The sequence below is a fragment of the Corvus cornix genome, chromosome 9, assembly GCF_000738735.6.
Source record: "Corvus cornix cornix isolate S_Up_H32 chromosome 9, ASM73873v5, whole genome shotgun sequence".
In the NCBI taxonomy this organism is placed as follows: Eukaryota; Metazoa; Chordata; class Aves; order Passeriformes; family Corvidae; genus Corvus; species Corvus cornix.
The window spans coordinates 23484694-23552860 of record NC_046339.1 but is presented as its reverse complement, the minus strand read 5'-3'; the positions used below and the strand labels follow the sequence as shown (position 1 = coordinate 23552860).

Here is a 68167-nt window from a genome sequence, read left to right as displayed (position 1 = left end):
TCATTCTTTCACGACTTTCACAGATGCCAAGCAAGGAAGGCACCAGTGATAAACCATGGGAGAGGTGGAAAGTTCTCGGTCTGTCCTGTTATGGCTGGAAAATAAAGAGACAGGGATGAAGGGTTGGATGTGGGCAGCTGGGAAGAGTTGGACTCGCCTGATTAACCCCCCAAATAGCCACTAAGGACCCTTTTTAAGGAGCTGCCTCCCCACATAGCAGTTTGGTGACAGATTTTTTGTGTGCTGGATCTACCCAACCCCACGGGAGAACACCCCCAGCCCAGTGCCACGTGTGGCACACTGGTGACACCTCCAACACTCCACTTGGGTGCCACTTTGCAGAGCAGACACTGCTGGCAAAAGCACATTGTGTTATCAGCTCGAAGCCACTCTCAGACCCCCCAGCCAGGAGTTTGGCCCTTGTGCTCCAGCCCTTTCCATTCCCCACCACCCTCTACCTGTGGCAGGCATCCAAAACTGGCAGCAGCATTCCAGAGGGGGAGCATCCGCCTGGCTTTTCTGAGGGGTTTAATCTGTTCAGATGCTTTCCAAGAAGTCTTTAGCAGCCCAGACAAGCTTGACTCTCTGGTTTTTCTAGATGTGCCCCAGCTACAATTCCCACTTCCAGCCATTTTTCCCTCTCTGGGGATACTGAAGGAGCCTTCTTCGTAACTCGATTCTCATACGATTACGTTGATGCTCATAATTTGTGTTGAAACCAATCGATTCTTTGTCCTACTTGTTATAATCCCTCCTGACACATCCTTCCACCTCTTTCCCTGTCTTCTTCCTGAGTTGCCCTTGAGCTGAGAGGTTTGGGATGCAGAAGCCTGCCCAGCTCTGAGCATGGACCCACGTACAGCCCCACAGAAGTCCCTTGCACCCTGAATTATTTTATGACTGGTATTAAATAAATCTCAATCTCCGTGTAGCACCATCCAGTGAGAAAAAATAAAGTCATTTTCCCTGCAAGGCCAGAGACTCTGTGTTTTCCCTTCCTCTCCTGGATGATCAATCCCACTTTTTTAATGCTGGGAGCATTTCAAGGCACAGGAGAAGCCACCAGCTATAACAAGAACATGCCTGGTGAAGCCTCCCCACCTCCCAGCCAGCTGGGAGCCCATGCAGCAGCTAAGCCCTATCCAGGGGTTTATGTGGAGCCTTTGTGCTCCATTTAGCTCACAGTGAACCTCCCAAAGGACATTTTCAGGGAGTAAATGCACCGAGAGGTTCGTGTTTGCAATTCCATGAAGCCCAGGCTCAGGGATCTCACAGCACTACCTGCTACTCCCCATCCAGAGCTTTATTTTCACGCCCTCTAAAATGTCAAAAAATTAGCATGAGCTTCCACTGCCCATGAAAGAGTTAATCCAAATCACCTGGATGTGAGCAAAAAAATCCCCCAAACTCCAAAAAGATCCCAGACGTTACTGCAGCTTTTCCCTTTTCTGTTTCTTCCATCTTCCTCCACCTCCAAAACATTCATTTTGCTCTTCTCTTTGATGGAAGAACAAGCTCAAGCTGAGAAAGGGATAAAATAAACCCAAATAAAAAAAAAATAAAGAAAATAAAAATAAATCCATAACAAACCCCTCTCAAATACTCACCCTTCAAAAGGATAAAATGGTTTCAATTTTGGGCTGTCTCATTCACTTCCCTCCCCCCTCCCTCCCTAGGTGTGTATCCATATCTGCAGATTTAGAGAGGGGTTTTTTTTAGTATTATTATTTAGTTAATATGAATTACAGGCCTCAAGCTGCCTCCCCTCTAAACCAAAAATGAAGCAGCTCTCTTTTTTCTCTCTTTTTTTTTTTCCCCCTCTTCTTTCCCCCTCACCAACACGATTTACATTCTCAATGTAATGTATTAAAAAGTTGACAGGGCCGAAAGGATTCACATGATGTCGGCTAAGAAACCCAATTTCCATGATGAATTGCCCGGAGCCCCTGAATCACAAACCATTTTTTCCGCTGCTCAGAAGTTGATTTTTTTTTTTTTTAAATCTTCTTAAAGCTTCTCTCCTAATCTTCGGCTAGAAGAGATGGGTGAAAGGATTTTTTTTTCTAAACTAAGGAAAGTATTAGCATCTTGGTTGTTGTGCATCAAATTTGAAAATGCAAGGTTAGTAATATTTCAAATCGGCTACGGTCCAAGCCACTTGATAAGTGTGCTTGCTGTCTCTGCCTGGCTCTCCCCCCTTCCCAAGTTTCTCTTGGCAGGAGCACGGCGCTACGGCAGCGGCTGCATGTGCGAGTGTGCGCTGGGCGTGGGGTGGGGTGCTGGGAAAGGACGGTCACCCCCCACTCCACCTCTCCCTCCTCTTGTTTTCCACGATTTCCAGCACAGGAGACCCATCCCCCATGATTTGAGACATGGCAAATCAAGCGGCACCCAAAAAACAGCCAAATGCGCCTAATGAGGTTTTCCTTTCGGAAACGAGCGCTGAGCTCTTCCCTGAGTGCTGGGATTGAATCCCGTGCTGGAGCAGCGTGTCCTGCAGGCACGCTGCTGTGAATATTTGTTTTTAAATGAACTCCTTCCCTCCATGGAATTCCTGGGAAAAAAAACCTGCAGAGAGGAAACGAGTCATTTTGCCCACTCTAATGAGCTATCCAGCCATTCCCAACAGCAAGGTCTTTAATGAGATTTCCCTCCCTGCTCCCTGCCTTCCCCAGCATATGAAAAACAGGAGGTGATCAAGGATTGACTCTGTGGATGAAGGGAAGGACAGTTTCTTCCCTCAGTGCTGCCACTTCCAAACTGCAGCGTTCCCGTCTCCGTCATTTCTAGAGCACTCCTGCTGCTCCCCCAGGCAGGAGGAAAACCTTGGCAGCCGGAAGATGGAAATGCTGCCCAAATGCTTGAGGCTCTCAGGAAATGGCTCACGCCCCTCGTGCCAGATCCAAACCCCGGGAAGATGAAGCAGCACAAACATTAAGGACTCCCAGCAGCAAGTTCTGCATACAAAGAGCAGGGTCAGGGACAGGGCTGGCACAGCAAGGCTTTCCCAGGGAATGCATTGCACTTTCCCCTTTATGGTCCAAGACAAAAGGGGTTTGAGGGACACTAAGAATACTGTTAGGATCTAGTAGAGGCCATCCCCTCACACCTGGCTTAGCAGAACAGTAGCTCACAAAGGTAGCCCAGGAATTTATCCAGAAGACCCAGCACAGACCTGGGCTGACCATCCAGGGCCATCAGAACCAGCAGCTCAAATACACACAAAGGAACACGTCCTGCTCTCCATTGTCAACCTGCTCCCTTCCTAGAGTCTCCTTGCATCAGAAGAGACCCCAAATTCCCCTACCTTTGGGATACAAAGGTGGTGCAAACCCACTCCTGCAGTGCTGTCTCACTTTGGCCACAGCTCTCCACACCTTCCTCCCACTGCATTCTCAACCTCTTTTAGCTCTTCCCCTACATGCCTAAAGGCAAGGAGTCAATTGTAATCCATCATTTTGCATATAAATTTCTCCCCCTGTGGAATAAACAACACCTCTGCTGTGCCAGAAAAGCAGCTGCCTCAAATGCCAGGTTTTTCTTACTGGGAGTGGTTCTGTTATGGTGTTATTGGCAGGGAGGTGCTGGAATGGGGTGAGTCTCGTGACCTTGGTAGAGCTGCCACACGAGCCTCCCCTACCTCTGGGTCACAATTAGTCTTTCTCAGAACTGATTGCACCAGCCTATTTAATTTTTACTCATAAAATCCCTTCCTGGTCACCTCCAAGTCGGGATCAGCTCTGGGAGCAAAGCCAGAATCTCAGGCGGTCGCCATCCATGCACAGAGACCTCAGGGCATCACAGATTTGCTGCAGGTATTGGAAACAAGTCTGAGGACATGAGAGAGGCCACGGTGGCCTCTGGGATCCATCTGCAGTTGAGCAGGAGGGATTGGAATCGATGACCTTGGACACCTCTGCTCATCACATGGGACCTGTGAGTTGAGGAGCTGGAGAAGGAATGTGCTGCCATTCCTGTGTGCTGAGAGCACGGCCTCAGACCCTGCAGCTCCTTATCAGCTGTTCTCCCACTTGCCCTGTGGACTCCAAGACGCTCCCCTCCCTTCAAATACCAGCCTTCCTCATGAGGAAAAACATCTCCTTTTCTCCCAAATCCAGCCTCCGTATTTCAGCACCCATTTCGCCCTTCAGCACCCGAATGCCCGAGTTTTGGAGGTTGATTCCTAGAGTATGTTGACAAGACTCTGGACTGAGGCACCCTGGAGCTTCAAGCAAGCCTGGTTTTCTTTGCCAGAGCCAATGGCTGGACTCGGCGATCTTAGAGGGGGTTTCCAGTCTCTGTCTGCTGGTCTCATGCAGAGCTGCAGGATCTGTGCCCAGCAATTGACTCAGCCTCTTTCCCTGGTGCCATCATTACAGGGAGGTGATCCTGAGGATTAGGTCCCAAACATAACCCTGATATTCCTTTCTTGCAGGGTCAGAAGCTGGTTTTAATGCACAGCTGCCCAGATATTGGGCAGGTCTTCAATTCAGGAGTGTCACGAAAAATTCCAGCCCTTACAGGTTTAGGAAAACACAGGAATTCAGCAACCAGGCTTAGGAACTGATCAAGCTGAGCTCCACTCCTGCAATCATGACACTTCCCTGGATTTAGCACCAGGAACATGTTTATGAAGCAGCAGCAGGAGAGCTATGACCCCCTAAGCATCTCCAGGAGCTAATCCAGTCTCCTCGGGCTGATGAAGGCTCCCTCCTGTGCCCTGAGCTCTCAATCCTGCATGGTTCTGCCTCACAGAGGGTTTGGGTGACACTCCATATCCCACTGCCCCCTCCTGCTCACAGCCACCCCCACACCCAGACAAGGGCATGAAAGAGCTGATGCACATCACGCCAAGACGATGCAGAGGCTGAGCTTGAGAGGACTGTCAGGACACCTAGAGAAGGTGAGAAAATTCACCTGTGATTGCTGGAGCACGGCAGACCCCACACATTGAAAGCATTTTATTGGGAGCCATGAGACCTGTGTAACTTAAGGAGTTTTCCTGTGTATTCCAAGGGCTTGAGCAAATTATAACAGGCAAAAAAAGCCCAGAGAACTGGTTCAAATGAAGTCACCAAAACTCCAGTTATAGTAGGGAGAAGTATGGAAGCGTTTTTCTTAAATGTAGTGTGTGCTGCCATCTTTCAGGGAAGCTGTGCCTCCCACTATCCCAAGAGCCAAGCAGGTAAATGCACATTCCCAGGACCCTGACAAGCTACAGAACCTTCTCAGGACATTTTTTCCTCTATGGCTGAAACATGTTCTGGGATTTTTATCATTTGCCTGCTCTGCACTCACCAAATCCATGGAAGCTCTTAAAAAACAGCACATCATTCCCTTCGTCCTTCTCCAGACAACGCCACAGAACTCAAATGGCCTCTGCTCCCTGTGGGATGTCACCAGAAGCATCACACTTTGCAGCCAAAAAGCAGCCACATCATGAAAGCACGAGTGAAGCCATGTCCATGGGAGAAGTCAGGTCTCTCCACGTTTTAAACTAAATAAGAGATATTTGGATTGGATATTAGGAAGGAATTCCTCCCTGTGAGGGTGGGCAGGCCCTGGCACAGGGTGCCCAGAGAAGCTGTGGCTGCCCCTGGATCCCTGGCAGTGTCCAAGGCCAGGTTGGATGGGGCTTGGAGCAGCCTGGGCTAGTGGAAGGTGTCCCTTCCCATGGCAGGGGGGGTGGAAGGGGATGGGATGATTTTTAAGGTCCCTTCCAACCCAAACCATCCTGGGATTTTATGGCTGGATGTCCAGCTCGGAATTTGCTTCACACCCAAGCTTTAAATTTAGTTGCTTTCAGAGCATGTTCCCTCTGGATTATGGTTTTCATCCATGAATTTCAGAGTAGCAGAAAGGCTGACGACCAGCAAGTCACACACAGCAGCGTCATTGCAGTGAGGTTGCCTCTGTACCACACAGCAGGAAGCTCCACTGCTGTCCAAGGTGGGATGAGCTGAGAGCCAAGGACAATATCAGCACAAGCAGTGCCCTCACCAACCATGGCACAACCCCTCAGCACCACAGAGCCCACCCAGTGCTGGCACGGGCTCCACCAGCAGCCCCTGACGCGAGGCCCATCCTAAGAGACCCCTCAAAAGACGGGGCAAAGACAAGCTAAACACAACAGATGTTCCAGGCCTACCCAGGAGAAAGGCAAGGCTGGAGACAAACAAGGCTGCAGTAGGGACTATGCCAGGAGCAAACACCCAGATCTGGGCTTCAATGGAGCTCCTGAGCCCATGGGCAGCTGGGTGTGTGTGGGGCGGGTTCCCAGGTGAACCTGCTCAGGGCAGTCCAGAGGCATCAGCACACTCAGGGCTCTGCCTTTATGCCAGGGCTGTCCACAATACCAGCGCTGACTCCCTTTTAAACAGTTTCTAAATCTATAAAAATGCACAGAGAGCATTGAAAAGTCTGTATTTCTTATAAGAAACACACCTGGGCACTGAGAAGTTGGAAGACCCTCCTGCTTCAAAGTGTGGCACAGAAATGCCTCTTCCTCCCCAGGAGACCAGGATCCCTCCCCAGCTTCTTGCCCTCCTTTCTGTGAAGGACAGAAAGACAAGGCAGGAGGATGTTTCCCAGCTCAGCCTCGGGCTGCTGGAGGAGAAGCAGGAGCCTCAGCCTCCTGTCCAGCCATGCTGGCCAGGCAGAGCTCCCTGGCTGCTCTGGGTCCGCAGGCAGCTGCCGGTGACTACAAAGACAGCAGCAGCCTCCAGTGGCCAGCTGGCAAACGACACCAGCGTGGCCAGTGTTCCACACAAACGCCAGCGTGGCCTGGTGGCCAATGTCCCATGGTCAACACCAGTGTGGTTTCATCCCCAGTGTCCCATGGCCACCACTGTGGCCTGGTGGCCAATGTCCCATGGTCAGCACCCGTGTGGTTTCATCCCCAGTGTCCCATGGCCACCACTGTGGCCTTGTGTCCAGTGTCCCACAGCCAGCACCAGTGTGGCCTTATGGCCAGCGTGGTTTCATCCTCAGCACCCCACAGCCAACACCAATGTGGTCTTGTGTCCAGTTGTCTCACAGCAAACACCAGTGTGGCCTCACACCCAACACTCGAGTCCAAGGTCCCATGGCCAACACCAACGTGGCCTTGTGTCCAATGTGCTATGGCCAGCGCCAGCGTGGTTTCATCCTCAATGTCCCACTGCCAGCACCACTGTGCCTTCATGTCCAATGTCCCGTGGCCAACACCAGCGTGGTCTCATGTCCAGCATCCCATGAAAATGCCAGCGTGGCCTCATGTCTGATCACCCACAGCCAGCATCACTGTGGCCTCACACATGGCATCACACAACACCAGCGTGGTTTCATGCCCAGGGTCCCACGGTGAATTGCAGTTTGGCCTCACATCCAATGCCCCAAGACCACTCTCAGTGGGGCCTCATGTCCAACATTCCCTGGTGAACACCAGCGTGGCCCCATTCCTGACATCCCACAGCAAACACAAGTCCCACGGCGAACACAAGTGTGGCTGTGCACCCCGTGTCCTCCATGCGGCACGTCCCCACCATCCCCTCCTCTAGATCCAAGCCCACAGGGGCTCACAGCTGGCCCAAAGCCAGGAAGATATCAATCATTGAATCATGGAATCACTAAAGTTGGAAAAGCCCTCTGAGATCATCGTGTCCAACTGTTCCTTCAGCGCTGCCAAAGCCACCGCTGACCCCTGTCCTCAAGTGCCACATCCACACGGCTTTTAAATCCCTCCAGGACTGGTGGGAACTCCACCACTGCCCTGGGCTAGTATGCCAGGGCTGGACAACACTTCTGGTGACGAGTTTTTCCCAACTAACCTATCCAAACTTCCCCTGGTGCAACCTGAGGCCTATTCCTCTTGTCCTGTCACTTTTCTCTGGGAGAAGAGACCAACACCCTGATGAAACCTTTTCTACCAAAAAGGCAGCTTTTTATGATGAAAGATGACTCCCAGTCCTCAGTGCCACCGTGTCACCAAGGCCCTCAGTGATCTCATGACACTGCTGTCCCTGCTCTGGGTCCCCAGGTCCTCATCCTGGTTTTCCTTCTCTGCTGCACAGGGAACATCTTGCAGAGGAGGAGCCCACCCAGGTGCCTGGACAAGCTGCAAAAGAGGAGTGGATGAGCTGTTTTCTTGTTGTCTGCTTTCCCTGAGTCCTTTGAAATAATCACAAACACAGCAATTATTGCAAAGATAAAATGCCAAGGATTACAGAATCCTCACAGGCAAAGCTCCCCATCAATTAACTAAACCAAGACTTGCTGTTAAATATAATCCTCTACAGGAAGCCAGAGCAAGAGACAATTAAAAATTTTTTTAAAAGGCACAACAAATAAATATTTGTGGAAGAAACAGATGGGGAGGAGAGAGGAGAGATTGTTTTCAGAGATCAGTATCATTTTGGGTGGTTGTATGTCACATGCAAGCACCAAAAATATCTCAGCGTGGGGCAAGTCGAGTCACAGCGTGAGGTTTCAGATGTAACTGAGGGACTTGGGGGTGCTGTGAGTTTTGGGGTAACACACACAAAAAAGATGGGTCAGGGTTTTTAAAAGTAGTGTATAGAATTGGGGTACTCAGTCCAGTTTAGGGACTCATCCGGGTGTTTTATCCTCTCCTCAGTCCCCATGTCAGCGCAAACTGCGCTCATCTCCGGGGAGGGCTGAGTCTGGGGCATGGTGGAGGGACTCTTCCCCAGCCCTCCTGCTCTGCCATCAGGAACTGATTACTGCAGACAGCTGAAGTCTCTCCCAGTTCAGCCCCATTTCTCCCAGTGTCATCATCCCCTTGGAACCAAATGAGCTGCCAACCTCTCCAGTGCACTCCGTCTGGGAGCAGGGGAAGCACCACCCAAACCTCCTGCAGCAACCACAGGTTGAGTGATTAATTCCTATTTTAATTAAAGTTTTGCCTTGTGACTCTAGTCAGGAATCAAACATCGATATCATGGAATCAGAGAATCACGGAATGGTTTGGGTTGGAAGGGACATCGAAGCCCACCTCACCCCCCCCTGCCATGGGCAGGGACACCTCCCACTATCCCAGGTTGCTCCAAGCCCCCTCCAACCTGGCCTTGGACACTTCCAGGGGGAGATGCCGACATGAAGCGAACACATGTCCTTCTGGGGAGCCCAAAACCAACACACCTGGCAGTGGTGGGCACTAGTGAGCACCACGAGGCTTTGGAGACACGTCCATCAAAAGCTGTGGGCTCCCGTGACATTTGGGATTGCACCTGTATGGAAGCCAGCTCAGGTGGATGTGCCACACAGCCTCAGCACCAGGTTGGCACCTGGAACAAGGATAACTGGCCCATGTGTGACCAGATTTGGGGTTATGGCTCAGATGAGCCTCTCGTTTCTCTTTCTCCTCCGTTCCTCTGTCCTCTGCCAGGTGTTGCACCACGCCTGCATTCTTCCTACACCCACGTACAGCGCCGAGCACAAAAACCCTCAGTGCTGGGAGAACCAGGAGAGCCCTGGGCTCTCCAGCCAGCTACAGCCACATCCCAAACCTCCTCCTCTGCTTTGCCTTCCTTTGGAAACCCCAAGCTCTGCTGCTGCAGCAGAGACAAACCATAAGGGACCATGAAAAAGGTGAACAAAAAGTTGGAAACGCTCTTAAATGACGGCTCAGGCTGGAAATGCAAGTCTTCTGTTTGTTTTTCTTTGTAGCCCACCCTGAATATCCCTGCTAATTTTCTGACTATTGCTGGAGTGTACAGAAAAATTGCTGAAGACACATTTTCCTAACACACACATTACACAAAAGGAGATTATATTTTAGCCTCTTTTAGAGACTATAAAATCAGATTCATCCTAACGAAAGAGCAAATAGAAAGGGGTTTCCCTTTTCTTCCTCAATCTCTTGGCATTTCTCCTCCTGTGGTTTTATTCCTCTCCTTCCCCCCCCCCCCTTCTTTCTCCCCGTTATCTGTGTTTCTTGCTCATTCCAACTTGATGACATGTTGCTGGGACAACTAAGTCTTGTAACCTTCTTAACTTTGCCATTGTTACTGCCTGGAGTGTATTTAGGAGGAGTGTTTTAATTTCTTTTCGAATACGCAGCGCCTGCCCCTTTGGAAGATATTAGAAATGGGAAAAGGGGGGGTCGGGGGGGTGGAAAAGCTTTTCTTCTCTAAATGTCTGCTATTCAAATCACCTCTTTTTTTATTTCCTTTAAACCCATCATTTGTATGCTGTAGGTCGCTGCTTTAAAACCCGGCTCGCTGTTGCTGAAAGGATCACCCGTATAATGATGTCATCCATATTCAGCTGGAATCTTGGCGCCGCTGGAGCCCAGCGCTTCCCTCCTCTCCCGCTGGAAGCTCAGCCGCGGGCTCCCCACCGCTCCTCGCTCTCCCAAAATTTCCCCGTGGGAATGAGTGGGCTTGGATGGGGATCGGGGAGGAAGGGGGTCCTGGTGGGAGGTGCACAGGGAAAGATGCCGTGATGGACAGATTATAGAGCAGCAAACAGCACAAACTCCTGGTTTGGAGACTGTTCTGGTGGAAGGTCCTTCCATGGGGTCCTGGAGGGTCCATCCCACGCTGTCACTGATACTGCAGGAGAGAGAGCTGGGGCGGTTCACCTGGAGAAGAGAAGGCTCCAGGGAGACCTCAGAGTCCCTTCCAGGGCCTAAAGGGGCTCCAGGAGAGCTGGAGAGGGACTTTGGAGAAGGGCCTGGAGTGACAGGACACAGGGAATGGCTTCCTACTGCCAGAGGGCAGGGATGGATGGGATCTTGGGAAGGAATTCCTGGCTGTTAGGGTGGAGAGGACCTGGAAATAGTTGCCCAGAGAAGCAGTGGCTGCCCCATCCCTGGAAGTGTTCCAGGCCAGGTTGGACAGGGCTTGGTGCAACCTGGGTTAGTGGAAGGTGTCCCTGCCCATGGCAGGGGGTGGAATGGGATGAGTTTTAAGGTCCCAACCCAAACCATTCTGAGATTCTACGATTCTGGGTCTGTCCTGGCTGTCCCAGCCCTGCCAGCCTGGGAAGAGCCAGGTCTCACACATGGAGCAATATCCCAAGCCCACCTGGATGCCCCCTGCCCACTCCAGCTTGTCTTTATTAAAATCCTAATTGTACACATGTCATGCACAAAATCCCCCAGCCCCTTCCATGTCAGCCCTGATGTTTCCCTGACACACTCATTGTACCTGGATCAATGCTCTGTTAGCAACTAATTGATCTTTTATTAACATATAATAACTTATTAAATAGAAATTAAAGACTTAATTGCGACACTTAATCTAGAGTGGCTCGGTACATCACCCTCATAAGCATAATGTATAATTTAATTAATTGGCAGAGCTGATAATAGCATGTCATCTATCACCAGCTCTCCTGACCTGGGAGCTCGTTGCAGCCCGAGGTGTTTGCCACGGATGCAAATACGGGACTCTCCCAGGAATGGTGCCATGGGATTTGGGATATTCTGGCACAGACACCTGCAGGTGATCCCCATCCTACCAAAATGCACTCAGAGAATGTGGCCACTGGCCAGGATCGATCACAAATCTGTTCTGAAGTTTATCTGTGGAGAAGGAGAAGGCTGATGGGATGGACCAGCTCATCCCAGTGCTCTCCAGTGCTGGCGGAGGAGGATGCAGGGACGTGGTTGTGCTGCCTCTCTCCTCCCTCCTAGCAGAGATTTCTCTCCAAAAACAGGATTCAGGCAGCATCCCCCAGGTGGGGAGGTGGCCCCACATTCCTTGGACTAACCAAACAGGGATTGATTTTCCCACTGGTCACTGTTCCTTCTGTGCCTGCTCAAATTTGGGTCCATGCACCATTTTTCACAGCCAGGCACTCACATCCTGCCCCCCCTTCCCTATCACCGTCTCCCAGCAATAAAGAATTTCATTTTAAAAACTGAAAGATTTAATTTAAAAATACAAAATGGCAAAGGGAGGGTTTTTTAAATAAAAAAATAAAGGTAAAGAGATGATGGTTGGAACAAAATGTTCTAGAAGAAAGCTGTTCCCTTGGGGTTTCTTTTCTTTAAGCTTTGCATATTACAATTTGAAATTTTTGTAAAGAGATCCCCATTTTATATTCACACTGGTAGCCTGAATTTAAATATCTCTCTCACCTGAGATTAATACAGGCTTCACCCTGAATTACTTCCCAGCTCTGAAGTACAGCTCTGGAGAGCTCAACTCTCCACAAATTCACTTCTCTTTTAGAAGCATAAAAGCTTATGAAATATATGAAATATTAAAATAACATGTGTGCCAGGGCAGAGAGGGGGAAGGGAAGGCTGGGTCAGTGCAGGGGGGCTCCTTTGATATGAAAACACACTTTTCCCTCAAATGAAACCACGGATCTGTGAGCGCAGGACAAGAGCCCCATGAAACACCGGAGGCGAAGATTCCAGCCCACAGGATGATGCTTCTCTTTATTTTATTTAATTATTTAGCCCTGCAATCCACGTTGTGTGGGGCAGAAATCATCATTCCCCTCTGCAATAGAAAATATCAGGTTTCTCTGGAGCCAAACAAAATATTCCCTGCGAACCAGGTTATAAACAAAGTTGTAAATGCTGGCTCCTTGTCAGACCAACTCGATAATAACCAAATCCACCTGATGGGGGGAAATGCCTTGTTTAGATGCTGAGCACCCATTAGCTGATTGCCACAGAAATCCAGCAGTTTGTAGAAGGATTTAACCCCTGAGGAGCTGTCAGGCTGCTGGGAGAGGCTGGCTGGCACAGCAGCAGAGTGGGCAGGGCAGGGGGACATCCCAGTCTGCCCACATGGATCCCCTCTCCTCCTGGGCTGCGGCATTCCCTGTCTGCTGTCCTGGTTTTACTGACTGGAGGATGTTGGTGCTGTGAAAACCAGCACCCTGCTCACCCCGGGTTTGCTTTCATCCTCTGCATCTACAAAGAAATCAACTCCATCAAATTCGGAGTGAGATGATCTCTAAAGTCCCTTCTAACCCAAACCATTGCACGAAAATTAAGCTGTTTTCTTCTCAAACACCTGCTGGTCCCTGGTAGTCCCTCGCCCTGTCCCCATGTCTCTTTTTCCCCTCCTTGGTGTTTTTCCATGTCTTTTTCTCCCTGGCTGTCACCACCAGCCTGCACAGCCCAAAGCAGGAGTCCTGTCCCCAGCTGGCAGGGAGAACAGGAGCCGAGACACGCGAGGTGATGCAAGGTGGGACCTCGTGGAGACCCAGCACTGCTCAAATAAATTCCCAGGAGCTGGAAGTCCTGCAAATCCCTGTTTGCTCATGAGCCGTGAGTGGAAGATTGTGGAATCACAGTCATGGAACGGTTTGGGTTGGGAGGGATTTCAATTTCATCCAGTGCCACCCCCTACCATGGGCAGGGACACCTTCCCACTATTCCAGGCTGCTCCAAAGCCCCATCCAACCTGGCCTTGGACACTTCCAGGGATCCAGGGGCAGCCACAGCTTCCCTGGCAGCTTCTCTGTGCATCTGCAGTGAGCACCAAGCCCAGGAAATGGTGGCCCATCTCCAGCCTGGGACACCCTGGATGTCCCCAAGGCAAACGTGGTGTCTGCCAAAGTCAACTGGACAGGCACATCTTGGGAGAAGTCATGATGACAACACAAGGTTTGCTCTTGATAGGACGAGAAGAAATAGTTTCAAGTTGAATCAGGGGAGTGTTGGGGAAGATGAAACAGGAAAGCCTTATAAATATGGTTGCCTGACAAAAGATTTTGGGAATATGAAAACTACAGGCGACATCGAAATGAAAGCCACTTTTGAAATACCAAGTCTTAGTTACTGAACAACTGGAAAAACAATGGTATGGCGACTGAAGTAATCCCCTCTTGATGGAAACAATACCTCTGCTGGCAGGCAGGTCCAAGGGTCAGAGCAGACCCTACTTAGCTCAGCAGAAGGGGTCCAAAGAGTAGTTTTTAGAAGTTAAGATGTAACACTCTATGGTAATATAAGAACTCTATAGGCTGTATGTAAATCTATAGGATTTGTATCTTGTATTAGATTGGTTAGTGACAATTAGAATATTCAGTACAGAAGATGATTTATTGTATTGTAACCAGGACTTCACCATTCCCATTCTATTCTCATCACTTACTTCTTCACTCTCTTTGCTCTCGCTCTCTCTCTCTCTTACCCGGCTTACTCTCTTGCTCTCTTGGGCCTGCTCAGAGCTGCCAGCTGCAGCTCTAAGCAGTGCCCCTGTACCCACGCCCTTTGCAATAAACCGCATGTTCCAAGATCTGCTTATAGAGATCTCGTCACTGTCCCCGTCTACGCCCTGTCCAGACTGAACCCCAAAGCTCCCTACAGGGAGGTTCAGGTTGGATATTGGGAAAGGTTCTTTGTGGAAAGGGCTGTCCAGCCCTGGCACAGCTGCCCAGGGCAGTGGTGGAGTCCCCATCCTGGGAGGGATTTAACAGCCGTGTGGATGTGGCACTTGAGGGACATGGGTTAAAGGTGGCCTGGGCAGTGCTGGGGGAGCAGCTGGACTCAGTGATCTCACTGGCCTTTTCCAAACTAAGCCTTTCCACAATTCCATGATTCTACAGCAGTTTCTCCTCGCTGCAGCATTTCCCAGGCACCCGAAGATCCGTGTGCGCTGCTCCTTGGGAAGGTCCCCAGTGCTGCAGCAGAACGACTTCAGTGCAGCTGCTCCATTCTGCCAGCTGCAATAAATTCCTTTGCTGGCGCTGCTCGTCTGAATCGAATATAGTTTATTTCATTTTAAGAAGTCCTTTTGCTTCTTTTTTTTTTTTTTTCATTTCAGGAAAATGAATGTTAGAGCCAGATAAGAAACTATAGTCTGCTTTCAAGAAGGTTACAAGAAAACTGCATCTTGCATTACTAATCCTTTATCTTTCATGTTAACAAAAAGATTACTGACATATTTTTGAATGAAAGAAAATAAAATAGCAAACGCATCTAAAGAACTGTGTAACTTTCATGCAACACACAAATCGGTTGTTAAACGGGGCAAAAAAAAAGGAGGAGAATGAAGGGGAAATTCATAATACATTTCCCTTTGTAAAGTGAGCAAATCAACTTTCTGTAATAAGAGAAAACTAGTGGAGGACTAGAAGATGCTCCTTTCATGAGCAGAAAACCACGCTATTTTTGCCAGAGGCTGGATTCAGGCAGCAGGGGAGGAAATCTCCCTTGCCCAGGTTTTCCAGGGAGGGGACCAGGAGATGCCAGCTCTGGCACAGCTGACCTGCTGCATCCCACAGCCCCTTCCAGCAGCTCTGGCTCCAAGTAGCTGTGGATGTGGCCAAACTCAGAGGGAGGGCGAACATGTCCCACCACAGGGACATGTCCAGGACAGACGGCCATCAAGGAGAGCCGGGATGGTGGCAGACGGAGCTCGCTGCAACCGAGCCTAGTGGAAGGTGCCCCTGCCCACGGCACGTTGGAATGAGATGAGTTTTAAGGTCCCTTCCAACCCAGACCATTCTGGGATTCCATGACTGCCACGATCTCCGTCCCCCCGCGCCAAATCCACCCGGGAGGAGCTCTCTGGTGCTTCTCTCCCAAACCTCCCTGGAAATCCTAGCCCTGATCCTCAGCCCTGCTTTGCCAGAAGAAAACATCCCCCTGCCTTGGCACAGAGTGGTTCATTAGGAAACCCATAATTGAATTCCCTGACCATTCAGTTCTAAAACCCCTTTGATCGAGAATTAGTTAATTACATTGGGCCCGGTCTATTCCTTGTCACAAATTTCGCCCATGTCCCCCAGATATGCGGCGGCAGGATCCGCTCCGCATTGTGTCCTTTGAAATGCATTTAGGAGCCTTTGAAGCTCTCCCCCCTTAATGACGCATTGTTCGTTAATAAGTTGCCTGTAACGTTTCCCCATTAGGAAATAGCTGTCTGCGGCTCACTCGGGCTTCAGCGAGGAATAATAATCCAAATGTAATTGATAATGTTGGAGAGTAAATGGGGAGAGGCGCTACCCGGGGAATGGGCTCGAGCGGGGCGCACGGGGAGAGCGGGGTCCCCGCAAGCCTCCCCGCCACCGCCCGACCTTGGGCGCGCTCGCCCCGCCACAAAATCATTTGACTTTGAGACAGGGGGCTCGATCAGGACTCACGGAGCCTGATAAGAGCCGGGGAGATCGCAGGTGGGGAGTGTGGGCAGCCGGCCCTGCCCGCAGCACGCTGGCTCTCTGGGAAGGTGAGAGGAGATAAGGAGCATCTGGAAGCGTGGCAGGCGAGGAGGCAGATCGGGAGATAACGCTGAGATGGGGAGATCGCGCCGCGCTCGTCTCGGCAAGGACGGGTTTAATGAGGCGGCTGGGGGGCTCCGCAGAGGAAGGTGGGGACGACACTTCTTCTCCTCTAAGACCAGAGCCCAGTTGTGCTCTCTCCAAGCAGCAGCAGCTCAACAAAAAGCCTACCCCAGACTCCCAAAAAACCTCCTTTTTTCCTAAGGTCGCGCCCCGCAGCAGCAGCAGCACCGTGGTGGGGCTCTGCCCAAAGAACCACCCCCAGCTGCTTCCTGGGGTGTCCGGGCCTCCTGGGCATCCTGCATCCAGGCAGGATCCTGCCTGTTCCCTGCCACCTGCAGCTCCCAGCCACAGGGATTTACAGGGATTTCACCCTTCCTTTTGAAATAATTGTTGTCCCCCCACCCCCAAAAAAGACCAGGTCTCCAGCGGGAATGTGCCAGGAGAGACTTCCCCGCTGTGTCTCTGCAGATGCCCTGTCCCGGCTGTGAGGGCAGCTGTAGGATCACGTTCCTGCCATGGAAAGCTTTCCTTGTTAAACATCCCTGGGCGACTCCAAAGAGTTCAGACAACAAAAAAAGCTAAGAAACCATAGGGAGGTGACCTGGATATATAGGAAATCCAGCTGGGAATACCTGTCTAGCCAGGCAGGAGCATGCAGGGAGCAGTAACAGAGCAGGAGAGGAAGCTCCTGCCTAAGATCTGGCCCAGCAGCAGGACGGTGGAAGGGGATGCTGTTCCCAACTCTTCCCTGCTGCTTCCCCCCACAGCCTGCTGTGGTTTTGCCTCTGCAGGGAGGAAGGGAGCCCGTGGGGAGGGCCAGCCCCAGCCCATCCCTCCTGCCGTCCCTCCAGGTGGAACATAATCGGGGCTGGGAATTCTCAGAGCCTTTCCTCGCAGCATCATCCACTGGAGGTGCTCAGGCATGCAGCGCTTTTCGTAAAAACGGACCTAAAATCCAGAAAGTTTAAACAAAAGGGTTAAATATTTCCCTTTCCTTCTCCGTCCAACCCCAAAGCGATGAATTTAGGAGTTAGGAAAGCTTCGGTTTGCTTTAACTCCTACCAAAATAACCTTGAATTGCTCTGTTTTGCTCCGACCTCCTTCAGCATCCCCCCAGCCCTGCTCCCTTGCACAGCGCTCCGGGCGCACATTCCCCGCACATCCCTCTGCCCGTACATCCTCTTGCGCATCCCTCCGCTCCCAGGTCGCTCTGCCTTGGAATCTGCTCCTGTCGCGCATCCCTCGCAAGGTCTCGTCTCTTCCGTTTGCTTCTATTGCCCTCTGCTGGGCTCTGGCAAAGGCAGGGATGGCCCCCTGGGAAGTGCCCTCTCCCTCTTCCTCTGCTCTCCTGCCCTCTCCTCTCCTTTCCCTCTGCACTTCTAGGGGATCTCAGAGCCCCATTCGGGTGCCAACATCCCTCAAGCCCCTACACGCATCCTGGAGAGGCAGCTCCCTCCCACGGCACCGCTCACGGGCACGGCCAGCCCGGCACATCTGGGTGACAGGACGTGTGTGACAGTGGCCAGACACTGATGGAGTCTCCAGAACATCTGTGTGTGAGACATACAAACCAGCTCCAAAGATCCCCGCCCAGATTTGGGCCAGACTTTCCCCACAGGCTCAGATCAGGATGGAAGGAGCATCCTGGAGCCACAGCTCAGCTGGGGCCAGCAGGGAACGCACAGGGTGGGTTGCATATGAAACAGAGGAAAAAACAACACCTGGGAAGAGTTTTTGCCAAAACCAAAGCAAGCGGGGGCTGCAGTCACTGGGGAGGATCTCCAGACTGCCCAGGCAGGGGTTGAGGTGGAGCCTGAATCCCTGATTCAGGGACTTGGGATTCAGTGAGGAGAAGGTGGGAAATGCAGGATCTGAAGTGGCAGGGCTCCAAGGGAACCAGATGGCAACGAAGCGCTGCCCTGAGTCACAGAATCACGGAAGAACAGAATCATAAACCATAGAATCCTGGAATCATAGAATCACCAAATTGCAGAATCATGGAATCGTGAAATCACAGAATCATAGAATTGTTTAAGTTGGAAAAGTCCCCTGAGTTCCCCCAGCACTGCCAAGCCCACCCCTAAACCGAAAATCAAGACCTAAAAATCAAGACAGATCAAACAAAAAGATTAAACACCTCCTCTTCTTTCTCCATCCAACCCCAAAACCATTAATTTTTGAGTTTTGAAAACATTGTTTTTCTTTAACTCCTACCAAAGTGGCCTTGAATTGCTCTGGTTTGCCACATGTCCCCAAGTGCCACATCCACACACCTTTCGAGCCCTCCCAGGGATGGGAGGGGAGGGACAGTGGCTCTCATTCAGGAGTGATCTTTGTGGCAGAACAAAGGTGCATCAAGGTGCTGATACCTCGAGACCAAGGAGCATCAGCAGGGCCTTGGGGAGCAATTTGGGGGAGGTCAGAGCTGAGTTTGAGTGTCCCACTGGGGCTGTGCAGCAAATTCCAGGCCAGATCCCACAGATGTGCTGGTCCATCGCAGCGACATCCATGACCCACACTGGGCCACCACCAGCCAGCTCAGGAAAGGAACAAATTGGCAGCATTCAGAGGAATATTCTTCATTTCCAAGCATATAATATCTGCCCTCTGGCAAAATAACCCCCCCTCAGCTTTTTGGCAGCTTTTGCTTTTCATCAGGCTGAAGTCAAGGTGGAAAAGGGAAGAAACTGGAGATCATTTGCCTCGGAGAACTGGGGAGATTTCAGCAGATTGAGGCTCCCCTGTCTGTCACTGCAGCTTGGAAGGGCCAAGGAGCAGGACAAAGAAGGATGTCCTGGAATCCACTGGGGATGACCAGCTCCAAAGGGGATGTTCTTTCCTCCTTCAACACAGAGCCACCTCCCACCATTGCCCCATCCCATCCAGACCTGCTTTCCGCAGCAGCTGGGGAAAAATTCTGGGGGAGAGTGGCACAGGAAGGAAAAGAGGGAAAAATTACAGCAGGTCCTTGGGCACCAAGGGGATGGAAATGAAGGTGACTTCAAGATTTCCAAGCCAGCCAGTGCCCCTCAGTCACGGCCAGCACTGGGCAGGTTGAGGGGGGACAGACAGACCTCCCTGCAGGTCTCTGCTTCCAGAAGTCCTCACACACCCACCGGATTACAGACGATGGAGGAGAGGAATGCCTTATACCAATTAATTCCCAAAGTGTAATTAACATCTGGGCCTGCTCCGTGTGATCCCCAACTGCTAATGAAGCATGGCACCGCTTTAATTCCTGCTACGCCGCACCATCTTCTCATTAAATCCAGGAGCAGGTTCCATCACATTTCCCTTAGAGGGAAAAAGAGAAAGAGAGAGAAATGGAGCAGGATTTGTCTCAATGAAATGTGATAGATTAGAGTTTGCTGGATAAAGAAAGTAGGGATGGGGGAGGGCATGGAATGGGAAATTTCACAGGTGTGTGCACGTGGGCATCTGGATATTCTCTCTCCCCATGACCTCCTTACACCCCATCCATCAGCCTGGGGTTGGCTTATTCCAAGCAGCAGAGCCTCTGCTCGTGTCTAACGGGCCCACCGGACACAATCTGCATGCCAATTACTGGAGCAGACCCCCTGATACTGGGAAATGGAAATTAGCTGTCAAGGAAAAACCGGCATCAGCACGGCTGGGCTTGGATTGCTGCGCTCCCCGCTCATCTCCACGGGCGCCCTGCTCCGTGTGCTGCCATGGCCAGGGAGCCCCCAATGGAAAAAGTCATCTGGAACAACAATAAAATAAAAACTAATGATAAAAAAACCACCCAAGTAGCAGTTTATTGTTATTTGTGTCGGTTGCAAACGTTGAGGACACAACGTTCACCCAAGGGCAAGAGCCTTGAGGACGAAGAGAAGGGGGCAAGACTTGGGATAACTGGGTTTTAAAAGTGGGGAGATCAGCAGCGAAAGGGAAGGACATGGGAGAACACCACCTTGAGGGCAAACAAGATCCAGGTCTGGCTTCTCCAATGCTCCGGGGTGGATGCACACCAGCAGCAACAGAGCTGGAGCATCCCAAACCCACCCAGTGGAGGGCATGCAGGATGGGGACAGGGGGACATTCCCCAAAATCAGGGTGAGAGATGGCTGGAAATGCACTGGGTGGAGATTTTCCATCCACAGCAGGGACAGCAACAGGCTCACTGTCAGAAAAAGCAGGAGCCAGGCTGTGCTCAAGCTGCTGCCCTCAGAGAGCTTGGCCAGGAGCCAGGGGGGAAAGGGGAGCTGGAGCTGGGGGCAGGTTGGTCCTGGAGAAATATTATGGGGGAAAATGCAGTGAAACCCAAGCGTGTTGCTGGATCATCTGCATCCTGCTGATCCGTGATGGAGAGGAGCGGAGGAGGGATGGAAGTGGGTGAAGATGCATCACCCTTTGCAGGGAAGGGCTGGAATGAGGCACGGGGCTAAGGGAGAGGGGCAACAGCAGGAGGAGGAAGAGGGGGAAGGAGAAGAAGGAAGAGGAAGAAGAGGAAGGTGACTTCAGCTCAGCTTTGTGCTGGGGGAAGTCCAGGGGGCTGGAGCTGCCCCTCTGGGCAGCTCCTTCCCACTCCCCAGCAGCAGCAGCGTTCCCGGGAGGTGGCAGCTCTGTGGCCTGACGAGCACCACTTACCCTGCTCCGTAATAACCTCATACATCAACGGGCAGAGCCTGCGGAGCGTGGCTGGGAGGGCTCTGCTTCCACATCCCAAAGCCCCTCGGCTCCAAGTGCAAACAGGCTGCAGGTCCTCGGGCTTCCCAGGGGAAGAGTGCCCAGCCATCAGTTATTCCTGAGTGCCTGGGACCTGCCTGACATCTGGCAGCATCGGGCAAAATGGGATGTTCCTGGTGGCAAACTGGGCTAACTGGGAGTCCCCTCTGCTCCCTGCACACCTCCGGTGTCCAGGGAGCTCTTCCTGCCCTTCAGGATCACTCAGCAGCCACCTCCCATGGCAGGGCAGCTCCCAGAGGCATTTGCTGCCTCTGCCCCACATCCAGCCTGCTCTCCTGCTTCCAGCAGCCTGGCTCCATGTGGTCCCCAGCCCCAGTTTAGGCAGCTGAATCCCCTGGCTCACAGCTACAGGGGACATCCTGTACCTGACACACTGGGCTGCCAGGGCCCCCAGCATTCCCCATGGATATTATGGCTGTCCCCCTCCTGCTCCATCTGGGATCTTCACTTTTTCCCCAGTCCTGTTGCCCCGTGCGTCACGAGAAGGACAAACTCCTGCAGTACAGGGCACCTGCTGCCTGCTCAGGGTCTCCAGGAGGACGCATGGCGCTGATGGAAACCTCATCCCTTCCCGCAAGCCACCACGGAGCAGCAACAGAGCAGGCAGGGACTCCACAGGGACATGACAGACAGAGCCACCCACAGCCACCCCCCAAGACTGGAATCCAGGGATATTTGGTCCCACTGCTCCACCGGAATGGCCAAGCTCCAGCTTCGGGATAGCCTTTTCCTAAAGGAACAGTGCGACAGAGGGCAGGGCATGGGGAAGGGGGTGCCAACGAGCCCCTTGGGGCTGGCGGGGGGTGTTTTGCTCCGAGAAGGCTCCGCTCCACCCCAGCTCCCCCGAGGCAGGACAACCCGCACGCAAATCCCGGGAATAAAGCAGGACGAGGCGGAGCTGAGCGACTCAGTTGCTTTATTGGGGGGGTGTGGCAGGCCCGCTCACGGGGCTGGCTCACTCGGAGATGCTGCGGAAGGACTGGACGGCGGGGCTGGCCGCGCCCCCACTCCACGGGCTTGCGGTACTCCCCCTTGGGCAGCACGTACTGCCGGCCCCGGTAGTTGGGGTGCTCGTAGAACACCCAGACGCCCTCCAGCACCCTGCAGGCGTGCACCTCACGCATGTGCCACTCCTCCATGATGGAGGGGCAGTCTTCGGTGGCTTCGAACATCTGCCCGCCAAAATCTCCCTTCTCGAACACCTGGATGTGGCCTCGGCCTCCGCTTGGCTAGAAGGAAAAAAAAAAAAAAAAAAAAAAAAAAAAAAAAAAAAAAAAGGGGGAGAGAAAAATCACAGAGTCGTGGAATGGTTTGGGTTGGAAGGGATTTAAAGATCATCCAGTTCTACCTCCCTGCCATGGGCAGGGACACCTCCCACTGTCCCAGGGTGCTCCAAGAAGCCCCGTCCAACCTGGCCTTGGACACTTCCAGGGGTGGGGCAGCCACAGCTGCTCTGGGTGACTTCACTGGCAACCAGAGCATCGGATGGAGGCACTGACATGTCCCAGCTCTGACATGGGGGCAGAGTCTGGGCACAGCCAGACTCAAATCAGGTACCAACCACCCCCAGCACACCAGGACAGGGCTGAAATCTCACGTCAGCCCCCAAAAGCACAGGGAGAAGCAGCTGGGGTAAATTTTAACAGAGCATCACGTGCGAAGAGGGTACAGAAGAACCGAGCTGGAGCAGAGCAGCTCCGTGGGGAGGAAGGCAGGGATAAGGCTGAGGCAGCAGTGCCAGGCTCGCTATCCCGGGCGGGCTTGAACCGCTCAGCTGCTCCACATGAGCATCAGAGAGCCAGACTCCCTCCAGTCCCCGCTCCTCCGGGCGGAGAGGAGTTTAATGAGCTGCTGACCCCGGCGGGGCCGTGTTGCTGCAGAGGCAGCGCTGCTTCCCACCGGCATTGGAAGCGCTCCTTGCCCGAAGGCACCGCGGCAGCGTTTAATCGGCAGCTGCCTGGACACCTCTTCCCCCTCCTCCCCAGCCCGCTCCCTCCTTGCCAGCCCCAGCCGAGCTCTGCGAGGTCTTGGGGTTTCCCCAGGGCAGGAGGGAAAGCCAGGTACCAGGTGGATATGCAGGATAAGGCTCCCACATTTCATCCTGGTGGAGGAAGCTGTGCTGCTCTTACATGCCGCACGTGTTCTGGCTCCATGTCTTAAGCCAAATCAGTGCTCTGAACGCGCTGGAAACTTTCCCTGCCCTGTGCCAAGGGATTTAGACCCAGCTCAAAGCCAGAACAGGCTCAGAGGGGCGTTAGACTCCCAGGTGGAAAGGCAAAACGCGTTGTCAGCTGTGAGATCTGCTCCATGCAGTGGGAATTCACGGCCGTGCTCCAAGTCAGCAACCCACGGATCACCAGTGTCTGCCCCACTGCTGGCAAAACCTCAGCAGCAGCTCTTCATCCACAATCCCAGTTTTAAAGGATGCTGCTCCCCACAGGCTTCCCAAAAGGATCCTTCCCTCTGTTCCTATCTCCCCACCATCAGTTAGGAGGGGATGAGCGCACCTCCTGTGCTCTCCTAATACCAGGAGGCACCAGGCTGCTCCAAGCATGGCCAAGGAGGGCTCCAGGCATCCCTCCCGTTTCTGGGCACTCCAGGGCTGCTCTGGGGTTGGTGTCTCCACGCCCAGAGGGGTTTGGTGACACAGATTCAGTTCCCGGTGTCAGAAGGGAGTCCGGGCTTGCTAGAGAGGAAACTGCCCCTCATTCCAAATGTTCCTGCAAAGTCTACATCCCACTGTTACAGGCCTTGAGCGTGTTGGATCAGTCCGTTACACACCAGGGAAAAGGCAGGAGGCAAACTTTGGAGCAACCTGCCTGGACACCAAAATCCCTAAAGGAACACGCCGATGAAACAACACTGCTGTTCCTATGGAAACCCACCCACACTCAGAGGGATCGGCCTTTTCCCACCGCAATCCAGAGCGGGAGAGGTTCACCTTGTCCTCTCACCAAACACCTTGCTATTCCCAGAGCGGGACTGTGGGAGCAGCCACCCCCTCTGCGGTTCCCCAGGAAGACAGGCACCGTGTTTGCCTGGGGGAAACCCTCCCACGATGGGTGGAAGTGCAAGCACGCCCTGGGGGGGGGGTGACACCTACGATCTGGATGTACTTGCAGGAGCCCAGGCGGTCGTTGAGTCCCATCCAGTGGTGGTAGTCGGGATACTCCCCGTGGGTCAGCACGTACATGTTCCCAGCATAGTTGGGCCTCTCGTAGGCCACCCAGGTGCCTCCATCCACACGGATGGAGTTGCAGCGGCTCAGGTAGGTGTGGAAATCGGGGCAGTCGTTGTCGCACTCGTAGTAACGGCCGAGGAAGTTCTTGTCTTCGTAGAAGGTGACCTGAAACGAGCAGAGGGGGAAGAGTGGGGAGGTTCCTCATCCAGCACATGTCTCTGTATTCCAGCCACACCACAGCAGGAAATATCTGAAAGCAGAGCCCTCGAGATATCAGAAGTCGTCAAGCCCAGCCATGGAGCGGCACCAGCTGCAGTCAGTTCACCAGTCTGGCCCCAGTGCCTCCAGCTGCCACCAGTGTTCTGCCCTTCCCAGACCCTTGTTCTGTCCCAGTCCAACCCAACACTCCCTTGGAGAAGTCCCTGTCCTCTTTCCAGAAAAACACTATCAAAACAATTCCCTCCCACCTTCTCTAGATCAGGAGTTCCTAAATTACAGCTGGGGAGCTGCGAGAAGTCAATGGAATGTACAAAGCAGATTTCTGGGCACATGGGTGGGTCTAGCAGCGCTGGTTTAGCAGTTGGACTTGACACCTTTAGAGGGTTTTTCCAGCCTTAAAGATTCCATGATTCCCTTTATATTGGCTTACCAAGTGTTTGCAGCGAGATCTTTACTGATAAAGGGGTGGAGAAGTCTCTTTCTTCCCGGCTCATGTCTTCCAGCTCATCCTTGTTCCCGTTTGAACAACCCAAAACTCCCTGTCTCAAAACTCACTGCCCAAAGCTGGACATCACACAAGATTTGCCCATGCCAGGAGAAACTAAGAGAGCATTCCACGTGTGTGGTGGGTAGCAGTTTTATGGATATCCAAGGACTGTATCTGTGGCTTGGTTGCTGCAAGTTCATGAAACCTCTGACAAATCCACGATCATTTCTTTCCCAAGAGCTGCTCTACAGCCGGGCTGCTGACCCCAAAGCACTTTACCCTGCTTGATCACAACCTGCCTTGAAATGATCTTGGGAGCTGATGAGCAAATCCCATTCCTCCCACCCAAGGCATCACCCACCCAGCCAGCCCTGGAGAAGAGACCCAGTTTCCCTCAAAAATCCCTTCATGGAAATATTGTCAAGCCCTAGACCAGACCAGTCCTTTCTTTTTAGTTCCTCCCAGGTGACAGTTACTCATCAAGAGTTGCTCTTGTCCAAAAGGATTCCCAAACCATCGTGTCTATCTTGATTACAACACCAGAAGCTCTAGAGAGAATCTTTCTGGCCACACCCAACATGCAGTGTTCCACAATCCATTTTTTCCCATGTTTTTTCCATAGTTGGGCTATTAATATCCACCACCACCACCATCTGCTGTACTTCACCCACAGCGCTGTGGCTACTGGTACCAGACGTAACCTCCCTGCTCTTAAAAAATCATCCATTGTCAGTGTTTCAACCCAAATCCAGGACAAGTCACTCACTTTTTATTTTTAATCATTTGTTTGGTGCTAAAAATTAAATGAGCTGGACTTTTGCTGGAGCTGGTTGGTCAGTGTGTCCCACCAGCCTGACCAAGGGATCTGGGGAGTCGGACTGATCGTGCCAGAGGATTCATGCTCTTGATTTTGCAGCCTGCTACTGGACATTTATTAGGATAATTCTATTTTCCCCTTAATTTCAAGGACTGATCTGCCATCACGAAGCAGTCGGTGCACACAAAATAACCTGTCCCCCAAAATCCTGACCGAGCTCTTCCCACCTTCACGCAGTGGAGAGCTGGGAATCGCTCCGACCTTTCCAGCAGTGAATAAAGGCTGTGAAAGGAGAGCACTGAAGTGCCCAGTCCCTGTTTTCCCACTCTTGGGCAGTTAACCACGGTGGCCAGGTCTTCCCGGCCACAACCCACTGCCTTTTCCAGATCCTGCTTCTGGATCATTGTCCCTAAAGGTATGGCCCAAAAAAATCTGCTGGCCTGACCCAAAGGCAACACCAAAAGCTCTGCTCGCTGGGTTTGGCAGTCACACACCACCAGTCACCCTCTTCTTGAAGCCCTTGGTCAAGGAAGCCACAGCACCCTGGAAAACCCTCCGCAGGGATTCATCTCTTCCCAGCTCAGCATTATCCTCTGCTGGGATGGCTGATCCCTCTCTCCAACCTCTGTCCCCAAGCTCTGATCCTGTCCCTCTCCTGTCCACGCAGCGAGTGTCCAACATGGTTGATAATGAACTCTGCCCAATGTGGATCTGCTTTCTGGGCAGAGGGATCCTTGGAGGAGTTCAAGGCCAGATTAGATGGGGCTTGGAGCAACCTGGGCTACTGGAATGTGTCCCTGCCCATGGAAGGGGGTGGAACTGGATGAGCTTTAAGATCCTTTCCAACCCAAACCATTCTGGGATTCAGTGATGTTCCTTCCCCACCCAGCCTAACACAACCAAACCAGAGCCTGGCAAAGCTACCTGATGTTTCCAGGGAGGCATTTCCCCTGTACTTACAAAACCACAAAGCCAAAGAAATCCAAAGGCACATTAAGGATATGGCTGTTCCTACAGACCTGTGTCCAACCAAAGTGCTGCTCCCTGGTTTAATCCCAGAATTTAAGGGATCCTGCCCACCCACTGTCCGGCACGGCCCTTCAGACACACCCTCAGCTCATTTCAGACCTTCGCTTCCCAGTTTTCCTGCATGGATTCAGGCACCAACAGAGCAGGTTGATGTTTTCACCCCTAGAATAACTACAAGTGAATTACAGATTCCAAATCCAGACTTGCAGCCTTGTTTCTGTCCCCTCTCACTTGCAGGGAAACCACCTGCCTTCAGCCATACCCTCCAGGAGCTCTGCTCCCAGCACTCCCCTGTTAACCTCTCCCTGCCCAAACCTTGCCTTTTGGGGATTTCCAGGCACACACCACATTTGCCAGAGCAGATCTTCCTTGCAGGACTGTAAAACTCTTGCTTTGGTCACCTCACCTGAGTTATCACACATTTCTTTTCAACAGCAGCTTAGTTAGAAGAAAACCCATAAAAAATATCCAGTAGTGCTTCCTCTGTCAGCAGTGATCCCTTTCCAGAGCAGATCGCTCGCTGGGGTTGTGAGAAATGGTGTTTAATTCCCTACTTTGCCCTTTTCTTCTCCCTGGAATGTGCTAAACATAAGAGAAATAGGAGATAACTCCTCCTGGCCATCCTGCTGCCCCTCAGCAGCACATACTCCGTGAATTCCCCGTAGCACACTCCAAGGGCACACGGCTTTTGGCAGGGGGAAGGCAGAATGTGCTCAAGGCTTTCCAAGCTGAGAGGAGACTCGAGGATGGAGCAGTTGCAATTCCCCAGCACCTTTTTTAGGCATGGGTACTAAAGTGTGCACCCCTGGGATCCAGGAGCCACCAGCACACCCTCCTCAGCTTCCCAGACCAACAGCCCAACCACTGAGAGCCACAGAGCCAAAGGACACGGAAAAGCCAAGAGCAGATCGTCCACAGCATTGCCCAGTGCCTCCAAACCCACTGGGCTTCCAAACCCCCTCGGGTCTTACAGTCTCCATAGGCAAAAGGGAATCCAGCCCAAAAGCAAAGCTCGGATCAAGCTCTTCCCACAGCCTCCTAACAGGTGTTTGACATTCCACAGGGGACACTGGCCCAAGTCCTCGCCCTCCCTTCCTTCCCCAGCTGTTTCTCCCTGCCCAGTCCCAGTAGCAGTTCTGTGGGACCAGCCAGCTCAGCTTTGCTAAACCCAAGCCTGAGGAGCTGGATCCCCACCTGGAATGTCACTCCAGCTGAAGCTGAGCTTCCCGACCTACCTCCTCCTCCAATTTCAGTTCATCCCTGCCGACTGCACTGAATCCCAAGGCCTGTGGGCATCCTGTATGCATCCCTCAGGGAACACCATTCCCTTCGGTGCTACTGCCATTGCCCAGGAGCCCTCGTGTCGCAGCACCCCCTCTGCTCCACCATGGAACAGGCATGTGGCAGCTCTGCTGGTGCTGGGAGTCAGGCTCTCCCAAGGCTCCAAGAGAGCTTTCCGTGAGACTCCGCTCCGAAAGCGCAGTGATTCCCTGCTGGCACGGCCCCCTCCACCCCCTATTTCCAAGGCATCAGATCCTGCTGATTTAGAATCATTTCAAAATGCCCCCTCACCAGTCACTGCGCCTGACTCCATCCTCTGGCAGAGCCACACCTAGAGGAACCAGCCAAAATCTGGGAAAAGCCTTGGGAGGGCTCAGCTCCAGCTTCCTTCCATGTGAGGAGGGATTTCAAGCATCTCCCCCTGCCCACATGCTGACAGAGGGGGAAGCTGTCAGCAGAACAAAGAAAACAAAGTTTCTCCACAATTCATCCCTGCTAAATTCTGCACTTTTAGCCAAAATCATGAATACACTGCAAATAAACTTACCTTGGTTCCAGCTCTGGACATTTTCCGTTCCAGCCAAGCTCCCCTGTGCCGGAGGAATGTCAGCAGCTGTTACAAACAGCCAGGATCCGAGGTGCCCTTTTTATAACGGGCTTGTTTTAAACCAGACAGCCGCTTTGTCATGAGAATAGGATCCAAAAATTGAGTCAGTGATTCTGAGGCTATAGCCGATTTCCAGAAAAGCAAACAGGATTATGGAATAAAGGAAGGCTTCGCCATCCTCCCTTTGTTACCATTTGCTGAGTCAGAACACCAAAACTCTGCCAAATGCACTCAAAACACGCAGCCCCCTGCCAAGTCTGGGAGGACGGGGGGGTAATTTGGCTGCTCCCTGCCTTCCAAGCTTGTTAAACAAGAAGGAATCCTCGTTGGCCCTTAGAGACCCCACCCCATTTGTAAGGAGGGCACTCAGTATTTATCAGGGAATGTTCTGGTGCAGCGAAGGATGCAGTTAAGGAATGATAAACAAGTGCTCAGGGCAGACACCAGAGGCTTGCAAAGACCAGCTCTGCATAGAAAGCTCTCAATGGAAACATCTGTGGAGCAAAGAGGCTGCAGATTTTCCTGGGACACCCTCAGCTGGAGCCACACTGCTCCAAACACCTCCTGACACAGAGGGAAAGAAGGATGTGTGGCCACCTCCCCACCCCCCACAAAGCGAATGATTTCACACATCAAGCAATTCCCAGATTTCTGATTGTCTTTGCAAGTGTCACAAATTCAACTCCAAACTCTCAGCCCAGCACCTGAGGTTGGAGGAGTTTTCCCTTCGGCCGCTCTCCGGCCCTCGGAGCGGGGAGGCCGAGGATCGCTGGCTTCCACAGCCACCCCCCCGCCAGTGCATGATGAAAAACCACCTCTGCAGCTATTCAGTGCCCCAGCCCAAAGGCTTAGCGAGACAAAGGGACACGAATTTGGCACAGCAGCGCCCGAAACACGCAGCCCCTCTTTCAAATCTGTCAGGACAAGCACTCTCGCAACAGCAGCTCTAAATGCAGGCAGATGGGAGAACCCGGGGCACACACGCTCAGCAGCTACTCCTCTTCCCATTTTAGGAGCCTTGAATCACCCAGAGCTGTTGCTCTCACTGAGGCCACTTGATTTAGTTTTTAATTGCTGAAGATCAGAGTTCAAGCATGAGCTGGGTTCTGTCAGCAGGCTCACGGCTCAGAGCTGCAGTCACTTTGCACATCCCTCCTTAGAGGTTGGTTAAATAGAATAAACTCATCTTACATCAACAGAATAAATATAAGAAACTCACCTCACCTGCCTGCCCAGGAGCCAAGGGAGAGCTTCAGAGGAATTCTGAGGCTGTGCACTCCAGAGCACTGTGCCTTCCCCTCGCTCTCAGCTTGGATAGCTCTTCCCAAGGCACCACCAGCTGCTGCCTCCACTCATCCATGCAATGCGTTTGCCTATTTTCCAAGCTTATTTAGGTGCTCAGCTATGAGCACATCTCCCCAAAACACATCCCACCAGCACATGAGAATGGTGCTTATTCAAGCTGGTAATCTTTATGAAAATTATGAGATAGGAATAGGGCTTGTACCAAAACCTTGTGCCAGGACAGCCTTCAAAGCCTTCAGCTCCATGGCTGAAGCTTACAGGAGTTTGACTTCCAGCCTGGCAGGACATACATTCTTTTTTTGCCCCACTTTCCTCAAAAATTAGCACTTTCTCCCTCTGACAGGTTCACATTCATTAAGATAAAAGATGCTGTGTCCCTCTGAGATCAGCTGTACAGGTAAAACCCCTTCCCTAGGACACATGGCAGGTTTATCCAACAACTGGTTTATTGACATTTGTCAAAACAGTGCAACCATATACAAAAATTCATCTTCACAAAAGTGCTACATTCATATTAAAAAAAAAAAAAAAACCTGTTGGATTTCATTCATAAAAAATTTAAACATTTCTTTTTCACATTCATAGAAACAGCACAGCTGGTTTGTACCATGAGGATGCAGGTGATGCCCAGGGCCTGCACCCAGCTTTGTCCCAGGAAACCTGGTGTGCTGGATACCTGCTCACCACAGGCACCGACTGTGGTGACAGCTCTGCAACAAGGCACACTTCATCTTCTTCCAGTGGCAGGCACCTCTCAGTCACCCACAGGATGGCTACAGCACACTCCTGGGAAGGCAGGAATGTGAGGGAATCCCAAGGCAGCCGGGTGTTGGATCCAGTGGGTGCAGGTGGGATGGCCACAAAGTCTTAATGAGAACTGGGCTGAGTGGGTCACTGCCCGTTCCCAGAGCTCTGGAATAGAATAAAAGGAGTCAATTTTACTTCTAACACCAGCAAAGAAAAAGGGAATTCAAAGGCTAAATCAAAAATAAAACAACTTTTTAATGGTTTGAAACATGCCATGGCAGAAGAGCATGAGAAGGGCAGGTCTCCAGCTCCTAAACCACTTCTGCTTGGGAAGAGGAAGTGAGAATTATCCAAGTCTCACTGAAAGAACTACCCAAAGTCTCACTCAATCCTCATTAGCAAAAACTGAGATGGGTAGACATCAATACACAGAGTTTCTTTGGAAGAGCAGCTATTCCAATCATTTTTATACCTTTTATCCTTTACAGATGCCTCCAACAAATCAAACTTGACAACAAGGCAGTGCTGAGGACACAGATTTCAGCTGAAAAGGGGTTTTGACAGGAAAATAAGAACTAAACCCAAATGCCAGGCTCTTGGGAGAACATTCCCTCAACAGACTCCTACTTTTCCTACCTCTGCCTCGGCTGTGCACACAAACATGGGAGAGCTCTTGAGGAGAGAGAAGAAGCAAGAGAAGGAGGCCTTTTACTCACCTCCCCTTCCTTCTGCTGCCCAGGAATGTTCTCCTGCCCAGGAATGTTATCCTGTTGCCTGCTTGCAGCCCATGGCAGGAGGGACCAGGCTGTCCAGCTGCTGCCAGTTCCCCGTCTGAACCAGCCACTCATAGAATTTGTTTTCTACCAACGTCTGGAACTGTTTCCTCTGATCCCTGAAATGGAAACATCAGCAGGGAAATACGGAAAGATCACATTTCTTTACAGTGTTATACTTCTGCCACCTCTGCACTATCCGAACAAGCCTCCAGATGTATCAGGAAGAGCCAGGCTTGGTTCCTGAACCTTGCAGGGACAGCCAGAGAAGGTTTTTACCCCGTGAATGTGATGATAATGAACCCCAAAAGCAGAACCTGGTGGAGTTGGAGAAGTCATACAAAATTCCCCATCCCACGACCACAACCACCCTGCTCCAGGGCTGCCTCCACTTTCCCCTCAGAGCACAGCTGAAAAACTGTCTGAAAAGGGAGAAAACTAAGATTAGCAACCAGTGCTCAAGCACTAAGGACACGAAATTCTGTTCCCACAGCACCCGAGAGGATGGAGATCAGGGAAAAAATGCACCTATAAACACTCCTCACATCATTCCCGTTGCTCATTATCAACTTTTGGGGTGTTTTTGGCCAGCCCAGCAGTAACAGGGTGGGCCACTCAGCTCAGGCTAACTGGCACTGGTCAGATGCCCAAAAGCATCTCCAAAACAGCATCCCAGCCCTCTGGGTTCAGCTCACATCTGGAATTTCTTAAGCCAAAGGTGGCACAGGTGTTGAGTAGTTTACACAATTCATTTCTGAACACCAATAAAACATGAACATATTTCAGTATTCTGGAGATTTTATGTGGGTTTGCTTTGAACCCATTCCTAATTTGATGTGCTGACCCCATTCTGTACTGGGAAAAGCAGGAAACCAGCTCCAGAGGAGACCATGAAGGTGATCAGAGGGATGGAGCACCCCTCCTCTAAGAAAAAGCTGGGATATTTGGGATTGTTCAGCCTGGAGAGGAGAAGCTTTGGGGTGACCTAATTGTGGCCTTCCAGTGCCTGAAGGAGCTACAAGAAAGATGGAGAGAGAATACTTCCAAGAGTCTGAAGTGACAGCACAAGGGGGAATGGCTTCCCACTGCCAGAGGGCAGGGTTAGATGAGATATTGGGAAGAAATTCTTCCCTTTGAGGGTGGTGAGGCCCTGGCACAGGGTGCCCAGAGAAGCAGTGGCTGCCCCGTCCCTGGAACCGTCCCAGGCCAGGCTGGACAGGGCTTGGAGCAACCTGGGATAGTGGAAGGTGTCCCTGCCCATGGCAGGGGGTGGAATCTGGTTGGGTTTTTAAGGTCCCTTCCAATCCAGGCCGTTCCATTCAGTTCTGTCCCATGTATCCACATCCTTTTTTTAAGTTAAGGCTGCTGTCTGTATGTTCTCTTCCATTTGAGCCATTCCCCAGGGTTCTGGGACACAAACTAACCCAAATTCCTCCCCAGTGAACACAAAAGCAGCCACTTCTTTCTTCCCTTGTGGATTTATCTTCTCCAAGAGCTTTTTCTCTACCTTGATCTGCTACTGTCCCTGAAAGACTTTCTGTCTGATACGCTCGGAAAATGAATAAACAGGATTTTATGCTTTTGCAAGTTGCTCCTCAAGCTGTCTTCTTGGTCCTGTCTTACGGGGGTTTTACTTTCAGCCTGGCAGGATTTACATTCTTTTTCTGCCCCACTTTCCTCAATCAGACAACTTCAACTTCTTGAAAGATGTCTTCTTATTTCTAACGCTCTCTTTCACCTCCCCGCTTGAGCATGGCAGCTTCTTTCTTCCTACAAGCCTGATATCCTGTTTGCTCTAAGCTTCCTACTTGTCTCCCTTCTTGTTTCCCTGCCTGAAGGAGACAACAGACTTTTCCCACTGCCAGCTGCCCAGTTTGTTTTCAACAAGCTTCTGAACTTGCCACAGTTTTCGCCCTTTTATGGAATAAGCAGCGAGCTCTTGCCTCCTGTGACTGCGGCAGACGAAGGCAAATCTAAGCACATCATCCCTATTTCCTCACACTTCTTTCACAGGGAGGTTCTGACGGGCCAAACACCTTCCCAAAACTGTGGTGGGAAGCAGCAGCCCTGGGAGAACAAGAGCTGGAGCAGGAAGCACCATGGGTGAGGCTGACAGACACAACAGATGACTCCAGCACAAGGGCTGAATTCTCTTCCCTCTCTGCTGCGCCTGAAGATTCAGGGCTGGGAGTTGGGAAGGTTTTCTGTCCCCACTTCTGGGTCATGACTGCTCTGCCACCCTCCTCCTGTAGCAAAATCCCACCCTGGAATCCTTTCCCTCTCCCCAAAGTGCTTTTTCAAACAGCACCTTCTCTGCTCAGCACAGAGGCACCCGGATTCCAGGAAGGAACAAGGGAAGCCCAGCGAGCTCCTCCAAAACAAGGAGCCATCAAATGAGCCAGAACTCCTCAGCCTGGTACAATGGGAAGTCTTGACAGGAATGCTTTCCTATTCCATGTTTCCCACAGGATAAACTCCTCCAAGATCACTGCTATCAGCACCCAGTCACACACCCCTTGCCAGCCATCAACTGACACGGAACAGAAAATCTCCCTAGTTTAGGCATGCTTTAGGGAAGAAAACTTGCTCTCATCAAGTCTTTACAGAGGGATGTTGGAAAAGGGCTTTTATCCCCATTCTGTGCTTGCCAAGGAAGCTGGGCAGAGGATTCCATGTGATCTGCTCCAGAGGAATTTAAAAGCTACTGCCCACAGGTGATCTGCTGCAGTGATCCGTGTGCACACTCCCAGCTCACCTCAGCAAGGGCTGGGATGGTGATTCACAGCTTCAATCCCACGGTGAAGGCTGGGCTAAGAGGGACCCCAGGCAGCTCAGGGTGCACACCCAGCCCTGGCCCAATCCACTGCCAGGGTGGATCCCTCCCCTCGGCAGTATCTGGGAATGCTTTTCCTGGAATCCCACAAGCTGGGAAAATGCAACCATGAGACAGCACCTCCTTCAGAGCAGCGTGGGCAAGGGAGGGGATCCTCCCCCTTCACTCCACCTGGTGAGGCCCCACCTGCAGAGCTGCCTCCAGCTCTGGGATACCCAGCACGACAAGGATGTGGGGCTGCCAGAATCCAGAGGAGGCCACGGAGGTGTTCCAGGGCCTGGAGCCCCTCTGCTCTGGAGCCAGGCTGGGAGAGCTGGGGCGGTTCACCTGGAGAAGAGAAGGCTCCAGGGAGACCTTAGAGCCCCTTCCAGGGCCTAAAGGGGCTCCAGGAGATCTGGATAGGGACTTTGGAGAAGGGACTGGAGCGACAGGACACAGGAAACGGTTTCCCAATGCCAGAGGGCAGGGTTAGATGGGATATTGGGAAGGAATTCCTCCCTGTGAGGGTGGTGAGGCCCTGGCACAGAGTGCCCAGAGCAGCTGTGGCTGCCCCATCCCTGGCAGTGTCCAAGGCCAGGTTGGATGGGGCTTGGAGCAACCTGGGATAGTGGAAGGTGCTCCATGTCAGGGGGTGGAACAGGATGAGCTTTAAGGTCCCTTCCAACCCAAAGCATTTTGGGATTCTACAACTCTGAGCTATGCCTGTGAGCATTACTCTTCCCACTTTATCAAGCAGAATCCCAGGATAGCTAATTCCTAATGCTCTAGGACTGCCCTGCAAGACATGGCTCACACAACCCAACCCACCCTTCAAGGATTTCTGTAGAACCCCATCCAACAACCCTCTCTGTCCACGTGGCCGAGCTCTGCCCTTCCTGGGGGTCACTCACCTGCTCAGCCCTGCCTCCTTCACCATGCGCTGCCACACCTGGACCTTCTGCTCCCGCTGCCTCAGCACCTCCTGGTACTCCTGGGGAAGCCCCCCTGGTGTCTCCACGGTGTCTCCTTCCATCTCAAAGGGGATCACAAAGGTGTAGAAGTCCGAGGGGGGCAGGAGCCGGAAGACGCTCGTGTCACCGCTGTCCCCGCACACCAGGATGGGGCTGTCCCAGTAGTTTGGCAGAGTGGCCAAGCCCACCTGAGCCATGTGGTCTTCCAGCATGGGATAATGGGTGTGGAAAGGGGCAAAGCTGACTGCCTGGTTCCCCGAGAGGATGAGGGGCTGCGTGGGTGTGAGAGTGTGGAAAGTACAGCCGGTGGTGGACGAAAGGGACAAGCGATGGCAAACCACGATGACCTTGATGTTGTCACAGCTCTGGACGTGGACTGATGTCTCCACAGGGCCCAGGACAAAGGTGCTATTCCGGCACTTCTCGATGGTCACGGATCTGCCAAAGAACCACAGAACCAACAGGGTTGGAAGGAACCTCCATCCAGTCCAAGGCAGGGTCACCTGCAGCAGGTGATGCAGGACCATGTCCAGGTGGGTTTGGAATGTGTCCAGAGAGGGAGACTCCATGTCCTCCCTCAGCAGCTGTTGCAGTGCTCTGCCACTCTCCAGGGAAAGAAGTTCTTCCTCATACTGAGGTGAAGCTTGTTGTGTTTTAGTTTATGGCCATTGCTCCTTATCCTGTCGCTGGCACCTCTGAACAAAGCCTGGCACCACCCTCTGGCACCTCCTGGACATCTCTGCATGGATTGATGGGATCCCCTCTCAGTCCTGTCTTCTCCAGACTAAACAGCCCCAGCTCCCTCAGCCTTTCCTTGCCAGGGAGATGCTCCAGTCCCTTCCTCATCTCCACACCCTCCACTGGAGCCTCTCAGGAGCTCCTTGTCTCTCCTGAGGAGCCCAGAGCTGGACACAGCACCCCAGATGTGCCTCACAGGGCTGAGCAGAGGGGCAGGATCACTCCCTGACCTACTGAGAACGCTCCTCCTAATGCCCCCCAGGGATCCCATTGGCCTCCTGGCCCCCAGGACATGCTCATGGTCAGCTGGGAGTCCAGCTGTGTGCCAGGAGAACCCAAACTCACCGCAGAGGGGACAGCAGGTAAATGAAGGACTCGTTGCAGCGATGGATTCTGACGTGAGCCCCCACCAGAGTGTCCGAGCTCTTGGCCAGGGTCTGCCTGTACACCTGGCTCATGATCACCATGGGGGACACCTCGGGCACCACCCGGGCACTGCAGGCAATCTTGGCTCTCCTGGTTGTTCCTTCCACTGCAAAACAAAGCCCACAAAAGTTCAGGGTCCAGCAATCCCCCGGGAAAATAATCAGTCCCGAAGTTCAAGGATGGTACTTGTCACACCAGTTACACCACCCCTGATGCCTCCTGGGCAGGTCAACAGCATGAGGCACCAGAAATTTCAGAAACTCAGAGACACTGAAGGATCAAAACCACTTCAAGATAACTTAGGAGCAGCCAAAGCCTCCCACAAGTTCCAGCCAGTCCCGAGCAAGGAACCTCTACTTCCACAAGCCTGTTCCTGAATACAAGACTCAGCTTAGCAGGAAGGTCCTCAGGGCAAGCTTTAAGCAGGAATTGTGGGTTTTAAAAAGGGAAATACTCCCTCTAGGACACAATCCTTAAGCCCTTCCCCATGCTCCCTAACCCACTGCCTCTCTTGGGATCCTGCACCAGGGAGACAAAACATGGAGTTAAATTCCTTATCCTAAGGGGGAAAGGGCCTTGGCTCCACTGCCATGTCCCTGAAGGAGAGGGGCTGGATTGGAGACAAGGAAACCTAGACCAGGTCCCCACTGCCAGATCCCTAATCAGCAACAGCAGCCGAGTTCCCATTTCTGGGTTTTGGGGGTTTTTTTTCCTAAATTTTATTTATACTATTCACCTGTATTTCTTTTTCTGTATTCCTGAATTCATTTCTGTAGTTCTAACTTTCTACATTTCTATTTTCTGATTTCTCTGTGTTTCTGTATTTCTATTTCTGTATCTTTCTATATATTTCTATTTCTGTATCTTTCTATATATTTCTACATTTCCGTATACTTCTCTTTCTATTTTTCCATATTTCCACTTGCCATATTTCTGTGTATTTCTACATATTTCTATTTTGCCCATCCCCATTTCCTCCACATCCCCATTCCCTCCCCCACATCCCCATTTCCCCCTCACATCCCTATTCCCCCTCCACATCCCCATTTCCTTCCCACATCCCCATTACCCCCATCCCCATTCCCCCCACACTCCTGTTTCCCCTCCCCATCCCCTTCCCCCATCCCAGTTCCCCCCATTTCCCCCTCCACATCCCCATTTCCCCCCCACGTCCCCATTCCCCGCCACACCTCCATTTCCCCCCCACATCCCCATTTCCTTCCCCATCCCCGTTTCCCCCCCACATCCCCATTTCCCTTCCACATCCCCATTCCTCCCACACTCCTGTCCTTCTAAGACCAACTTCCCAGCAGTTCTTCCCACCTTGCTGTGCCCACGCCAGCTTCTTCCCAGCCTTGAGGCAGACAGTCATTCCCAAGGGATTAGCGGTGAGGGAGGAGCGCAGCCAGCTCTCCAGCTTGGGCAGGGAGAAGGCTTGGGCCACCTTGGAATACCCATTGTGGCCCTGGCAGGGCTGCCTGAGGGCCAGCTCGTGGAGGGGCCAGACCGTGCGGGAATTGCTGTGGGTGCCCTCGAGCAGGAAGCTGAGGGCACACACGGCTTCGTAGGACACCAGGCTGCTGCAGCTGGAATGGGAAGAGGCTGAGAGCTGCTCCGGCTCCAGCAGCAGCTCCAACATATCCAACAGGTGACTCTGCACAAAGGCAAGGTGCTCCTGGTCGTTCCAGTTCTGGAAAACACACAAAGGGGGTGAGTTCTGGGAGCTGAGAAGCTCCCTGGACATCATATACACAAGTCCTTGCTTAGAATGCTGCTAAAAGAAGGAAATCCAGTCAGACACAGTGCTCATTCCTGCTCTGCTCTTCCGAAGATGGAGAGACACCTCCCCCCAGAAACTCAAAATAAAACATTTCATTCCAGCTCCAACACCACGTATTTCCCTCTAGACAGCAGCACCAGGCTCTGCTACAATCCCAGACAAATCCAGGCTGCTCCTGCTGGCACTGGAAGGCAGGAAACAAATCAATAACTGACACTCGAGGTCTTGGAGCTGCTCCATTGGAAAATCCCTGCGGCTGGGCCAGACCTGCGGCCAGGATTCAGTGCCGCCTTCCAGGATAAGAAGCAGAGGGTCATTTCTCCCCAGCGAGTGCACCAATAAACCAAACCCTCTGAAAGAACCCTTATTTCAAATTCTAAAGTGCTCCAGCCCCCCCCCCAAAAAAAAAAAAACAAACCAGGAGACTGGAATTCTGGCAGAGCTTAACAAAGCTGAGTTTTGCTGAAGGAACACACGGCTGTGATTACACCTTCTCCTCACCACCTTTGTTCAATGGCTCAGCATCAAGTTATCCAGCTCCTATTTTTCATGATTCCAGCTTGCCCCAAGCTGCATTTCACCAGCTCATCCTGCTCCGTGCCAGAATTCCAGAGGTGTGCATGGCCTTACAGAGGGCTGCAAATTGTGTAATCCATTCTCCCACAAAGGGATACATCCAGCTCCCTCCTTCTTAATTACCTGGCAGTATTTTAAAAGGAAACAGCGTATCCACGTGGCTGATCTACAGCTGAACAACCAACTCCCCTCTCAGAAACAGAGGGTGATGGCAGGGAACACCCTGGGATCCAAAACCCCACACTGGACCATGGGAAACACACTATGAGCATGAGGAAAGCTTCCTGCTTGACTAATAAAGCAAAGAGGCTGTTGCTTCTTAAAGGGAGACTTGCCAAGACTCTCAGGGAATTTTCAGTCGGCTTTGGACTCCAGGAAAGTCTCACGGAAAACTTTAGAAAACCTTTTTATAAGCTGCAGAGAACACGCCAACTTCACTTCGTTTACTACGGAACAGGAATTCAGCAACCGCACCCTTGCTCACACTTTGCCACGGGTGAAACCCTGCCAAGAACAAAGCTGCCCCTTTCCAAGCCCCCTCAAGGCAGCTCCCCACAGCGAAGAAGCCCCTGCAGGCGGAGAATCCCACAGGCACGAGTACCTTATTCCCGCCCGCCGATTTCCCGGTCAGGCTGGGAGACTTGGTCCTGGGGCTGGGCCACTCGTCCCCGAGCAGAGACCTCCGCAGGGAAACCTTGTGCAGCTGCTGGACGTACAGGAAGAGCAGGAACTGCAGAGTGTCCACGGAGAGCTGGAGAGAACGGGAGAGACACAGAAGAGTCAGGTTGGGCCGGGCTCCCCTTTAGGCAGGGGCCGGGCTCCCCGTGCCTTAGGCCGGCTCAGGGCTCTTGCCTTGCTCCGCTCCCGCTCCAGCTCCTCGGCGCTGGCGCAGGCCGCCTCAGCCTCGGCCCAGCGCAGGCGGAGGGCGGGGCAGGCCCGAGGAGGCCGCGGAAGAGCTCGAAGTAGAGCCAGGCGATCTCGCGGCTCAGCTGCAGCTTCCCGCAGGCGATGTGCCGCCAGCAGGGCCAGCGCAGCCGCGGGAAGCAGCCCTGGTCCGCCCGCGCGCGGGCGTAGGCGGCCGCCTTGCGTAGGTAGTGCGGGGTGAGGCGGGCGGGCGGCGGGGCCGGCAGCGCTCCCACCAGGAACGGCTCCGTGCGCACCCACAGCCGCACCGGCCCCGCCGCCGCCATCGCCATCGCCGCCGCCACTTCCGGCTTCCGCCGCGGGCACCATAGAGACGGCCCTTCCCTCCCTCCGGGAGCCGCTGCCCATTGGCTGCGGCTACCAGCGCGGGGGCGGGAATAAGCAATGGGCCCGCTGATTGGCTGTTGGGAAGGAAGTCACTCTGCAGGGATGGCGGGGCGCGGCCGGCGCTCACGGCGGCGACGCTCCGGCAGGCGATTGGCCGGCGGCGGTGAAGTGTGAGCAGCCCATTGGCTGGCGGCGCGCGGCGGCGCGCTCCCATTGGCTGGCGGGGAACACCCCGCGCTCCCATTGGCTGGCGGCGGCCCGCCGGGGCCGGGGCGCTGCGGAGCTGCCCGGACGCGCCGCTCCCGCCGCTCCCCTCAGCCGGCAGGGCCGGGCCCGCCATGGCCCCCGCCTGGATCGGCCGCCTCTGCCTCCTCCTGCTCTGCCTCTGCGGGGAGGCCGCCGCGGGGTGAGTGCACCCGGGCCTGGGGGGTTCCGCCTCAGCACCGGGCCTTCCCCCTACTCAGGGTCGGCGGCCGCGGCGCTGAGGGGACCCCGCTCCCTTCCCCTCATCGCTTTCCTCTCTCCTCTTTCCCCTCGTCCCTTTCCCTTCCCGTCTCCCTCCCATTGCCCTCACCCTCTCATTCCCCTCTCCCTCCCCTTCTCCCTCGTCCCCGCTCTCTTTCACCATCTCCCTGTTCCCCTCTCCCTTCCCTCACCTTCTCTCTCCCCCCACGGCAGGAGAGACTTCTACAAGATCCTGGGAGTGTCCCGCGGCGCCTCCATCAAGGACATCAAGAAGGCCTATCGCAAACTGGCGCTGCAGCTCCATCCCGACAGGAACCCCGACGACCCCCGGGCGCAGGAGAAGTTCCAGGACCTGGGCGCTGCCTACGAGGTGAGGCCGGGAGCCGGGAATGTCCTGCCCGGGCTGGGAAGGGTGGATGGGGCTCGTGATAAAACAGGCTGGAGCTTGGCCATTGAGACTCGTGAGGATTCATCCTGTAACGTTCAGGGCATGGGGAAAGGAGGTTTGTAGGGAATGTGGAGGCTCTTCCATAAGGTGCAGCTGGAATCCAGCCTTCCCCTGTTAGCATGTCAGATTCCATCTTCCCCCTGTTAATATATTGAATTCTATCCTGCACCTTTTATTATCACAGAATCCCAGGATGGTTTAGGTTGGAAGGGACTTAAAGATGATCACATTCCATCCCCTTGCCGTGGGCAGGGACACCTTCCACATCCAATTCCCTTTGTTCCTTCTCCTTCTCATCAATCTCCATCCTCCCCCTATTACTGCACCAAATTCCATCCTGCCCCTGTTAGTACATCCAGTTCCAGACACTCTCCCAGAGGAAAAACAAAGACAGAGGGGATACCAGGTTGCTTGGAGAGCTCCTCCTCCTGCCAGAGGACGATGCAAACCTCAGCTCTCTCAGCCAGGAGGAAGCCAAGGCACCGGCTTAAAGTTGTTTGGAATTTATTAGCAGTTCCTCAAGGGACAAGTGCAGGTGCAGCAGCTCCAAGTGTGCGTAGGGCCTGGCTGGGATTGAGCTGATGGGAAGTGGAAGGTGCTGGCCTTGGGCTTAGAGGATATTAAGTGAGGAAAGTAATTGTGGGTCACAGGAGGATTCCTGTTATTCCATGATAATGTTGTGGCATGCAAATGATGCCTCACACTAATAGCAGGGTGCATTAAATAAATCAAATCTAGATTATTGTCTTGCCCAAAGGTTTGAAGCCAAAGCCTGCTTTCCTTGGCTGTACGTAACGCAGTGATGGAATGCAGGCTGTTTCTTCCATGTTTCCTGTCCTCCTTCTGTCACTGTTGGACTCCATCTGCTCCTGCTCTCCCCTGTGCAGCAGAGAGGCCCTGAGGTGCTGAAAAATTCCATTAGCAAAACTTCCTAGCGGTGACTTGCTCTTTGTGGGGGAGGTTGGGGTCCTTTGGGAAGAATCCAGCTGCAGGGGAAAGCGTTTGTAGCCTGGCTCCTGCTTCCATCCCTGGTGCTCCTCAGGTATGCAAATATTCCTCAAATGAGGAAGTGAGAGAGCCAGCTGGAGTTTATTTCTCTGTGTGGAGAAAGAAAACTGTTGACTTCAGTTGTGTCTCAGAGCTGGGACCCTTTTTGAGGTCCGACTTAAATAAACTGGCTTAATTATTACAGGGAAAACGAATGTAAAGAAATTTTCTGTGGATAAAAATAATTCCCTGTCATTTGCAGCACCTCAGGATTGATGCATGTGGGGCTGTGAGCTTGGTGCTGCTTCTGTGAGCTGGCATCTTGTTGGCACTTCATGCTGGGAAAGGATTTCTCTTCCTCTTCCTCGAGTTCCAGTTGATTTAAATCTTTGCCAGCAGTTGAGATTATTCTTTCTGTTTAAAAGCTGGGTGAAAAAATGGTTGTAAAATCAAACCAGAAATCCACTATTGATTGGGGGGGGGGGGGTGGTTTGGAGGAAGTTTTTGATGCCCTGTGTTTAGCCAGGACAGCTTGGGAATACTTCTGCTGAATTAGCTGTGGGTACAGCAAGTTGATTTGATTGTTTTGGGCAAAATGGAGCCAGAATTGGGTGTCCCTTATAACCTAAACCAGAATTTTCCTCACCATAAAGCCTCTATTAACAGCACTGCTGCTCAGGGTCTGGGTAGCTGATTATGGCAAAGCTTTCTCCAAAAAATTGAGGGGAAAGTAGGTTAATGAACCTGCTCAGTCTCTTCATTTTCATGGGCTCTGTGATTCCAGCCTGGAGCAGTGTGGTCTGAATTCAGCTGTTTCAATTAGGAAGGAGATTGATCCCAGGGGAGGGAGCTGAGACTCTTCTACAAGGATGGATTTGGGAGGAGTTTCCATGGGAATCTCAGGTGGCAAAGGGAGAGCTGAACCCTTAGCTTCTGGGTGAAAGCAGTGAAGTCAACGCTGATTTTTTCCCTGTTGCTGGCATTTATCAGTGGTTATAATTCCACAGAACCTCAGGATGGTCTGAGCTGGGAGGGACCTTAAAGTTTATCCAGTCCCCTGCCATGGGCAGGGACACCTTCCACTATCCCAGGAGGCTCCAAGCCCCATCCAGCCTTGCCTTGGACACTTCCAGGGTAGGGCAGCCACAGCTTCTCCAAACACCCCAAATTTGGCTTGTTTTCATCTTTTAGCTGCTTTTCCACCTGTTGAGTCACATCTCCACCTGTTCCCACTCCTGTCCAGCCTTCTGAAAGCCAACCTGGCAACTCTGGCCTTCCCAAATATGATCAATGGGAGAGGAAGGGCAAGGGAAACTAAATGTGACCAGAGACTTCTGCATCTCTGAGGCAGGAAAGAGCAAAGATCAAAACTCAGGAAATAGAATCGATGCTTTACAGTCTTAGAAGTCATGGCTGAGACACAGGGGTGGTGGTATGTGATTATTTGTTCCAGCATGTCCTGCTTTGTAGGATTTGAGTTATTCCTTCTGTTTCTTTTTTAATATTTAAGATAAACTCAATGTTTACATTTTCTGTGTTGCTCCTGCTTTTTTAATGACCGAAACGTGCTTATTACGGGCTTCACTTTTCTAGACAGCACAGCGAGCAGGGCTCCTGTAGTGTCCCCAGTGAAAAGTGCTGGGGGCCTTCAGAGCCTTGTCCAACACCTCCCCTCAGCTCCAGGTGAAAGCCTTTCCTACATCCCTGCCTTTTCCAGGTGCTGTCAGACGAGGAGAAGAGGAAGCAGTACGATGCCTACGGAGAAGAGGGCCTGAAGGATGGGCACCAGAGCTCCCACGGAGACATCTTCTCCCAGTAAGGAGGTTTAACCCCTTTGGGCTGTCCTACAGCTGCTGCTCTGATTCTGTGATGCTCAAGCACCCCTTTGACAGAGTTTTTACCTGGCCCAGAGTCGCTGATGTGCGAGTTGAGAATTTGAAGGAATACGTTTCCAGTGGGTATCCCACATGCAATTTCCAGTTTTGGTGTGCACCACTCCTTGCTGCAAGCAGGAGCCAGTGGAGACTTCCCACGTGGGCACCTCTGGGCACTGTGGGTGATTTTTCAGGTGCAGCACCTGCTTCAAACATGTGGAAACTTTCTCAGGTTAGCTGTGTGTGATTGGGCTTTAACCTGTTGTCACACATCACTTTGGGGACACTTTTCCTTCTGTGTTAACTTGCACAGCACCTGTAGAATTTGGAGCATTAAAAACCAAAGGCACTTGCACATTGCTTGGACAGAACCTGATTTTCTGCCCCTTTGGATAAATTTCCTAAAATAATTCCAGAAGTTGCTCAGCTCCTGTAATGCTGGGTGAGGACTTGCACTGCTGCTCTGCTCTGTTCTGAGGGACGATATGCAAGATTCCTAGATTGTTTTCCTCATCCTTGTTGTCCTCAAACTACTGATAACCAACTTGCTAGCAGTGACTTGCAGTGCTACTCAGAGTTTACACCTTGTGGTGGTGGCAGCTGAGCAGCAGTGCAGTGTGGAGAGGTCAGATTTTGAGTGTTCTGCTCCAAATCTCACTTTCCTTAGTGCAGAAAACTCTTCCAAAGTGGCTGCTTTGTTTGAAGGCTTTAGTTGTGTTCTGCAGGAGCAAAGTGAGGTTCCTGGGTTTACTCTGGAGCTCTGAGGAGGCTGTTCTTTAGTGGAGTAGAAGCATTTGCCCAGAATTCCTTCCTGACCTAATCAATGTGCTTCACTCCAGCTTCTTTGGGGACTTTGGCTTCATGTTTGGAGGAAACCCTCGCCAGCAAGACAGGAATATTCCCCGAGGAAGCGACATCATCGTGGACCTGGAGGTCACCCTGGAGGAGGTGTATTCAGGAAACTTTGTAGAAGTAAGTTCACTTATCTCGGTGTTTCCAAGTGTTCCCAGGTTTGAGGTGCCTGACCAAAGCTCAGAATATCTTCTCCCCAAAAATAGAGCTGAAATAAATGCTCTTTTTCTGTGTCTGGCGGTGCAGGATGTTGTGGTGCTGTTTCCTGTAGTTTACTGAAGAAACCACACATTTATTCACCTTTTGCATCTGGCAGTGTCTCCATAAAGTGTGATAACACTGACTTATTGGCTGTCAGTCACCAGCTCAGCTTGATTAGTGCAGCAGCCCAGTTGGAAGAGGTGGAAATTGTCCCTCTGTAGAATTTAGGGATATTTGAGGGGCTGTTCATAAGCTTCAAATTCACTTTGCAATTCTTGCAAAACCACGCTGAGGATTTTTCAGTCTCCTATGGCCAAACGTGTCACTGCAGGTTTCCAGATGATATAACTGAGAAGAGTATGTGGAAAATTATTATCTTCTTTTAAGCAAGCTCCATCTCTGGTGCTGACAATTCCTCCTGTCTGCACATTGGCTTTCCACTGCCTGGTTTCATGTTGTGGCTGTTGGGGGAAGTCCACATAATTTCCCCCTTGTGTGGGACAAGGAAGTGTCATGACCAAAGCATGGGGTGTTCCATCCTAGGGTTACCTTTCCTGTGTGGAAAAGTGTGGAAAAGGAAAGAGAATGGCAAATAGTGATGTCAGAGAGAGCTTTTCTGGTGTTTAATGTGTGATCACAAGGTGAACACTTGTCGGTGTTTTGCTGAGGCCACATTTGGAGCTACTGTGGCAGCACCACACAACAACACGTCCCTGCCTGTGGCATGGGGCTGGAATTAGATGATCTTGAAAGTCCCTTCCAACCCAAACCATTCTCTGCTCAGAGGAATCCAGACCCTTGTGGAAACCCAGGAACGCTGGCATCAACCTCTCCCTCTTCCCTGCAGGTTGTCAGGAACAAGCCAGTGGCAAGACAGGCACCTGGCAAACGGAAATGCAACTGCAGGCAGGAGATGAGAACCACCCAGCTGGGGCCTGGGCGCTTCCAGATGACTCAGGAAGTTGTTTGTGATGAATGTCCCAACGTCAAGTGAGTTTGGTGCTCTTTTCCTGCTCCACAGAACCATAAATCCCGTGATTTTATGTAGTAATACAGGCGTGTTTATTCCAAAACCCACCTCTAGGTGGGGGAACGAGCCTGTATTCCCAGGGAGAACTGGGGACTTCGGGAAGGCTTAACCCCGGCTTCTCATTTTCAGGGAGCCACTCCTTATTCTTCCAGCAGAGACGGCCACCTCTGTTGGGTGTAGAACTCCCCAATTTCCTCTGCCAGCCTTTTATTCCTTGCGCAGTCACACTGCAGTGGAAGTTCCCCAGCTAAATCTGAACGGGAGGCACACAGCTGGGAGCAGCTGGATGTGGAATGCCATGCTGTAGTCACACACCCTGATGCTGACTGTGCATTTGGGAGCTTTTAACTTCACCTTCTCTGCTCCCTGAGTCTCAGCTCACCCAAAAGGCAGCTCTGACCCACTAGGTTTAGATGTGAGCAAGGAGAGCACAGGTGTGAGCTTGCGGGGGTGTTCTGCTCACCCCAGTAACACAAATGAAAAGTTGAGGTGAAGTTGGAATAAATAAATAAATAAAGTTGAAAACTGAGTGCTGGGTTGCTCTTCCCACTTTCAGGCTGGTGAATGAGGAGCGGACGCTGGAGGTGGAGATAGAGCCAGGGGTGAGGGATGGCATGGAGTATCCCTTCATCGGGGAAGGTGAGTGTGTGCTCAGCTGTGAGCTGCTCCTCTTCCGTGGTTCTCTGGCACTGGCAGTGCCCAAGCCCCCCGTGTGGTTGGAAGTGCTGTGTCCTCTGCACGTGCTGAAATCCAGGAGTGTGTTCCTGAGTCGGGGTAACACAGTTCCTTAGCTGGGAGTGGGGACGTGCACAAAACCAGCTCTAAATCTGATGTTTCACATAACACTTGAGCAGGAGCATTTGTTCCAGGCTTGAGCATGTGAAGGCATCCCCTCTGCCCAAGGAGATGAAGCCCTTCAGTGACTGAAGGACATCATTAACATGCAGACAGCTCTTCCAGAACAGCAGAGCTGTGACCTTGCTGAGGCAACACTCAGAAAGTCCTAAGCTCTTTAAGCAGAATTTCAGTCATCCAAAGATCACTTAGTCGCTTTTTTTCCCTTTGGCTTGTGAGCTGCAAGTCTGTCACAGCCTGCTTGTCTCTCCACTTGTTCCTAACTGTTTCCTTTAAATGAAGCTTTCCTTTCTCCCCCACAGGTGAGCCCCACGTGGATGGGGAGCCAGGAGATTTACGCTTCCGAATAAAAGTCCTTAAGTAAGTCTCTGGCCTAGTTAGGCTCTTGCTTGGCTAGGTGAAGCTTGCCCTTCAGCAGGGCAGGTGCAGGCCTGGCACTCAGGGCTGTGCAGGATGCTCAACCCTCATAGTGCTGGAGGAGCTGGATTTGATGCTGTTAAAAGTGGAATTATGAAAGTATCTTAATTTTTTTGGCTTGAATTCGCCATGTGTGATTCAGATGAAATATCCTCTTTTTCCTAGCACACAATCTTCCTGTTGTAAGGAAATGCACTACTAAAAAGATTGCTGTGTGAGTCAGGGCTTCTTGCCACACCTCACCACTCAGTGTCCTAGAAATAGAAAAGGCATTTATCAGTGCATATCTTACACAGGAAAATGAGGCTAAATTGGATTCATTCCTCACTTCCCTTCCTATTTATGATTTCTCCAAACTCCCAAACCGAAGGAAAGAAGCTCGAGGACCTGTTTCCCCTCTGGGGAAGGAGAAAAGTTCAATGGCTCTTCTTTCCCCAGGCACCCAGTGTTTGAAAGGAGAGGAGATGACTTGTACACAAACGTGACAATCTCGCTGGTCGAGGCACTGACAGGCTTTGAGATGGATATTGCCCACCTGGATGGGCACAAGGTGAGGCCCAGGGTGTTGTGTGTATCCCACATTCACCTGCAGCTCTGTGCTGAGGCTTGGCTTGCTCAGGGTCTGCTTATCTACAGAATTCCCTCTGCTGGAGCATTCCAGGCCAATTCCCAAGGAGCCAAAATGGGCTCTCTACGAGGGTTGCACAGTGTGTGTCTCACTTCCAGGCTGTCCCAGCAGTGGGTGGTGTTAGTCCTGGCACATGTCCACTAAAACTGCCTGGAGCCATGGGATATCGCTGGTTTTGGCAAGGAATCAATGCCAGGTTGAGCATTCCAGTGGGTTGGAAAGAGTGTTGGAGTGCTGGGGTGCACACACAGAACATGGACTGTCCAGGGAGGTGGTGGAGTCTCTATCCCTGGAGGTGTCCAAGGAACATCTGGATGTGGCCCTCAGTGCTCTGTTGTGGTTGATAAGGTGGGGATCAGTCATGGCTTGGACTCAATGGTCTTGGAAATCTTTCCCAACCCCAACGATCCTGGCATCCTGATCTTGTAACACTAATAATGTTCTCAAATTCCTTTTCTCCCCAGGTTCACATTGCCCGGGATAAAACCACAAAACCCGGCGCCAAACTGTGGAAGAAGGGAGAAGGTCTTCCAAACTTTGATAACAATAACATCAAAGGCTCCCTAATAATCACCTTCGACGTGGAGTTCCCCAAGGAGCAGCTGACGCCCGAGCAGCGGGAAGGTGCGTGTCCAGAGCCCACCTGAACCTGGCACAGCTCATCCAGGGGCTGGAGCAGTCAGGAGGGGCTGTGCTGTCCCTGTTCCCTTTGTCCAACATAACACAGTTGGCTGATGGCCTGTGATTAACTCCCACTTCCCTTGGAAGCAAGGAGGCTTGGCTGCCATGGTTGTGGCTGAGGTTGGGATGTGCTGCTGCTGGAATGTAGCTCTTGGCAAGTTTGCAGGTGCTTTGTTTTGGAGCTGCCCATCTGTTTGACCCCACAGCCTTGCTGGGCTTAGCCTCTGTCTGCTTTGCCTCGGCTGGAATGGGATCACAAAGAGTTTCCCAGCCCCTGCTGCTACTTTCTTGGAGGCAAGACTTGTGGAAATCCCTCTGCTGCCGAGGGTAAGGAATGTCACGCTGCGTCAGGAGGAGGGTTGTTCCTCCCCACAGCTCCTTCCACCCTCTAGGAGAGATCTGCTGCTCATCTTCAGTGCTCAGATGGAAACCTGATGAACCATGTAGGAATCCTGAAATGGCCAGGAGGGTAAATCCTGTACTCCTAGCTGGGAAATTCCTTGCTCCAGCAGCCTCTGCTGTGCCTCACAGCAGCTCCAGCTGCTCTCCATCAGAGTAGGAATCAAGGGCCTCATCCTCTGTCACGGGACAAAGATATTGCTGGCATGTACACTGCAGCTCTTCAGGAAATCCCCATCCCCAGAGCTTCTCCCAGGGCTTCTTCTGAAGCCTGAATTCACTTCTTTTAGTGGATTTCCTGGACTCCTCAAGTTTGTAGTGGGAAGCCAAGCCCTGAGTGGGTTTTATTTCACCCTTGGCACTTGCCGCTGCCTTGGCCGCACTGTGCCAGCTGCCGTGTGCAGTCCAGTTGGTGGCTGCAGCTCCAGACGTCCTGTGGCTCTTCCTGCAGCTCTTTGGGCTGAGAGTTCTGCTCCTCTAGGCTGGGCTTAGAGTGAGGCTGGTTTGTGGGTTTATCTGGGCTTTCCCCCTTGTTCCACGAGTGTTGTGCAGGGCACAATGACCGCGTCACTGTGAGCTCTCAGTCCAGGCTCTGCTTCCCTTCCAGAAGCTCCATCAGGCAACAGCAGCTCTGAAACAGGTGTGAGGTTATTCCAGCTGTTGCTCTTAGCAGTTTAGAGGACACTGGGCAAGGAGCAGTGACAGAAGCCTCCATGTTTTTGACAGAATTGCTCACACAGCCCTATGGATATCCGGGAACAAAAAGATGATGGCACTGGCATGAGTGTGTCCAGGCACAGGGCCTTGGGTGTTCCTCTCCCTCCTAAAGCAATTCCACATTTCCCAGGGGAAGGTGACTGGGTAGGCAGTCAGATGCCTTTCTGTGTGCTGGGTGTCTCCAAACATCCGTGATTTCAGGAGTTTTATGAGGGAATAGGTCTATCTCTGTGTGAGGCAGCAGTTCAGTGTACACATTGAATGGAAAACTGTAGGCTGCAGAATTCAAAACATCCCTTTTTTCCTTGTTGTTGGCAGTGGCCCTCATTTCTTATCTCCTGACCACATGTCCATCTCCTGGGGCTGTCAGAAGATACTCTGGCTCTGAGAGCACCAGCCTGAGCTTTGGAGTCACAGAAATAATATCCCTTCTTTCCTGCACTGGGAATTGATCGCTGTTGGTCAGAGCTGCCTCTCCCTCTGTGCTGTAACCTGTCACTTTTTGTTGGTAGCAGCAGCATTTCAAAGGAAAAATTGACTTCAGGCTCCAGTAAAAGGTGCCTGAAGTGCAGTGGCACCAATTGTTAGGATTCCTGGTTGGAATTCCTGATTAAACCTCGGATACGTGTTGAAATATCCTGTGCACTACTGAGGATGTCCTTCAGGCAGCTGCCAGAGGTGTGGGAGCTGCCCGGAAATGAGGTGTGGGATGGTGCTAATCCCACTTTCTCCGGGGTTCCTGGAGCACACCTTTCTCCAGCTCCAGCCTTCCTTTCTAAGAACCACACATCCAGGAGCCACATCCTCTCACCCACCAGCTGGGAAGTGACTTGGAGCCTCCTCTGGATGCAGGAGAGGAAGCGAATTTGCCTTGGAAAATGACCTGTTCCCAATAATGAGCAGTTCCTGGACAGGGGTTCATTTTGTCCTGGTGTTCCTGAAAAGATTTCAGGAATCTCTGGCCATCAGGCAAGGAGCATGAGAAGTTCTTGCCTGGCAGAGAGACGGCCTGCTTCCAGTTACTACTTCCAAGACTGTTTTCCAGTATTTTAACACAGCTACTGTGACCCTTGTGCATCCCATCACTGGTTTTCAAGGACAGTAGAATGTGTAGCCAGAAAGGTTTAAGGATAGACAAGCAGGACAAGGGTTGCAGGGAGACAGACTGGTTTTTAGCAGGATTTCCTGAAGGGTTTGCATGCCTGAAAGGTTGGAATTTTCTTCTGTACAAGTAAATTGGTTGGTTTCATTACTGATAGTCGATCTAAACCTCCCCTGGAGCAACTTGAGGCCCTTTCCTCTCCTCCTGTCCCTTGTTCCTGTGAGCAGAGCCCGACCCCCCCCCGGCTGCCCCCTCCTGTCAGGGACTTGTGCAGAGCCACAAGGTCCCCCCTGAGCCTCCTTTGCTCCAGCCTGAGCCCCTTTCCCAGCTCCCTCAGCCTCTCCTGGGGCTCCAGCCCCTTCCCCAGCTCTGTTCCCTTCCCTGGACACGCTCCAGCCCCTCCATGTCCTTCTTTTAGTGAAGCTTATTTGAAAGTTACCCACAGTGCTGGGAGTTTCCCTCTGGTTTGGGTCCTGTTTTGGGCTCAGTGGTTTCTGAGGCTGCTCTGAGCCGTGTCCTGAGGGGTCCCAGGGCAGTGAGGAGTGACCAGGCTGAGTTCATCAGAGGGGACTCCCTCTCTAATCTCTGGAAAAACAGTGACACATCCATCCTTGCCACTCTGCTTCCTCTGCTCCTTGTGGACTTGCCCTTTAAGCAGCAGTGGAGACCTGCCAGCCCTGCCCTGTCGTGCCGACCCCAGGAGATGAGCTATTATGGATTTAAGGGCTGACTCACCCTTTTAGCCTGTTTGGTAAGAACTTGATACCGACAGATCCTTGAACTGCCAGTTCCTGGGAATGCTCAGGATTTCAGGAATGGGGAAGAAGCGTTGGAAAAGTCATCCTGACATCTTTGCTGTGCTCTGCATGTGACATTCTCCCTTCCCTTGCAGGTCTCAAGCAGCTGTTGAAGCAAGGATCAGTGCAGAAGGTCTACAATGGATTGCAGGGATATTGATGTGAGGAAAACTTGGACTTCCCTGGAAATGCAAAGTCAGATTTGTTCACGGTCTTTTCTCCTGCCCACTGTAGAAGGGGGAAGAGGGAGGGGGGAGATGGTTGAGGTTTAGCTCATTTTTGGTTTGTAAATTATGGAAGTGCTCAGAGTTTGGGGAAATACTTTTTCAGGACATAACTGGTGCTGCCTATCATGTTCCACGTCCTGGAACAACAGAGATTCCTTGAGCAGGAAAACATAGGTGGGGAAAAGGAGTTTTCAATTCCACACAGATTGGAATTTCTGGTTTTTAAATATATTTTGATGTGACTTTTCTTGGCCATCTCAACCTATTTTCATAGCTGCTCCTGCTTTTTACGTCCTTCGTGTAAATTTCTTCCAAATTCCTGTTGTTTTGGGGTGATATTTTTAATCCCAGCCCTTCCTCCCCTTTCTTCCCCTCTGAGTTCAGAGTCTGGTTTTGGGGCAGGAATATTGATGCTGTTGGGAGTGCACTGGGCTGTGTTAGGCCCCACAATTGGTTGGGAAAAGAGTCTCTCAAGGCCTCTGTGGGCTCTCTTAACTACCAAGTCCCAAAAGTCAACGCTTGGTTTGAAATTTGAAGTTCACCAGCTTAGCAAAGACTCCTTGGTCATGGTGGAATTTGGGAATGGCTCCTCATGGCCTTGGTTGTCCCTCGTTGCCCCCACATGGAACCAGTCTGGAAAAGCTCCCTCCCCTCCTGCGCTCTGTCCTCCGTGAGGACGGGTGAGGCTGATGGGAATAAAGTGTTTGTTGGAGTTGGAATGGCAAAACCTCCCTGGTGATGTGTTTCTGGGACAGACCTGGGCTTTCCTGTGCCAGGCAGCAACAGAAATCATGGAATCAGTAAGGTTGGAAAAGCCCTCTGAGGTCGAGTCCAACCATTCCCCCAGCACTGCCAAGGCCACCACTGCCCCCCATCCCCAGGTGCCACATCCACACGTCTGTCAAACCCCTCTGGGAATGGGGACTCCACTGCTGCCCTGGGCAGCTGTGCCAGGGCTGGACAGCCCTTTTAGGGAAGGAATTTTCTGTCAGATCCAATCTAAACCTCCCGTGGAGCAACTCGAGGCCATTTCCTCTTGTCCTGTCGCTTGTTTCCCTGCAAGAAGAGCCCAACCCCACCTGGCTCCAGGCTCCTTCCAGTTCCTTCAGGGATCTTGGGGGCTGTAAAGTGGGATCCTTGCAGCTTCTCCCGACCCCATTCCCTATTTGGGAAGTGGATGGGCTCTGGTTTGCCTACAGGGAAGTGTTTGCTGGGAAGCAGCAGATGCAGCCTCAAGGTGGTTTTGTTTTCAGTTTATTCCCTGTTTTCCTTCCTTGGGAGCTGGAAGCAGCTCAAGGTGGGCACAGCCCCTGTGTCCGTGGTGCCCTCAGTCCAGCAAGTCCCACCCACCCCTGCAGCTCCAGTGGGAGTGACGCAGGGGAAGCAGCAGCCCCGGGAAGATTTCCTGTTGGATCCTGTGTACATTTGCCTTGGCAGAGCACAGCAGGGGCTTGGGGAGCAGCTGAAACAAACCTGCAATGCCAAACCCTTGCTCTCTGCTGCTCCTCAGGATCCCTAAGGATAACGTGGTAATCCCAGCTGAGGCTGCTCCCTCTGCCCACCATGCCCAGTCTTTTCCGGGTGCTGCAGGCAACTCTGCCTCTGCTCCCTCTTAGTTTAAGTTCCTAGGAAACCTCAGATTCCAAAGAAATTCCTTCCTGTATCCCTGTGCGTGGGGCTGTTTCCTCTTACTCCAGCTCCTTGCAACCCTGCTCACCTGTAGCAATAAACCCAAAAAGCCAGGATTTCACCCCTAAATTCCAGGTTCTCCTGCAGGGGAAGGTGTAACCCCCAGCAGCAGCCAACAGGTTTATTTTGGGCCCGAGTCCTTGTTCCCACTGCTGCTTTTCCTTTCTCTGCTAATTCCTTTCCTTCCTGTGGTTTGTTTTTCTTGAATTGTGGGGCTGGACTCTTTGGAGAACACAACAATGGCTGCAGAGCCCCGGCTTGCACAGCAGCAGGGAGATAAACAGGAAAAAAGCCCCAAATTCCAACCAAGTCCCCCTGCTTCCTTCCACCCTTTTCCCCCTGCTGTGGGGTGTGTTTTGGAGCCAGCACCCAACGCCTTTCCCACCTCCACACAAAGCTTCCAGGGCTTCCATGCTTTTGCCCAGCAGCAACAGCAGTGTTTGCTCAAACATTCCCACTGGTTTTGCTTCTGGCCCACTCACGCTGTGCTTTTTCTACAGTCATGGGGAAATATTTGTCCCCCAAGAGCTGGGGGTGTGGAGGATGCTCGGTGTCCATGGCATCCTCTGTCCCCTTCTCTGGTGACACAGAGCTGGTGGGAGCCAGTCATGGCACACATGGACTCCTTTATCCATAGAAATGCTTCCCACGAGGTTTAGGTGTTCACACCTTGGTCTGGCACCAAAATGTAATCATGACCGTGAACCTCCAGACTGGGAATTCTGTAATGCACAGCTTGAATTTCCAGTCCTTTCTAAGCAGCACCATTCCCAAACTGGAACAAATAAACCCAAATTTCCTGTGCCTCTTTTAACCTAAATCCTTGGAACAGAGGGGATTGTGAGGGTTCAGATGTAGGCATGTTGTTCAGTTCTTCTAGGAAAACACTCCTCCTCGGAATGCACTTCCAGATGTCCATGCTGCTTTGGGAAGGCCTGGCTGAAACGGGGTCCTGGTTTATTCCTGAAGGGAAATGGTTTTCAGCACCTGCAGGAGCTGCCTGTGTTCCTTCAGGGCCTCAGCACAGGCTGGCCTTTAGATGTCATCACCTCCACCAGCGCTGCGTTCCCACCCTTTGGCTGGATCCCTCCCGTCCCAGGGGAGGGGAAGGAGCAGATGGGATGAGGATTCCATAGCAGGTTGATGACAGGAGGGAGTACAGGGCTCAGATCCACGTTTCCATCGTGCCCTGCAGCCTTGTCCGTGTCTTCTGTCCCTCCACAGCCTGGGCTGACTGCGCCCAGAGCCGCATTCCCCATCCCAGACTGGAGGGTGACGTTTTGGGGCTGCTCCAAGGAGTTTCAGCCCTTGGTATGGGGGTCTTGGGAAGGAGGGCTTTGCTCCCAATGGCTTCAGTCACACCAAAGGCTGCTCCCAACTCTGGGAAGTGGGTGGAAGTGTTCCCAAAGAGCTATTTTTCCAGGGAAACTTCTCTGCAAGCGCAGTGTAAGCAAGCATAGGTTTTTCCACAGAAAAATCTTGTTTTTTCATGTCCTTATCTCTGTCGAACCTTTCTGCCCCGGGGCTGAGCAGTGGAGGAAGGAGGGGGAAGGGGCTGGTGCCAGGAGAAGGCTGCTCTGAGCACACGTGGGTTTGGAGTGGGCCTCCAGCTGGGAAGGGAAGGTGAGGGGATGATTCCTCGCTGGAATCCTTCCTGTGATTCCCAGGCAGCAGCCCCCATCGCTGCTTGCCTGCACTGCAGGAGCTCCGGAGCGGTCCCCAGGGAGAGGGCAGCCCTCTGGGGCAGGGCAGAGGTGTGGGATGGGTGGTACCTGCTGCCTTCATCCTGCCTGCCCTGTATCCCTGCTCCTGGCCTGCAGCCAGCTCTCTCCTCCCGTTTCCTGCAGCTGACCTGGGAGGTGAGCAGGAAGGGAAGAGGGCAGCGCTGAGCGCCGACCACCCTGCGAGGAGGGAGTGGCCAGCACGGCCCTTCTCTGTGCTGGGAGGCTTTTCCAGGGAGCTGCTTGCTTCCATGTGGGAGTAGGAGGCTGCTAGGAAGCAGATCCCAGCCTCCATCCCGAAAAAAAGCGGATCCCCTCACCCCAGTGCAGCCCCTGGGGTTAACAAGTGTGTCCCAAAGGCAGGAATTAAAACATCTGGGGCTGTGACCTCCGGGAATTTGGAAGGATGGGGTTTGTTTAGTCCTGAAAAGCCACAATGACACCAGTGCAGGCTCCGAGTGCGTAAGAGGTGTTTACAGGGATAATTCCACTTCCTTCCAGATGGATCCCATCAGCCCCACTTTTTTTTCCCCCTCCCACCCCAGCAGGCACCAGAGCCCATCACTGGTTTTGGGCAGCTCCTGGAGCCATCCAGCCCTTTGTCCTGGGGCACAGCAGCTCCCAAAGGACGTGGATGGAGATGTCAACCTTCCAGAGGGAGATGATGTCCAAAAGGGAACAGGGTGACCTGCCCACCCCATCCAAGTTCCCCATGGCATGGGGGCGAAGGGCTGGTTCCTGGCACACGGGCATTGCCTCACTGAACAAGGATCGAGGCTTGGGCATCTTATCTCAGCCCTTACCCAAGACAGCGATAGGGGAGTGGGCTGAGGGAAACCATGCGTGGAGAACAAAGCCTTGCCCAGCAATCCCTGCAGATAACCGGGATGGGAGTTGGTTGAAGCTGCCAGAGGTTTCCTGCAGAACCCAAAAATCCTCTGAGGAGAAAATGAATACCACCCCTCACTGATGGGATATGCACTGGCTCCTGTCCCGAGCTGTGATCCGGGGTGGAAGAGTGGCCAAACTTGGGAAGGGATGAGCCACGAGTGTGGCTGCCGGCTGCCAGGAAGCTGCTCCGTGTCAGAGCAGTGGTGGAACGGGAGCCCAGCTCCCAGTTCTGGGGCAGCCGGGCCACGTGTCCCCACCTGCCACACCCAGCCAGGCCTCGGTGGCCCCGCCATGAGGCACTTGAGGATTTTGGGGTGAGGAAGGGAAATGTTGGGGCAACAAATGGTGATGTTTGGGATGAGGAAGAGAAATTTTGAGGCTACGACGTGCTGGAGGTGGATGTTGCCACCAGAACCCCTCTGCTGTTGGCCAGCACATCCAGGTCAGAGTCGGTCACTGCCAGGGATGTGCCTTGGGATGGAGGTGCCAGGTTTGGGGGTGTTGCCTATGGACACCGATGGAGATGAGGCTGTTCCTCGGGGTCCTGCACTTCTGGGAGATCCTCACTGCCCCAGCTCCTCGTGGAAACTCGAGAGCAGCAGCAGAGTCAGCTCCATTCTGGAGCGTTCTCCAGACACAGGGGGGCTTGAGGGCAGGAAAAGGGCTTTTCCAGAGCTGCTTGAGGTGGAGAAGCTCAGACTTGCTCCTCTGTCCAAAAGATGACACATTTCTGCAGCAAAAAGCAAAACAAGCTCCGCTGTTCCAGGCCTCCCCCCAGTGTCTCCCGCCTGGCTCTGTCCTGGGTGCCATCCCCGCTCCATCGCGGCCTTGGGGATCCCACAGCATCCACGCTCACCCATCCCAGCCGGAGCAAGGGGCTGCACCCCAGGGAAGGGGGACTAGCAATGGGAATCACTCCAGGTCTTGGGGACCACGGTGCAACATCTGCAGGTAGCAGAGATGCCCCAAGTCCGAAAGCCAAAGCAGAGCCGGGAATGCAGCGGTTTCTCCCAGCTGGAAGGGATTGAATCCCTTTGTGGGGAGCAAATGCAGCACGTGGGACCTTCAGCACTGACCTGGTGTCCCCAGCACTGCCCTGGTGTCCCTGGGTGCCGGCAGCAGGGACACGGAGCGCTCGGCCCACAGCACAGCTCCTGCCAAGGGCGCTGCTTCGAGGGCCGAGCGATGACGTTCCCGTGCCTCATCCGTGTTGTTTTGGATTCTCCGGCCTCTCGGAGCCCGCCAAGGGTGGGGAGCGCCCCGGCCCCTGCCCCAGGAGCCCGGGGGTGGCTGGGGGCCAGGGTGATGAGATGTGGGCTTTGGAGACCTCCTCCTCCATCCCTCCAAGAGGACAACCCCTAAGGTCATCTTCCCATCCCTTTTGAGCCTCGTCTCTTTTCCCATCTTCCCTCATCCCACCCTGTCTTGCTCGCAGGGTGTTTAGAAAGAGCTGGAAGCTAATCCAGGAAAACCTCTCTCCTGTGCTGTCCCCCGCCAGCTCCTGGCTCATCCCCAGCCCTTCCTGCCGCCACAGGAGTGGAGATGAGCAGGAGAGCTCAAAATGCCCTTCTGGGTGAGAGGGAAACGTGGCCAAGAGTTTCTATTGATGCAATCAAAGTTTAAACAGTCAAAGAGTTTTTAGCCCAGATTTGGACTGTGGAAAAGCGAAACTGTCCCCTCACAGCTGTGTGTGCTTGACCTCAGCGTCTCACACCAAGCGAGGAAATGAAAAATGTTGGGAAAATGACTTAACTGAGCCAAAGCAAAGCTGGGAGAAGGTTGCAGTGAGCTCAGGAGGTGCAAAACCCTCCTGAAAACATCACCAGTGTCTTTCCAGAGGCCTGGAAAACTTAGCACACAACCCAAGGTCTGGCACAGGGGCTGGCAACACCAACGAGCCCACCCAGCACCAGCAGCCGTGATCCAGGATGGATCCACAGCCCCACATCGGTGCTGCCGAGGGGAATGAGAGCAGCCAGAGGTGTGGGGGGAGCTGATGGGTGGTTTTATTACACAAGGTGTGACATCCTCCCTCCATCCCCACTGGAACAGGGATAAATGAGGGTTTAACAGCATCCTTTTAACCATTCCATGGCTGTTTCTCCTGCTGCTTTTCCCCCCCACGTCCCTCCCCACCATTTTTCCATCCGTGCCCAGTGTTTCTGTGTGGTCTCAGTGCATTGCCCGGCGTGGGGACCGTCCACAGGTCTGGGGGCTGCTGGAGGGGTCAGTGCAGCTGGGACAGGACTGGGAAGCCACTGGTGTCCTTGGGGAGCAAAGCCTGTGGCACTGGGAACGTGGATCCCTCGGGAGGGATGGCCTTGGTCCCTGTCTCCACGGGGGGATGATGGATCCATCCTCTGTCTCTATGCAGGAATGATGGATCCAGGCCCTGCCTCCCCAGGGTGATGGTGGATCCACGGAGAGTTGCTGGATCCTTGGGAAGATGATGGATCCATCCCCTGACTCCACGGGGAGATGATGGGTCTGTCCCCCGCCTCCGCAGGGTGCTGATGGATGCACAGGAAGATGACGGGTCCGTCCCCTCTGTCCATGGGGTGACATGGGCCAGCTGCCCACGCTAGCAGCTCCCTCCTGTGCACAGGAAGATGCCCAGGGCCATGCCCAGCAGGGCGAGGCTCCCCAGGATCAGCCCCAGCACCAGCGGAGCGCGCGATCGGCCGCTGACTTTTCCTGCAAGAGGCGAGAGGGACGCAGGTGACGACTGGGCCACGCCACCGCGTCCCTGTCCCCCACCCCGGCCCCACCACGGACCTGTCCTGGCGCTCTGAGCCTGCAGGATGCTGACACAGGTGGTGTTGAGGAAATACTGCAGGTCCTGGGTGGTTATGGGGTATTTCATCAGCTGTGCCTGGGCGAAGGCGGCCACCGGGAGCTCGCCGGGCCAGCGCCGCTCCCAGGTGGCGTTGGGGACGTGGAAGCTGAGGAACGCCGTCCTGTTGAGGGTCACCTCGTAGAAGCTCTGGGCTGTGCCGTTGGGGAAGAGGCGGCAGCCGAGGTGGCAGCACAGGTGCTGGGTGACTGCGGGGACAGAGGGAGGGGACAGGGTCACCACACTCCCACCCTCAGCGCCCCGTGGCCCTCACTGGGCGCTGAGTTCGCACAGCCTCAACCTCGCACCACCCAACCCTCCCGCAGCTTTGCTTCTCCTCGGTTTGGTCATGGCAGTGACTTTTCCAGAGGCTGGGATTATTTTCCCTCCCTTATCTCCGCACAGCACAGCTCCGGTTTTACAGAGAGGGAGGGTTTGGGCACAGAGCTGCTCGTGGCTCTTGCGGATGGAGCACAGGGACACCGGCAGGGGTGGGGTGGGTCATGCCAGAGACCCCGCGGTGACACCGGGCTCCCCAAGGGTACAGGAATGTGGGGCCGGGGCAAAACCGGTGAAAGGAAAGGAAAAGGAAAAGGAAAAGGAAAAGGAAAAGGAAAAGGAAAAGGAAAAGGAAAAGGAAAAGGAAAAGGAAAAGGAAAAGGAAAAGGAAAAGGACACCCCGGGCAGGAGCAGCAGAGGTGACAGGGTTAATGGAGCAGAGCAGGCAGGAGCACGAAGCCATCGCCAGCAGCGTCCCACAGCTCCCACAAGCTGCGGGATGCAGGCAGGGAGCAGCCAGAAAGTGAGCAGGATGCAGGCAGAGTGCAAGTGGGGTCCAGGTGGGATGCAGGCAGAGCACAGGCAGGGAGCAGGCAGGGTGCGGGTGGGATACAGGCAGGGAGCAGACAGGGTTCCTCCCCAGCCCTTTTCCTGAGGAGCAGCAACAGGTTGAGCATCATCCCGTTCCCAAGGGTAAGAAATTCCCGGCTCCACAGAAGGGCTCCCTTTGCCCACAGAGTGGTTTTGCACATGCCCATGTGCCCATCCCTTCGCCCATCTGTCCCTGGAGAGCCACCCCCGTGCCCCGGCAGCGCGGGAGAGGCTCCCCTTCCCCGGGGGCCCGCCCCTGTCCCCCGGGTACCACTCACAGTTGGTCGGTCTCTCCATGTGGAAAAGCTTCACCAGCTGCCTGAAGTTCTTCAGGTAGGTGATCACGTCGTTCCGCCGCCGGGCCCAGGCGTCCGGAGGCTCCAGCGGGAGCACCTGGGTGACATTCTGCTCGTCCAGGAGGTGGCTGAGCTCCCCGTTCAGGCTGGCGTTCCCCCGGAACATGGCATTGCCCCTGTACACGCGGGTCAGCTGGAGCATGGTGAAGGCGAGCGGGGCTGCGGGAGACGCGGGACATCACCGACCGCCCGTCACCCGCCGTGAGCCCCGTGTGCCCCCAGGCCACCCCCAGCATCCCCGACCACCGCCGTGTCCCTGCCTCACCCGCTTCCTCCGCCCCGCAGCCCAGGGCCCCGCAGAGCAGCAGCAGCAGCAGCAGCATCGTGGGGACGGGCACCGCGCTGGAGACGCGCTGGTAGCCCCACGGCTGGCCCGGCACGGAGTTCAGCGTGGGCACCGCGCTGGAGACGCGCTGGTAGCCCCACGGCTGGCCCGGCACGGAGTTCAGCGTGGGCACCGCGCTGGAGACGCGCTGGTAGCCCTACGGCTGGTCCATGGGATGTTAAAGAGGGCCGGGTAGGTGGGGCTGTGGGAGGAGGAGAGCGGGACTCCGGCCAGGTCTCTCCCATTTCCTTAACCCGAGCCACCCGCACCCCTTCCATGCCGGATATGCCGGGCCCCGCGGCGCCTGAGGATGCAGGATGAGGCTCCGAGCTCCCCCGGCACAGATGGAACTGGGCGAGCAGCCAGCACCTGACTCAGTTTCCCCATGCCTTGGCTGGGCAGAGCCCCGTGCCACTCTCCTGGGGGATGTGGGAGACCAGGGGGACACTGTGATGGGGACCATTCCCAGGGAATGGGGAGGATTGGAGGGAGCAGCCTCGCAGCACCGCGCTGCACCCACCTGGTGTGGAGAGGGCACCCAGCAGCAACAGGACCTCCCTCCCTGGAAAGGGGTGACACTCTGGGTAGCTGAGCTGGGCGGTGGGGGTGAGAAATCCATGGCAGGGCTTCCTCCACAGGTTTGTTTTTTAATTACACCTAAAATAATTATAAATTAAAAAATCTTAAAATGCGAAATTTCTAATAAAAGCTCCAGCTCATCTTATTGGCAGAGCATGGCACAGCCTGGGGTGGCACATAATGGCATCCCACAGCCTGCTATGGCATGGAATACTGTCATGGAATGGTTTTGAGTGGGAAGGGACCTGAAAGCCCATCTCATTCCACCCCTCCCATGGGCAGGGACACCTTCCACTGTACCAGGCTGCTCCAAGCCCTGTCCAACCTGGCCTTGGACACTGCCAGGGATCCAGGGGCAGCCACAGCTTCTCTGGGCACCCTGTGCCAGAGCCTCCACACCCTCACAGGGAAGAATTCCTTCCCAATATCCCATCTAACCCTGCCCTCTGTCACTTTGAAGCCATTCCCCTCTGTCCAAGCCCTTGTAAATAGTCTCTTCTCCAGCTTCCTGGTGATTCCTTCAGGCCCTGCAAAGCCACAGTGAGGTCACCCCAGAGCTTCTCCTCTCCAGGCTGAACAATCCCAGCTCTCCCAGCCTTTCCTCCCAGCAGAGCTGCTCCATCCCTCTGCTCATCTTGGAGCCTCCTCTGGGCTCTCTCCAGCAGCTCCACGTCCTGCCTGTGCTGGGCCCCAGGGCTGGGGCAGCTCTGCAGGTGGGGTCTCACCTGAGGGAGCAGAGAGGCAGAATCCCAACCCCTTTCCTGCTGCCCACGCTGGGGTTCAGCCCAGCACAGGGGGGTTTCTGGGATGGGCCATGGCCAGCCCTCACCAGCTGCACCCCAAAGTCCTTCTCCAGGGGCTGCTCCATCTGCTCATCCCCAGCCTGGATTGATCCCGGGAGTTGCCCCGACCCAGGGGCAGCACCAGCACTTGGTGCTCTTAAACCTCATGAGATTCCCATGGGTCACTTCTGGAGCTCTGGATGGCCCTCCAGGGAGTGCCACTCCCCCTCAGCCTGGTGGCACCTGCAAACCTGCTGAGGGTGCCTCGAGCCCTCTGGCTGTGGCAGTGATGCCGATATTGAATATCACTGGTCCCACTGCGGACCCCTGGGACACCACTGGGCACTGATGGCCATCGGGAGTGGCCCTGAGCCACTGCCCCTCTGGATGTGACCATCCAGCCAATTCCTTATCCATCTAACAGTCCATCCACGGAATCCAGCTCTCTCCAATGCAGAGAGAAGGATGTTGGGTGGGATTGTGTCCAGGCTTGACAGAAATGCGGATAAATGACATCCATAACCCCTCCCTTGTGCACTGAGGGAGTCACCCCAGCAGAGGCGGCCAGGGGGCTGGTCAGGCAGGACTTGCCCTTGGTGCAGCCGTGCTGGCTGTCCCGAATCACCTCCTGTCCTCAGCAGAGCTTCCAGGAGGGTCTGCCCGCTGATCTTCCCAGGCACAGAGGGGAGGCTGACGGGCCGGTAGGTCCGGTTCCCAGGCTCCTCCTTTCCTCCCTTTTTAAAGATGGGGACAAGGACTCCTTTTTTTCCCAGTCACCTGGGACTTAACCGGACAGCCAGGACCTTTCAAATATCCTTGCGAGCGGCTGTCCAGCTCCATCAGCCAATTCCTCCAAGACTCTGGGATGGACACCATGCAGGATGGCGCGCTCCGGGATGGCGGGGCATGTGCCCACTGGCCGGCACGATACGGCACACCATGGCGCGACATGGCGCGACGCGTCACCCTGCCTGTCGCGCCGCCGCGGCGGTCGGGGCGTGTCCCGGGGCGTGTCCCCGCGGTCCGTGCGTGTCCCGGGGCGTGTCCCCGCGGTCCGTGCGTGTCCTGGGGCGTGTCCCGGGGCGTGTCCCCGCGGTCCGTGCGTGTCCCGGGGCGTGTCCCGGGGCGTGTCCGCGGCGCCGGTGCCGGGAGCGCAGCGATGGCGGCGGCGGAGCTGGAGCGGCTGCGGATGGCGGGGGCCGGGATGGCCATCGCCGTCCTCACCAGCGGCGGCGACGCGCAAGGTGCGCCCGGCGGGGCGGGGCGGGGGCTCGGCCGGGCCCGCGCCTCCCCGCGTGTCCGTGCCCGCGACCGCGACCCCCGGGGCCGGAGTCCGCGGCCCGCGCTCGTCCCCGGGGCGGGCGGATGGGGACCCCCCTCCCGTGTGCCCACACCCGCGCCGCTGCCCCGTCCCCGCCACCCTGGGGCCGTCGCCGTGGGAGGGCAGGGGCCCCACGGGGGGAGCCCCACGGAGGGGGTGTGTCCGTCCCTGTCCCCGTCGCCGTCCGTCCCCCCCCCCCCCCCCACCCGGGATAAGCAACTCGCTCCCGGGCAGTTTCTCGTCCCCAGGCCCAGCTGTGCGCTGAGTTTCCTCGGTCTCAGCCCACGTGGCTCCCCGCCCACTCAAGGAGACACCTCAGGGTCACCTGTAGGATCCCATCCCATGTGGGGCTCAGGATCCCATGGGAATACTCCAGCTCACATATCACTTTTCCAGGCATGAACGCCGCCGTCCGTGCCGTCACCCGCATGGGGATATACGTGGGAGCCAAGGTCTTCCTCATCTATGAGGTTGGGGTACCCCCTGCTCCCCATCATGGTTGGGGGGACCCACCCCCCTGTGCCGGGGTACCCCTCACCTCCACCCTCTGCTTCTCCGCAGGGCTACGAGGGGCTGGTGGAGGGGGGTGACAACATCAAGCAAGCCAACTGGCTCAGCGTCTCCAACATCATCCAGCTGGTGAGGATCACCACGGGGCTGTGGCACCCCAGATCCCAGCCCCCCAAACATGCGTGACGAGCCGCATGCCCCGTTCTGTCCCCAGGGCGGGACGGTGATCGGCAGCGCCCGCTGCAAGGCCTTCACCACACGTGCGGGCCGGCTCCGGGCCGCCCGCAATCTGGTGGAGCACAGCATCACCAACCTGTGCGTCATCGGCGGCGACGGCAGCCTCACCGGCGCTGACATCTTCCGCTCCGAATGGGCTGGGCTGCTAGAGGAGCTGGTCCGAGATGGTGGGTGAGCCCCTCCCAGCCCCAGGGGTGTAGATGGAGGTGTTTGAGGGTGGTGAGGTCCGGAGGGTTACCCCGGTGCTGTGACCCCAAGGAGGGCTGGGCTCCGGCCCCACGATGGTGGGGACGTGAGTGCCCTGAAATAACCCGTGTGGTGGCTGTGACCCCCCCAGGGCAGATCAGCGAGGAGGTGGCGCGGGAGAACTGCCGCCTGAACATCGTGGGGCTGGTGGGCTCCATCGACAACGACTTCTGCGGCACCGACATGACCATCGGCACCGACTCGGCGCTGCACCGCATCATGGAGGTCATCGACGCCATCACCACCACGGCGCAGAGGTGAGCGGGACGGGGCTGGGGGCTGGGGGCTGCACCGCCCGGCCATCGGCACCCACCCACCTCCTTCTCTCCCACCCGGGTCCTTGCAGCCACCAGCGGACGGTTCGTGCTGGAGGTGATGGGTCGCCACTGCGGTAGCTCCCGTGGGTGGGGAAGCCATGGGTGGGACGGGATGCTGCGTTTCGGGGTCAGCGCTCCCACCGCCGTGTCCCCCCCAGGTACTGGCGCTGGTGTCCGGCTTGGCCTCGGGCGCCGACTGGCTCTTCATCCCTGAATCCCCTCCGGAGGACGGCTGGGAGGACCTCATGTGCGAGAGGCTCGGGGAGGTGAGGGGGGGTTCCTGCATCCCATCCCCTGTTCCCCCCGAGTGTCCCCGCAGGGCCCGGGCTGAGCCTGCAGCCGGTGGCCCGGCCCCTGCGAAGCTTCGGGAGCTGCCGCCATTGTCCCTGTGAACCGGGGCACTCAGCCGAGCGCAAATCCAGCCCTCGCGTGCCAGGGGCAGCGCTGGCTCGGGGCTCGGCTGCCCGTGACCTGAGCCACCCCCGGGGCAGCACGGATGGCAGGGAGGGGAGGGTGCTCGCATGTGGCCCACGGTGAGCTCTGGCTGAGCCGTGGTGGCCCTTTGTCCTCCCCTCGTGCCAGACACGCAGCCGGGGCTCGCGGCTCAACATCATCATCATCGCCGAGGGCGCCATCGACCGCAGCGGCAAACCCATCTCCTCCAACTACGTGAAGGACGTGAGTGACCGCCCCGGCACCGCCCTGGCACCCACGGACACTGGCCAGTCCCCAACGTGATGTCCCCTCTTCCCCACAGCTGGTGGTGCAACGCCTGGGCTTCGACACGCGGGTCACCGTCCTCGGCCACGTGCAGCGCGGAGGGACCCCGTCCGCCTTTGACCGCGTGCTGGTAGGTCCAGGGGAGGACACGGAGAGGGGGAAGCCTGCTCCTGCCATCCCTCTGCCCAAAGGAAAGGATTTGCCAGCCAGGGTGAGGCTCGGATGGGCTTGGCCTCGCTGTGCTGGGCAGAGCTGTGCACCCGTTTCTCCTCATTTACTCCAAATTTAATGGATTTTTAAATAAAGCCATCGGCTTTCCAGCAGTGAATCAGCAGCCACGCGTTTTCCAAGCCTGTGGGAGGGAGCATCCCTGAGCATCCCACCCAGCTGGCACTGGTGGCCCCAGTGTCACAGGTGCCCCTGTCCCTTTGCAGAGCAGCAAGATGGGGATGGAGGCGGTGATGGCGCTGCTGGAGGCCACGCCGGACACCCCGGCCTGCGTGGTCAGCCTCTCTGGGAACCAGTCAGTGCGGCTGCCACTCATGGAGTGTGTGCAGGTGGTGAGTACCGGGGAATTTGGGTGGGGGTCCCCCTCCTCTCCCTGTGAATGTGCGTGTCACGGTGCTGCGTCTTTCTCCTGGCCCAAGACAAAGGATGTGCAGAAGGCCATGGATGAGAAGAGGTTTGAGGAGGCCATCCAGCTCCGTGGAAGGTGAGGAGCAGGGAGCAGGACTTGGGGAGACATCCCTCTTGGATGGGGGCTTCTCCTTGTGGGGAAGCTGTTGGCTCCTGCAGCCAGAAGGATGTCCCAGTCACACCCCAGGGGCACTGGGGAGACTCCCCCTTCTCCCAGACGTGCCTTGGGGACATGTCACCGTGTCCTTGCAGGAGCTTTGAGAACAACTGGAACATCTACAAGCTGCTGGCACACCAGAAGCCAGCTCAGGAGAAGGTGAGGGGTGATGGGGAGCAGCAGGGCACACCATGGCCACCTTGGGGACACGCAGGGATGTGCTGTTCCCATCCCTGTCCCCGTAGAGCCCCTTCAGCATGGCCATCCTGAACGTGGGAGCGCCAGCCGCCGGCATGAACGCTGCCGTGCGCTCGGCCGTGCGCATCGGGATCTGCCAGGGACACACCATCTACGTGGTGAGCGACGGCTTCGAGGGCCTGGCCAAGGGCAGGTAAGGGGACAGTGAGCCTGGGATTGTCCCAGGGGATGGGGTTGGGCTTGGAGGGTGGCAGGGGGGCTCTTCCCACCCCTAACCCGGCGCTGGTGCCCGCAGGTCCGCGAGGTGGGCTGGCACGACGTGGCGGGATGGCTGGGCCGCGGCGGCTCCATGCTGGGCACCAAGCGGTGAGTGCGGCCCTGGGGAGAGGGGCATAGGGGAGAGGTGTTCCCACCATGCTCACCCCACCGTCTGCACCCCCTTCCCCACCACAGGACGCTGCCCAAGACCTGCATGGAGAAGATTGTGGAGAACGTGCGCAAATTCAACATCCAGGGACTGCTGGTCATCGGGGGCTTTGAGGTGCGGCGGAATCCTCGGTTCAGTGGGGGCTGGGGTGGCTGTGGGCGTCCCAAAGGAATCTCTCTGGGATGTGGATCCGGCTGCAGGGCCAGCATTTCCCAATCCCTCGGCCGCTTGCAGGCGTACGAGGGGGTGCTGCAGCTGGTGGAGGCGCGCGGGCAGTACGAGGAGCTCTGCATCGTCATGTGCGTCATCCCTGCCACCATCAGCAACAACGTGCCCGGCACCGACTTCAGCCTGGGCTCCGACACGGCCGTCAACGCCGCTATGGAGGTGAGGGACACGGACGGGGACAGCTCACGGGGCCGCCCCGCTCCACCACCTTCCATCATGGCCTGGAGTGGCCGATGGCCCGTGCTGGGGAAGCAAAGGTGGCTTGCCCTGGTGTGACCTCCCCTGCTTTGGGCACAGAGCTGCGACCGCATCAAGCAGTCAGCGTCGGGCACCAAGCGTCGCGTGTTCATCGTGGAGACCATGGGGGGCTACTGCGGGTACCTGTCCACGGTCACCGGCATCGCCGTGGGCGCCGACGCCGCCTACGTCTATGAAGACCCCTTCACTATCCACGACTTAAAGGTGAGTGGGCAGGAGTGGCTCTCTGGCTGAAATGAGAAGGAAAATTGGGGAAGGGAGGGCTCCAGAGCAGGGCAGGAGCTGTGGGAGCACGGCCATGCCGTGCAGATGCTGGGTGGATGTCAGGACCGGAGGGCTGTGGGATGGCTGCCGGCATCCTGGTGTTCATCTTGCAGGCCAACGTGGAGCACTTGACTGACAAAATGAAGACAGATATCCAGAGAGGGCTGGTGCTGCGGTGAGTTGGGGGCCCTTGGGGACAGTCCCTGCAAACCCCAGCCCCGTGGCAGGGAGCAAGGCCAGAGCTGAGCCCTTCCCATGGCCAGAGAGGGTTCTTGGGCACGGTGAGGTTTGGCACAGTGGGTACACGCTTGGCCGTGGGGCCGCTGGATGCCTCCGCTGCTGTCCCCACCCCAGCCCCAGGGTCCTCTGGGGGACACAGGCTGGGGCTCTGGGCCTCAGGGAGAACAAAACAGCACAAAAAAGGCATTATGGGAAACAAAGGAGGACAATGCCCTGGGGATGCTGGAGGAAGGAGCAGCCCCCCAAGCCCTTCCCTCTGCCCCCCAGCAACGAGAAGTGCCACGAGCACTACACCACCGAGTTCCTCTACAACCTGTACTCCTCTGAGGGCAAAGGCATCTTTGACTGCAGGATCAACGTCCTGGGCCACCTCCAGCAGGTACAGGGGACGGGGTGACATGGGCCACACTGGCCCTGAGAGCTGGGCAGGCCTGACATCCCCATTTCTTTGTCCCCAGGGGGGAGCCCCAACCCCCTTTGACCGGAACTACGGGACCAAGCTGGGAGTGAAGGCGGTGCTGTGGATGTCGGAGAAGCTGCAGCAAGTCTACAGCAAGGGTGAGCCGAGGGCTGGGGTTCCCACGGAGGGTGGGGGAGGCTGGTGGCTGCTGCTCCAGGCTTCCAGGCTTGGCCCCCAGTGAGGTGGGGTGTCCCCCTCCCAGGGCGTGTGTTTGCCAACTCTGGAGACACTGCCTGTGTGATCGGGCTGCGGAAGAAGGTGGTGGCCTTCAGCCCCGTGACGGAGCTCAAGAAAGTCACAGATTTTGAGTAAGTCCCC

The 68167-nt window shown here is 54.4% G+C and overlaps 5 protein-coding genes across 5 annotated transcripts in view; 2 read left to right on the top strand and 3 right to left on the bottom strand.

Annotated features, from left to right (window-relative positions):
* Positions 1–21802: 21802 nt before the first annotated feature.
* CRYGS (crystallin gamma S) lies at positions 21803–28890 on the bottom strand. The gene is given in 4 exon segments (XM_039557108.1): positions 21803–21907; positions 21909–22133; positions 24008–24250; positions 28466–28890. Coding segments are annotated over 4 exon segments (537 nt in total). The 5' UTR covers positions 28487–28890; the 3' UTR covers positions 21803–21859.
* Positions 28891–30254: 1364 nt separating this feature from the next.
* On the bottom strand, positions 30255–39848 carry TBCCD1 (TBCC domain containing 1). The gene is given in 8 exon segments (XM_010411198.4): positions 30255–30742; positions 31294–31469; positions 35074–35571; positions 36217–36403; positions 37621–37987; positions 39255–39404; positions 39506–39582; positions 39585–39848. Coding segments are annotated over 7 exon segments (1668 nt in total). The 5' UTR covers positions 39844–39848; the 3' UTR covers positions 30255–30742; positions 31294–31339.
* Positions 39849–40178: 330 nt separating this feature from the next.
* On the top strand, positions 40179–52303 carry DNAJB11 (DnaJ heat shock protein family (Hsp40) member B11). Its single transcript, XM_039557172.1, has 10 exons — positions 40179–40310; positions 40583–40739; positions 43522–43619; positions 44518–44650; positions 45579–45721; positions 46318–46400; positions 46919–46976; positions 47472–47583; positions 48126–48285; positions 51453–52303. The coding sequence occupies exons 1-10, from the start codon at positions 40243–40245 to the stop codon at positions 51515–51517; spliced, it is 1077 nt and encodes a 358-aa protein (XP_039413106.1). The 5' UTR covers positions 40179–40242; the 3' UTR covers positions 51518–52303.
* A 5564-nt stretch (positions 52304–57867) lies between these two features.
* Positions 57868–60447, bottom strand: PROCR (protein C receptor). Its single transcript, XM_039556884.1, has 4 exons — positions 60210–60447; positions 59867–60103; positions 58661–58927; positions 57868–58579 (listed from the first exon to the last, which is right to left on the bottom strand). Exons 1-4 carry the CDS (start codon positions 60265–60267, stop codon positions 58467–58469), a joined length of 675 nt encoding a protein of 224 aa, XP_039412818.1. The 5' UTR covers positions 60268–60447; the 3' UTR covers positions 57868–58466.
* A 2302-nt stretch (positions 60448–62749) lies between these two features.
* PFKL (phosphofructokinase, liver type) overlaps positions 62750–68167 on the top strand; it is a 6285-nt gene continuing 867 nt past the window's right edge. Inside the window, exons 1-21 of the mRNA XM_039557190.1 lie at positions 62750–62874; positions 63348–63421; positions 63513–63590; positions 63676–63865; positions 64036–64201; positions 64291–64335; positions 64419–64527; positions 64844–64939; positions 65019–65111; positions 65416–65541; positions 65629–65693; positions 65870–65933; positions 66020–66162; positions 66264–66338; positions 66426–66513; positions 66634–66786; positions 66925–67089; positions 67263–67324; positions 67657–67768; positions 67848–67947; positions 68052–68157. Coding sequence (XP_039413124.1) covers positions 62790–62874; positions 63348–63421; positions 63513–63590; positions 63676–63865; positions 64036–64201; positions 64291–64335; positions 64419–64527; positions 64844–64939; positions 65019–65111; positions 65416–65541; positions 65629–65693; positions 65870–65933; positions 66020–66162; positions 66264–66338; positions 66426–66513; positions 66634–66786; positions 66925–67089; positions 67263–67324; positions 67657–67768; positions 67848–67947; positions 68052–68157 — 2195 coding nt within the window. The 5' untranslated portion in view covers positions 62750–62789. The remainder of the gene's footprint in view (positions 62875–63347; positions 63422–63512; positions 63591–63675; positions 63866–64035; positions 64202–64290; positions 64336–64418; positions 64528–64843; positions 64940–65018; positions 65112–65415; positions 65542–65628; positions 65694–65869; positions 65934–66019; positions 66163–66263; positions 66339–66425; positions 66514–66633; positions 66787–66924; positions 67090–67262; positions 67325–67656; positions 67769–67847; positions 67948–68051; positions 68158–68167) is intronic.

What these genes read in the sequence shown, in the direction of transcription:
- DNAJB11 (XM_039557172.1), top strand. Translation starts at nt 40,243, where the DNA reads ATGGCCCCCGCCTGGATCGGCCGCCTCTGCCTCCTCCTGCTCTGCCTC. An exon ending in TGCGGGGAGGCCGCCGCGGG is followed by an intron (nt 40,311 to 40,582) that starts GTGAGTGCACCC and finishes CCCCCACGGCAG; the next exon opens with GAGAGACTTCTACAAGATCC. An exon ending in GATGAATGTCCCAACGTCAA is followed by an intron (nt 45,722 to 46,317) that starts GTGAGTTTGGTG and finishes TCCCACTTTCAG; the next exon opens with GCTGGTGAATGAGGAGCGGA.
- PROCR (XM_039556884.1), bottom strand. Translation starts at nt 60,267, where the DNA reads ATGCTGCTGCTGCTGCTGCTGCTCTGCGGGGCCCTGGGCTGCGGGGCG. An exon ending in CTGCGGGGCGGAGGAAGCGG is followed by an intron (nt 60,104 to 60,209) that starts GTGAGGCAGGGA and finishes CGTCTCCCGCAG; the next exon opens with CCCCGCTCGCCTTCACCATG. An exon ending in GGCTCAGAGCGCCAGGACAG is followed by an intron (nt 58,580 to 58,660) that starts GTCCGTGGTGGG and finishes CGCCTCTTGCAG; the next exon opens with GAAAAGTCAGCGGCCGATCG.